We start from the raw sequence: 72089 nt of genomic DNA on the forward strand, positions 1-72089 counted from the left end.
CTGAGCTTTTGGTTCAAGTCTCCTTGGAAGTCCAACCTTTGGTCAGGAACCCCTTAGCTCATAACAAGGTTAGGAGAACATCAGAGAATTTGGCATTTAGCCATACTAGGGTAGCAAATTGTTTTTACCCAAAATCCTACATTAATTGACATTCAGTTTTGGGTGTATCTAGGAGCGCAAATAGGCAATGCTCATAGATATAAAGAAAAAGGAAAAATAACTGAAATATATAACAAGTGTATAAATAGCAAATATTGTCCTTTGAATCTCCTTTCCTTTATAGGAACAGCACTTTGTCCAGGTTCTGACTGAGCTGGTGGGACACTGGGAAAAAAAACCCTGGAAGCCCCTGTCCTAGTGGGCCTGAAGACCCTGCCAACTGAGCCTGCTCCTCCCTCTCCCCTGGCGGGGAACTGCGCACAATGGCGCTCCCTACTGATCGTGGAGGGGGGTGAGGTACGTTGAGCAGGATCTTGTGATTGGGGTGAGGGGGAGCCCCGAGGAGGCAGCCCCTGATACCTTAAGGCCCCCATACACGGGCCGATAGAAGGTGTCGATATCAGTCCCTTGGTCCGATTCGGCAGCTAATCGGCCCGTGTATGGGCAGAAACGAGCGGCCAGGCCGACCGATATCTGCCCTGAAATTGGCCAGATATCGATCGGCCAGGTTAGAAAATCCAGTTGGATCGGGGACCGCATCGGCTCGTTGATGCGGTCCCTGAACCGACTGCCCCATGGCCGCAACTGTAATCCGCCCTAGGGCCAAACGATCGGATTATTTTTTTTTTAAAGCAGCTTGCTACCCGATATCGCCCACCTGTAGGTGGGATCTTAGCGGATCTTATAGTGTATGGGGACCTTTAGTCTGACATTGCCTATGTCACACACACAGTCTAGGGGTGGGGTTAGATACATCTTGGCAGATTAATCTTATACCATCAACAGCATATACTGCAATGAAAACAAACCTAATTAGGCAAGTCATTCTTCATAGCTCAAGTCTAGTCGCTTAATTAATTTTGTTGCCTGTCTCTGATCTCTTTCAACACCTGTATAATAACATAGCACCTCCTTATCTCTTGCAACAGTTAATTAGCTATAAGGTTCTTTTTCACTTATGCCTCGTCTGGGCATAGGTCATACTCAATCTACCCATGATGCAACTGGGGTCCTTGTGACCTGGAATCTGTAGTGTCTTGTCTTGGGTGTCATGATACTGTCTTCATTTCTGTTACTTTTAGTTCAGCTTTAGTCTGCTGAATGGCCTTATCTTAATATAGTTTCAATTGGTTTTCATTTTGTATAGTTTTTTAATTATTTGCCTTCCTCTTCTGCCCCTTTCCTGCTTTTAATGTGGGGGTCACTGACCCCGACAGCAAGAAAAAAATTGTGATGCTACACTTTTATAGTTATTGTTACTTTTTCATTAGTCCTATTTATCTTCCAGTCTCTCATTCAAACCCATCCTCTGGTTCCTATGGCAAATTGAACCCTAGCAACCAGATAGCTGCTCAGATTCCAAACTGGAGAGCTGCCGAACCTTAATAATTGAAATAAAAAATGAAAATAAAGATAAACAATACCAATTGCAAGTTGTCCCAGAATATTCCTCTTTACTAATATATAACTTAAAGGTGAAATACTCCTTTATTCATTTGATTCAAGGGTCCTAATTCTGACATATGATGAATTTATTATTGTTATGTATGGCATCTATGGGAATTTCTGGCACCAGTTATGCCCCTGTCCTTAACACAGTATGTTCTTACAGCCATGTCTAGCCAAAAAGATACAGCTGTTATCTGTCTTATTTTATCCCCTTGAAACCAGAGGATGTGCATGGCTATGGGGAATCATTGGGAAGGTGCAGAAAATCTGCTGTTAAATTCTTTCCTGAAAGTCCAGCTTTATTTTTAACTCTCCTAATGGAACTGCTGGATGATACAGTATCTGCAGGCCCCCATTTAATCCATTGTAGGTGCTTTGCTCCATCACTTAAATCTTCATATATTTGCCAGTTAGGGTTGGGGTTTGGGTTTCAGGATTAAAGGGGTATTTCACCTTTACAAGGAAGGCAACTAGGTACCCCCGAGAGAAGGTGGCTGCCTGTCTGTCATCCCCCTGCCCCCAACTTCTTCTGTCCTGCCCCCCCATACCCCAAAGCAGTAAAAAGTGGCAACCCCAAGGGCCATGCTTAGCTAGGAGTGGTTGATAGATCAGGGCAAGCTCTATTTAGAATCATTGAACTATGGGTCATGGACAAGTGAGGACGTTTCATTCCTTGTTTGTTGGAAAAGTTTACACAGGTATGGGATCCCTTATCTGGAAACCCATTATCCAGAAAGCTCCAAATTACGGAAAGCCCGTCTCCCATAGAGTCCATTTTAATCCCAAGATATAATTACCCCTTATTGGGGGCAGAACAGCCCTATTGGGTTTATTTAATGGTTAAATGATTCCCTTTTCTCTGTAATAATAAAACAGTACCTGTACTTGATCCCAACTAAGATATAATTACCCCTTATTGGGGGCAGAACAGCCCTATTGGGTTTATTTAATGGTTAAATGATTCCCTTTTCTCTGTAATAATAAAACAGTACCTGTACTTGATCCCAACTAAGATATAATTACCCCTTATTGGGGGCAGAACAGCCCTATTGGGTTTATTTAATGGTTAAATGATTCCCTTTCTCTGTAATAATAAAACAGTACCTGTACTTGATCCCAACTAAAGATATAATTACCCCTTATTGGGGCAGAACAGCCCTATTGGGTTTATTTAATGGTTAAATGATTCCCTTTTCTCTGTAATAATAAAACAGTACCTGTACTTGATCCCAACTAAGATATAATTACCCCTTATTGGGGGCAGAACAGCCCTATTGGGTTTATTTAATGGTTAAATGATTCCCTTTTCTCTGTAATAATAAAACAGTACCTGTACTTGATCCCAACTAAGATATAATTACCCCTTATTGGGGGCAGAACAATCCTATTGGGTTTAATTAATTTTTAATTGATTCTTTAGTAGACTTAAGGTATGGAGATCCAAATTATGGAAAGACCCCTTATCTGAAATACCCTTGATCCCGAGCATTCTGGATAACGGGTCCTATACCTGTATATATGTTAAGTTTTTATTCAGTTCCCTGTTCGGCAATACAGTTTTCACTCAATGATTCTCATATACAGTTGAGCTCCAAACATCTCCGGACACGACATGCTGCTAAAACCAGGTCTTTATTGTTCCATCTAAAAACTAGACGCCTCAATGATTCTCCTGCATTTAATGGGCCTCTGAATCCGGAGAGTTGAAGAAAGGTATATTGTTAGACTACAGCTCCCAGCATACTTTTATGTTGACAAATGCTGGGAATTTGTGTCCTACAGCATTTTAATGAAGCAACACTTCTATAAATTGTTTATTTCCAATTAAAGGGGAAGTAAATCCCCAATTAAATTCTCATTGCTCTTACTCCTGTAAATAGTAAGTACGGCTGCTTTTGCTTCGTGCCTCATACATAGCAGGCAATAGGAGCAACTGTGAGGCTTGGCATGCTGGAAAATGACTGTACCCTGTTTAGAGAATGTTGTAGAGAATGCAGTGTGTGAGAAGTTGTGATATTGTTTATATTTTTATCTTTCTAATGCAAATTGTTTTCTTTTTTCCTGCAGGTATTGGGCCTGTGCTAGGGCTCATTCTAGTGCCCCTGATTGGATCAGCTAGTGATAACTGCCAAAGCACCCTTGGCCAAAGACACCCATTCATTTGGCTATTTTCCGTTGGCGTCCTCCTTTCTCTTTTCATCATTCCACATGCAGACTCCTTGGCCGCCTTTTTTAGTAACAGAGAAAAAAACGCCCATATTTTTATACTAATTTTTGGGGTGGGCTTGTTGGATTGTTGCGTCCAGGTCTGTTTCACCCCACTGGAAGCTCTTTTGTCGGATCTGTGCCATGACGATGAAGGCTGTGGTCAGGCGTTCGCCATGTTCTCCTTTATGATCAGCTTTGGGGGGTGCATCGGGTACCTACTGACATCATTTAACTGGAATTATACGTACATGTCACTTTACCTCGGGGGTCAGGATGAGTGCCTGTTCCTATTGCTAACTGTTATATTTATAATAAGTGTCCTTGTTACTATGAAGACCTCAGAGGAGGCTTTCTGTAGCCAACAGCAAAGGATGGATCTGAAGCCAACACCAACCTCAGGTTTGCTCCCTAGGGGTTGCTGTGTGCCCAAATGGAAGCTGAGATCCTGGAAATGCAACCCTCTGTTCTGCCTCTTGAGTCTGTGCTGGTCGGTTCCCCCGAGACTTTACAGCAGCTGCTGTCGCATTCCGTCCGTCATGAAGCAACTATGCGCTGCGCAACTCTGCAGCTGGATGGCGGTGATGTCTTTTATGCTGTTCTATACGGACTTTGTGGGAGAGGGGTTGTACAATGGGATTCCTAGTGCTGCTCCAGGGACGGAGTCAAGGCTGCGCTATGATGAAGGTATTGTCCATAGTACTACTGAATGAATGTAGCATTACCCTGGGCAAATGATCTTTTCTTTGCACCTTTATTTAAAGGGGATATATACATTTAAAAGGTGCTGTAATTCATTTTAAGCATCAAGGTGTGCTAAATTGCACAAGGACTCTTGCCAATAATTACGTATTTACTGTTCAAAACTTCAGGTAGCCATAGATGGGCAGATTTAAGCTTTGATTGTGCACATTCAGACCAAGCTGGCAGTTTATCTGGCCATGTATGGGGCTGCCCCACCCTATATCTGGCTAAACAATCCAATCATCCCAATATCACCCACATCGAGGTGGCCATATTGGGAAAGATCCATTCTTTTGTTGACATTGCCAATAATCTTATAATGTATAGCCAGCTTAATTGCTGATTGGTTGCAGTTGCCAGATTCAGTATGTTTTAATCGGCCCCATCATTTATGATTTGCTAGGAATATCCTCCTTGATGTGCGCATAGTTTTTTAATGGGAAAGTCAATGGGTGCTGCCAGTTTGGCACCCAACTAGAGACTCCGATCACTTACTCATCTTTAAAAGCACCTCTGTTTAGGGCACTTTGCTCAGGTCCGTTTTGCCCCAGGTTTCCTCTGTACATAGGGTTGCAAAACTGAAACAGCTCAAGCTATTTGTGTGGCATGATAGATAGATAGATAGATAGATGATAGATAGATAGATAGATAGATGATAGATAGATAGATAGATAGATAGATAGATAGATTGATAGATAGATGGATAGATAGATGAGGATATATTCTACAACCAACACTGCATGGTTAGACTTTAATTAGGTTGAAGTCTATTTAGAACTGAATAGACAGCTGTGAATATTATAGGTTTGATATATGTATACATGCCTATGGCTAAGAATTGTCTTTGGCTGGAACCCATAAGTACTTGGGTGCAGCGGGAGATTCTTTGGTCCCCTGACAGACCAGTCTGACCCTGGTTTAGTTGTAGATTGTTGGGCAGGCAGAGGTACTGTACATGCAGTGCTGAGCAATGGGAAACCTCCGGTAATTTAAAAGGATTTGGCTCTCATGCTCTATATATAAAAGGCAAATGAGCAGCACTTTGTACCCACTTAATACCATCACAGATTAACTGGCATAATGTCATACTTTTATTTTGGGATGTGGTCTGTTCCAAATAGGGCAACACATTTTGCAACTACACTATCCTTAAGGGGATGGAAATCGTAATGGGTTTTTTTTTTATCTAAAATTCCCAGCATACTCCAACATATTATCACATATTGGAAACTGTAGTTTAGTATCATCAATGGATGAAACTTTTTGTCAGTGAATGCATGGGGATTAGACCTACAGGCAATAAAGATATTATTGCTCATTTACTACCACACTTCTATATAGTTGCACTCGGGGATGGCCTGTCCCCCCCCCCCCACATTGAGACAGCAGTAACAGGGACAGGAGGCACGTGCCTTGGATAAAATGGTGTGGGGTGATGGGTGATAGCTATTTTTCCTGCCTTCCCCTAGTTTGAGCCCTTCCTTAAGTCCAGTGCTCTGACTTGTTCTTTATGTTGCAGGCATCCGAATGGGCAGCGTCGGCCTCTTCCTTCAATGCGCCATTTCCACCTTCTTTTCAGTCATCATGAACAAACTCACAAAGCACTTTGGTCCAAGGAGAATCTACCTTGCCAGTATGGTCACCTTCACCTCGTCCGCCCTAGTGATTTGCCTGTCGCAGAATATTCTAATCGTCACTATTATGTCATCGCTCACCGGATTTGCGTATGCGACGCTGCAGACCCTACCATACACCCTTATTTGTCTGTATCACAAAGAAAAAGATGTGAGTATTGGAGAAAATTGAGAAAGTTTGTGTGAATATATATATATATATAATTTAAAGAAGCAGAGGGCCGCACACAGGGACTTTGAGAAAACAAAACGTATTTATTGAAAAAGATCTGACGTTTCGAGCACTAACGGTGCTCTTCCTCAGGGACAAACCCTTTCCCTGAGGAAGAGCACCGTTAGAGCTCGAAACGTCGGATCTTTTTCAATAAATACGTTTTTTTTTGTTCAAAGTCCCACGTGTGCGGCCCTCTGCTTCTTTATTATTGTTTTTTGCCAGCACCCAGGGCTTCTGATTCACTGAAGTGTGTGCTCCGTTTGCTCTTGTGTGTGTGTATATATAGATATATAATATGTGTGAGTGTGTTCTTAGACATCAATGGTTACCCACAGCACAAATATATGGCTTAACCACAAGGAACATTCAAGCCACATAAACAACAACAACAACAAACATTTGTAAAGCGCTTTTCTCCCGTGGGACCCAAAGCGCATAAAGACACCCTTACCTCTCATTAGTAGAATTGCTACACAGTTCACCATATATAGCACCCCCACATGGTACAGTCCTTGAATCTGCCATTATTTGCCTTATTCTATGGCACAACGACCATTCAGCCAGTAAGCGTTAAATCAAATTAATGGAGTGGCACAGAGGTGCATTGTGCATGTGATGGATTTGGGTAGGTTAATCATGGCACGGGCAGCACAGAACTGTTGGGGAAGTTTGGGAAGAGCTCACACTCCAGTAGGGGGAAACAGTAGTTTTTTTTTAATTTATTGAAGCCTCTCGTAAGACCTATCTATGGCGCCCACTCCAGACAGCAGTGTTTGGTGATTCCACTCATCACAGTCTCCCGGCTTGCCTATTATGCACACCTGTGATGCAGGAGCAGTGATGTGCCCCAAGGCTTACGTCACAAGACTATTAGCCCACACTTTCGGTGGGTGGAGCTACTTTTTAATTAAATCCGCCCTGTCTGTGCAGTAATAAGCAGATGCAGTGACTTTGAGCGAGGAAGAAAGTGGATCGCCATTTTCGCCCCAGGTGTAGATACAATGGTGGAGGAAATGTCTCATATGACATTGCTCTAATTTCTATAGTGCTTACATTTGGTTTATTTCGTGCCCTAGTGGAGCTTTTGGTATAATTGATCTAGTAGTTAAATCTTTGACTTCTTACTTTGCCTGAATAAACCAATGCAAATGCCTAACCAAATATGAGCGTCTATGGACACCTTAACATATAGTTTAAAGTAAGTGTAAAGCCTACATTTTCCTACAATGTAAGTTGGGCACATCTCCTCCACCCAAACCACACCATTTTTATTGCATATATTCACTGCATTCGCCAGCACCATAACATTTTCCAACACAAATGGTAAACAGCACATGTGCATGCAATGAAGAATGCAGGCTTACACAGGCAGAATTTATTTTGATAAAAACTCCTGCTTGGATTGTGCCCTGTAATGGTTACACTGAGATCAGAAGGGGAGGTTAGGAGAAAAAACATATTGCTACAGCTACAGCAGTGCACTACAGCAGAGTTTCTATGGAAACCACAATGCCATCTTTTCATTGGCTGCTAAACTGTGGGCGTGTTTGGTAAGCCAAAGTCAATTCCTAAGGGAGGGGGCAGACTGGGTTAAATGGTTTCTTTTCTTCTTCTGACTCTTTCCAACTGTCAAATGGGGGTCCCTGACCCCGGCAGCCAAAAAACTATTGCTTTGTGAGGCTACAGTTTCATTGTTATTGTTTCTCTGTTCAGCTTCTCTCCTATTCGCATACCAGTCTCTCATTCAAACCACTCCCTGGCTGCTAAGGTAATCTGGGCCCTAGCAACCAGATAGCTGCTAAAACTCCAAGCTGCTGAACACAAAGTAAAATAACTAGAAAGCTATAAATAATAAAAAATGAAGACCAGTTGCAAATTGTCTCAAAAGTGAAGGTGAACAACCCCTTTAACCTTTGAGCAACAGGAGTGGCAGGTAATTAAAGATTTCAAAGAGACTGTTCACTGATTACATTGTTTGTCTAAATCTCTTGCTGCTTATAATATATAAATATATTTTTTAATTACAATAGGTGTTTATGCCGAGAGCTCTGCTGCCCCAAAGCAAGAATGGATATACCCTTACCAAAGAAGCAGTGTATTTTTCATCCAACAATAATGAGGATGGTACTTTTCGGCACAATGGGGCCCTACAGAGCAAAGAAGAACGGATATATAATCCTCATGAACTGGAGATTTATACTCAGGACTATCCCTACCTCTCAAACTCAAATCTTTCCGCGGCCCAGAAAGAAATATCCCAGGACAATTACACCCCAAGGGGCATCGGGCTGGATTTTGCTATTCTCGACAGCACTTTCTTGCTGTCCCAGGTCTTCCCATCCCTGTTCATGGGGATGATGGTGCAGTTTATGGAAAATGTGACAATGTACATAGCCTCCTCCGTCCTCTTTGGGGTTTTTGCTATTTATTTAGCCAACCGAGTTGTGTTTGACCAAAAAGACTTAAAAGTTTAAAGATGGTAGCGCTGCTTACTGTATTCATGTTTACAGGACTAATGGTTGCTATGTTTTCAGTCATAACTTCCAGCAAGGCCAGTAACCTCTAACCATACCCATTAACATTCTCAATTCAAAAGGCAAGGTGTTTTTGCTGTGTCCAAACACTACCAAAATGGATGCAAAATGTGTTGAACCAGTGTGCAATGGCCTGCAAAGCAAAATATGCATACAATATTAGGGTGCTTTTGCAATGCCCCATTTACAGTACCCCACTGAGTGTGCCAAAAGCACAGCAATCGTCCATTTTTTGCATTTTGCCTACAGCGTGGGGCATTGGGCAAAGAGCTGCAGGCCTTCTATACTGTCTGTTGAATCAAGTGCGGCCTGCACAAGGCTGTGCTATTTTTAAATGGGGTGGGCAGGGGGAATTACAAAGGCACCCCCCTTATCCACCCTACAACTTGTGCGTCATTCAAGGTACAGCAGACTTGGGCACAGGCCACATTAGGGTCCTGTCCTTACCCCCTCTATGGCAGGCGCTAAGGTACAGTTTGGGTGTGCCTCCTGGCACTGCTGCTTTTTGCATGGAGCACCATTTTGTTATCCAGCCCTCCTTGCAAAGAGCAGTGCACCCATAGGCACAAGTGCTCTTAGAATAAACATTGGTGCTCTTGCACTTGCACCCAGGGCTTTTAGAATGACCCCTACTGAGTTTTACTCAGTTACAGGTTTTAAGAGTTTAGGAAAGTTAGTGTACAGGTATGGGATCCTTTATCCGGAAACCTGTTATCCAGAAAGTTCCAAGGCCAGCTCTCATAGACTCAATTATAAGCAAATAATTCTAATTTTTAAAAATGATTTCCCCTTTCTCTGTAATAATAAAACAGTACCTGTACTTGATCCCAACTAAGATATAATTACCCCTTATTGGGGCAGAACAGCCCTATTGGGTTTATTTAATGGTTAAATGATTCCCTTTTCTCTGTAATAATAAAACAGTACCTGTACTTGATCCCAACTAAGATATAATTACCCCTTATTGGGGGCAGAACAGCCCTATTGGGTTTATTTAATGGTTAAATGATTCCCTTTTCTCTGTAATAATAAAACAGTACCTGTACTTGATCCCAACTAAGATATAATTACCCCTTATTGGGGCAGAACAGCCCTATTGGGTTTATTTAATGGTTAAATGATTCCCTTTTCTCTGTAATAATAAAACAGTACCTGTACTTGATCCCAACTAAGACATAATTACCCCTTATTGGGGGCAGAACAGCCCTATTGGGTTTATTTAATGGTTAAATGATTCCCTTTTCTCTGTAATAATAAAACAGTACCTGTACTTGATCCCAACTAAGACATAATTACCCCTTATTGGGGGCAGAACAGCCCTATTGGGTTTATTTAATGGTTAAATGATTCCCTTTTCTCTGTAATAATAAAACAGTACCTGTACTTGATCCCAACTAAGACATAATTACCCCTTATTGGGGGCAGAACAGCCCTATTGGGTTTATTTAATATTTAAATTGTTTTTAAAAGACTTAAGTTATGGAGATCCAAATTATGGAAAGATCCCTTATCTGGAAAACCTCAGGTCCCCAGCATTCTGGATAACAGGTCCCATACCTGTACTAAATTCAAGGTAAAAGGGCACTATACCCCCTTGTTCAACAAGAGTTCAACGAATAGGGATGTTATGACCATACTTTGCCTATTGTTTTAGTCCTGAAAAATCTATGGTATTTTTTTTTATGTTCTGAGCTAAACAGGAAAACTAAAGCTATTCCATGTTCAGATTGAATCAATAGGCAAAAAGTGTCCTATTCACTGAACTTTACCTTTATCTTATACCTTTATTTTGCATAATGGCAAAGTCTGCCCGCTGAAAACTGCTACCTACCAATTATGCAATCATACCCTAACTAACATAAAGGGAATATAAACCTTCCATAGCACTGTCACTTAACCTTTGTGCACAAACCAGCATATGCCCAACATGTTATAAGGGGTTAAAACATGCTATGCTATTGTCACAGTTGTATACTAAGGGAGAAATGTCTAGTATAAATAAATCTAAAGCAACTGGACTTGTTAAGAAATCATTGAAATTGAACTGAAGAAGCTGCTCGGATGAGCAATGAAACGTCTTCAATGATTACTTAACAAGTCCAGTTGCTTTAGATTTATTTATACTAGATATACCATGACCTGGATGAATGAAAATCTTCATAGTCATAAGTAGTGATGGGCAAAATGTTTCGCCAGGCATGCATTCGCGGCGAATTTCTGCGTTTTGCCATTGGCAGATTGTTTTGCGAAACGGATGAAAAAATTCGCCGCACATCCAAAAATTGTCGCCCACGTCAAAAGGATAGTCGCACGTCTAAAAAGAATAGCCGCGGGCGTCAAAAGAATAGCCGCGGGCGTCAAAAGAATAGCCGCGGGCGTCAAAAAAGAATAGCCGAGGGCGACAAAATAGAATAGCCGAGGGCGACAAAAAAGAATAGCCGCGGGCGTCAAAAAAGAATAGCCGCGGGCGTCAAAAAAGAATAGCTGCGGGCGTCACAAGAATAGCCGCGGGCGTCAAAAAAGAATAGCCGCGGGCGTCAAAAAAGAATAGCCGCGGGCGTCAAAAAAGAATAGCCGCGGGCGTCAAAAAGGAATAGCCGCGGGCGTCAAAAAAGAATAGCTGCGGGCGACAAAAGAATAGCCGGGTGACAAAAGAATAGCCGCGGGCGTCAAAAAAGAATAGCCACGGGTGTCAAAAAAGAATAGCCGCGGGCGTAAAAAAAAGAATAGCCGCGGGCGTCAAAAAAGAATAGCCGCGGACGTCAAAAAGGAATAGCCGCGGGCGACAAAAGAATAGCCGCGGACGTCAAAAAAGAATAGCCGCGGGCGACAAAAGAATAGCCGGGTGACAAAAGAATAGCTGCGGGCGTCAAAAAAGAATAGCCGTGGGCGACAAAAGAATAGCCGGGTGACAAAAGAATAGCCGCGGGCGACAAAAAACCAGGAGAATAGCCGGGTGACAAAAGAATAGCCGCGGGCGACAAAAAAGAATAGCCGGGTGACAAAAGAATAGCCGGGCGACAAATTTTTTTTGTTGTGCGACATTTTCGCCGCTTCTCGAATTTTTGCCCGTTTTACGAATCATTTGAAAGATTCGCAAATTTTTCGAAGTGAAACGGGACAGATTTGCTCATCACTAGTCATAAGGAAGAAATGTACATGTACCATCAATTCCTAGCTGGCTCCAGTATTTAAAGAAGGTTTTCAAACTGAATTGCTTAGTTTGTACTCCATTCCACCGCTATGAAAGCTCCACCTCCTCCTATGATAAAACACTTGATTTTCTTATAGGGCTTCCACTTCCACTAGGCCTTTAGTTTTTAATGTTACATAGTTGCATTTGTTTTCTCTTGTGAAGAAGACCCCACTCGTCTGGTTACAATGTTCCTTGTCTATAGCCATAATGCCCTATAAAAATAACCAACAAAGGGGTATGGCCACGACGACCAAGGAGATGTTGTCTAAAACCATTAGGGTTGTGGTCTGAAAAAAATATATAGACATGTAAACACTCACCCCAGCCGCCAGTTGGATATCACTGAACTAAATGCATCACAAAGTGACCATTAAACAGTCTGTACTGTAAGTACCTTCTATCACCAACCTCTCCGGTGCTGCTTATATCCAGCAATAAAGAAGACTGGGTTCGATATATGAAAGCTATTACTGTAAAGCTTTGTCTCTCCTCTTTTAATATGTAAAAAGAGAAAAAGTGCCTAAGCAATGCAACTTTGATGCAGAAGTATTTATAGTAATAATGTTATTTTCTGTACCAAAATAATTCTAATTTATTCTGTAGATATGGGGATTGTTTTATACCTTGTAAGCAATTATTCCTATATATAATAATGCTCAGTAAACCAAACTTTAATAAATTATTAAACAGCCAACAACAGATGGGGTGTGCAGTATATACAGTATGTTATGGTGTGTATAATGAAACCTTCTATATCGAGCATTCAGCATGTTACTGTGGGGAAATACACTCCATTATAAGAAAAGCTTGGGTTTGTTTGAACAGAGGGTGGCTGACATAGTTCTGGTAAATCCCATTGGTCAATTCTCTTGCATCTGTAATTGAGTTTTTGGTCAGTAGAATTCTCATTGGTGCAATTACGTTTTTGCAGTCTCTAAAGACAACTAGGGGGGAAAAGTGGGACGGTGTGATTCTACAACAAGTTCACGAGCAGCGAGAAATAACGCACGCGGCGGAAAATAATGCAAGAAAAACGCTCATTGCGAGTTAAATAATGCAAAGAACATCGTGTCTAAATTATGACGCCTGTCCTTTTAGTGAATCGAGCAATAAATAAGAAGCGCTAAAATTTTTACCGCATGCAATAAATAGCGTTCGTTTTATCGCCCTTTAGTGAATCAACCCCATAGTCTCACACACCTATAATAGTTAAAATCTCCCCTCAAACTACCCAGCGGTTCCACTTCCTGCTGAGAGCTTTGCCAGGCTGTGCCGGAGAACAGGTAGATCTGACCACTATGTAGAGCTGGGCCAAATAGTATTGGCGCATAACCCCCCCACCCACTCACTTTCTCCTTTCACTTTCACCCACTTCTTTCTTCCCCCTGCAGCCCAGTCACTTCGTCCCCCACTGGTTGCTCTTCTTTCCCTTGCACCCCCTTGAAGTTGCACCCAAGGCATCCTACCCCTAGTTCTAGGCCTGGCACTTAGCACTGTAGTATTGCAGCCTATCAACAGCTTAGTAACATAGTAAGTCAGGTTGAAATAAGATGTACGTCCATCACGTTCAACCATAGTGCCTATATATAACCTGCCTAACTGCTAGTTGATCCAGAGGAAGGCAAAAACCCCATCTGAAGCCTCTCTAATTTGCCCCAGAGGGGAAACGATTCCTTCCTGACTCCAAGATGGCAATCGGACCAGTCCCTGGGGCAACTTGTACTGAGAGCTATCTCCCCTACCCCTGTATTCCCTCACTTGTACTGAGAGCTATCCCCCCTACCCCTGTATTCCCTCACTTGTACTGAGAGCTATCCCCCCTACCCCTGTATTCCCTCACTTGTACTGAGAGCTATCTCCCCTACCCCTGTATTCCCTCACTTGTACTGAGAGCTATCCCCCATACCCCTGTATTCCCTCACTTGTACTGAGAGCTATCTCCCCTACCCCTGTATTCCCTCACTTGTACTGAGAGCTATCTCCCTACCCTGTATTCCCTCACTTGTACTGAGAGCTATCTCCCATACCCCTGTATTCCCTCACTTGTACTGAGAGCTATCTCCCTACCCCTGTATTCCCTCACTTGTACTGAGAGCTATCCCCCATACCCCTGTATTCCCTCACTTGTACTGAGAGCTATCTCCCCTACCCCTGTATTCCCTCACTTGTACTGAGAGCTATCTCCCCTACCCCTGTATTCCCTCACTTGTACTGAGAGCTATCTCCCCTACCCCTGTATTCCCTCACTTGTACTGAGAGCTATCCCCCATACCCCTGTATTCCCTCACTTGTACTGAGAGCTATCTCCCCTACCCCTGTATTCCCTCACTTGTACTGAGAGCTATCCCCCATACCCCTGTATTCCCTCACTTGTACTGAGAGCTATCTCCCCTACCCCTGTATTCCCTCACTTGTACTGAGAGCTATCCCCCCTACCCCTGTATTCCCTCACTTGTACTGAATAACACAATAATCACAGCTTGGTGAACTCGATGGGGAACTGCAAATAATTTTTTCCTGTGAAAAGTACAGATTACCCAAAACCTGATGTTCTTCTGGGGAAGAACTGTTGGGACATTGTTTATATAAAGTGGACCGGATAGCAACTCTGGAGACGTCCAACAAAGGCATTGATGTCACTGGTCAGTTTCCCCAACGCTACAAGCCTTCATATCACATTGGAGTATATTGGTATATTTGTAGTACAGTAAAATGTATGTAAACTGTTGAGCAACGGGGTTTACATCATTTTTAAACTGTTGCACCACAGAATTGTCATCTTTCGACATATCAATACTTTCTTTGGAACCAATATGTTTATATCAGGCTCCTACAGTAATAGCCTGGTATTCCACTCACCATCGTTTGTGTTCCAGGATCAACTCAGGACCTCACCAAACAACAAAATCTTCCCATGCAAGAGCAGCTTTCCTTTGTAAATACTTTTGTGCCTCCTGCTTTGGATATCTGCGGAGTGGTAGAGATTTAAGGAGTGTTTACTTTACTTTTATTATCTCCATAACAAAACTGGGTCAGTGGTTCTATTAAAAATGTAACCCTGCCTTCATCAGGAATGACGCACATTTTAAATGACGACATTTTAGATTCCCTATGTTTGTGCACCCACACAAAAGGCACAAAAAAGGCACAAAATGGTTAAACAGCTGTTTTTTGGTGGTGCAAAAGCAATACGTGCTGCCTGGCCACTGACTGCTGGGGCTTCTGTTTTTCTGTTTAGCACTTGGAAATATTGCAGTTGAGTTCTAATTATACTGTAATGATCCCTAGGTATTTACACGGTGCCAGCGAGGGGATTTTTTTTCTGCAGGGGCGCTGGATCAAAGGAATACTGCAAATAGCTGTCAATCAAAATCTGTCCTCCTCCATCGCTTTAGGTTCGTGATGGATTTCCAAAAAAAATATTGGGACGATGGGTTCTAGTGTAGGAACAGCTCAGAAAGTTGGACCTTGTTATGAAAAGTTGAGCTCATGATTTACACGCATACTATATCGTTATAGGTTTGGTTCTGAACAGCCAGGGGTCAGTATGGTCAATCATAATAATACAACGGATCAGGTTACCAGTTACTTTTAAGGGGCAGGAGAAGGTGTTTGAGGCTACTGTAATACTGCCTGCAAAATCTGGATGGAGTTTAAACAGCCCCAAGCAGTGGTACTGAACTATATTTCCTTGGGTTCAAGCACGTTGGGAGCTGTAGTCCCACCAGTATCAAAGATCAGTTCATAAAGAGTTCTATATCCTCTTTAAAACTGTCCTGCCCCATGTATTAAAAGGTGCAATAATAGGCAGCCTCGCGCACAGACCAGATATCCAGGGGTACTCTAAAGGTGCCCATACACGGGCCGATTGTAGCTGCCGATATCGGCCCCTTGGACCGATTCGGCAGCTTATTGGCTCGTGTAGGGGAAAAAACGACTGCCCTGCCCGACTGATATCTGGCCTGAAATCGGGGAGATATTGATCGGGCAGGTTAAAAAATTCAGTCATATCGGGGACTGTAACGGCTCGGGGATACGGTCCCCGAACCGACTGCGCCTTTTCCAGTAGTTATAATTCGATAATATAACCGAATTAGCCTAAATTCCTACAATATCACCCATCCGTAGGTGGGGATATTGGGAGAAGATCCGTTTGCTTGGCAACCTCGCCAGGCAAGCGGATCTTTACGTCTACGGCCACCTTAAGGGGAATACACACGACCCTCAGCCGTACCACACTGGACTCCCTACTTGGATTTCATTTGAGATCTACAAACCCCTCTACTCCTTGTGGGAGCATAGAGTTGCTCTTGCTCACTTGTCCAAACTATCTTATACCCCAGGGGAATACTATTATGGGAGCTAGCCTTCACTAACTGGTTCTTACTACAGCCCATGACGCATGTAAGACTCTGGTTACCTTAGGGCACAACTTGATACTTCCCAGACTCTCCAGCACCGCTGGCCACAGGTGGAGCCCAATGAAAAAAAAGTAAGTGCCTATGCACTACAGGTATGAAATGGTACTTTCTTGGACCAATAAAGGACACTTACCTCCCAAAGGGCAAATGTAGCAGAATCAGGACTTTCTGAACCAGTAGTGAAGGTTAACCCCTTGGTTTTTGTAGGTTATTTGGAGCCCCAAAATATCAGTAAGTTAAAGTTGAACTTATTACAGAAGTATCCACATATTGTTACTTCAGTAGAGCACTATGACCCTCTAGGCTGCAGGGACCTTTCCAAGAAGAGAGGTCAAGACCAGAATTCCATATCTCCAACTGCAGGCAGAAATGGCGCCTAAATAAAGAGATTTTTGTCTGGCTTCAGGTTCATTTGACCTCTCACACAGCAGAGATCCATTTGAGCAGCTGCCCATTCAAATGCCCGAAAAGAACAACAATTATCAGGCAATAAAACTGCTTCTGACTCGTGCCTAGCATATAAAACCTACAGCAAGGGATTCAGCACGTCTTCTCGTGATGAGATGCCAGATCCCGCTAGCAGATGGTATTTGTGCTATGAACATTAGCCCTTTTCAGTATTGCTGCTTCCCACGCGCAGGGACATAGACTCCTGTGTGGCTGGATGCGGTGCCAACACCAAGGCAAATCCTGTTCACTGGCTTTACTAAGGGGATCAGGTATACAACGGGATATATTTATGGGAAAACTGAAGCATCGCAAGTGGTTATTATGAGAAAAATCATGCAGATGATAGCCATTGCCAATGTTTTCTCTCCTGTATAATTTTGTACTGAAAGTGCCATGTTGGGAGGCAGCAAAATAGCCCTTTAAACTTCACTATAGTTGCCAACTGTTATTAACTTCTAGGAACAGTGTTTGGCTTTGACTTTAAGTCCATGCAAATGTTCCTGGTTTTAATAACAACTCCATAAAAATATTAAAGTAACTGACTGTCGAGGTTGGGGGTTTAGACTGTCAGGGTTGGGGTTGTTTTCTCTGGAAAAGAGGTGCTTGCGAGGGGACATGATTACTCTGTACAAGTACATTAGAGGGGATTATAGGCAGATAGGGGGGTTCTTTTTTCCCATAAAAACAATCAGCGCACCAGAGGCCCCCCCTTTAGATTAGAGGAAAGGAGTTTCCATTTGAAGCAGCGTAGGGGGTTCCTCACGGGGAGGGCAGTGAGGTTGGGGAATGCCCTTCCTAGTGATGCTGTAATGGCAGATTCTGTTAGTGCCTATAAGAGGGGCCTGGATGAGTTCTTGAACAAGCACAGTACCCAAGGCTATTGTGATACTAATATCTACAGTTAGTATTAGTGTTTGTATATATAGCTTATGTATGGGAGTGGATAGATAGGTCAGTGTGGGTCTGTATGTGAGTGGATAGATAGGTCAGTGTGGGTCTGTATGGGAGTGGATGGATAGGTCAGTGTGGGTCTGTATGTGAGTGGATAGATAGGTCAGTGTGGGTCTGTATGTGAGTGGATAGATAGGTCAGTATGGGTCTGTATGTGAGTGGATAGATAGGTCAGTATGGGTCTGTATGGGAGTGGATGGATAGGTCAGTGTGGGTCTGTATGTGAGTGGATAGATAGGTCAGTGTGGGTCTGTATGTGAGTGGATAGATAGGTCAGTATGGGTCTGTATGTGAGTGGATAGATAGGTCAGTATGGGTCTGTATGGGAGTGGATGGATAGGTCAGTGTGGGTCTGTATGTGAGTGGATAGATAGGTCAGTGTGGGTCTGTATGTGAGTGGATAGATAGGTCAGTATGGGTCTGTATGTGAGTGGATAGATAGGTCAGTGTGGGTCTGTATGGGAGTGGATAGATAGGTCAGTGTGGGTCTGTATGTGAGTGGATAGATAGGTCAGTATGGGTCTGTATGGGAGTGGATAGATAGGTCAGTGTGGGTCTGTATGTGAGTGGATAGATAGGTCAGTGTGGGTCTGTATGTGAGTGGATAGATAGGTCAGTGTGGGTCTGTATGTGAGTGGATAGATGGGTCAGTGTGGGTCTGTATGTGAGTGGATAGATAGGTCAGTATGGGTCTGTATGTGAGTGGATAGATGGGTCAGTGTGGGTCTGTATGGGAGTGGATAGATGGGTCAGTGTGGGTCTGTATGTGAGTGGATAGATAGGTCAGTATGGGTCTGTATGTGAGTGGATAGGTCAGTGTGGGTCTGTATGTGAGTGGATAGATAGGTCAGTATGGGTCTGTATGGGAGTGGATAGATAGGTCAGTATGGGTCTGTATGTGAGTGGATAGGTCAGTGTGGGTCTGTATGTGAGTGGATAGATAGGTCAGTGTGGGTCTGTATGTGAGTGGATAGGTCAGTGTGGGTCTGTATGTGAGTGGATAGATAGGTCAGTATGGGTCTGTATGTGAGTGGATAGATAGGTCAGTATGGGTCTGTATGTGAGTGGATAGGTCAGTGTGGGTCTGTATGTGAGTGGATAGATAGGTCAGTGTGGGTCTGTATGTGAGTGGATAGGTCAGTGTGGGTCTGTATGTGAGTGGATAGATAGGTCAGTGTGGGTCTGTATGTGAGTGGATAGATAGGTCAGTGTGGGTCTGTATGTGAGGGGATAGATGGGTCAGTGTGGGTCTGTATGTGAGTGGATAGATAGGTCAGTGTGGGTCTGTATGTGAGTGGATAGATAGGTCAGTGTGGGTCTGTATGTGAGTGGATAGATAGGTCAGTGTGGGTCTGTATGTGAGTGGATAGATAGGTCAGTATGGGTCTGTATGGGAGTGGATAGATAGGTCAGTGTGGGTCTGTATGTGAGTGGATAGATAGGTCAGTGTGGGTCTGTATGGGAGTGGATAGATGGGTCAGTGTGGGTCTGTATGGGAGGGGATAGATAGGTCAGTGTGGGTCTGTATGTGAGTGGATAGATAGGTCAGTATGGGTCTGTATGTGAGTGGATGGATAGGTCAGTGTGGGTCTGTATGTGAGTGGATAGATAGGTCAGTATGGGTCTGTATGTGAGTGGATAGATAGGTCAGTGTGGGTCTGTATGTGAGTGGATAGATGGGTCAGTATGGGTCTGTATGTGAGGGGATAGATGGGTCAGTGTGGGTCTGTATGTGAGTGGATAGATAGGTAAGTATAGGTTGTGTGTGCTGGGTTTACTTGGAAGGGTTGAACTTGATGGTCTTTTTTCAGCCTTATGTAACTATGGAACTATATGATACAGCTACAAACGACTACGGTTTAGGGAGGATCTGTCTCTATGCTCACAAGTTCTATAAACGATTGCCTGCTTAGGACGGCATTATCTCCTACTCTATCACCCACTGTCCTTACCGTCTCCCTAAGCCCTCCTTTTTTGTTATAATACACAGAAATTGCATGGTCAACCACTCCAAGAAGCATGGGTCTAACACCATTGGGATTGTACCCTGCTGACTGGGGGTTCAAATGGCTCTATATATGGTTAGAACACCTCCCTTGATTTTCTCATAATCTGTACAGAAAGCCGCAATGATATTATCATACCATTGTCATTCTCTGCACTAAGTGCAATTTAAGATGGAGTTTCCTACATGTCACTGCACTCCTCACATTCCCCCTCCCACTTTACGTGAAGAAAAGGTTTATATAGTGTAAATAAAGTGTATTTTGCTTAACTAACATTTTCAAAAAGGATTTGGAATTATTTCTTAGGGTGACAGGTTCCCTTTACACTGGACACATTGCACCATGTCTATAAAGCAGCCATTCAGCTCTGGGTATACAAACATTAATACTAACTGTAGGTATTAGTATCACAATAGCCTTGGGTACTGTGCTTGTTCAAGAACCCATCCAGGCCCCTCTTATAGGCACTAACAGAATCTGCCATTACAGCATCACTAGGAAGGGCATTCCCCAACCTCACTGCCCTCCCCGTGAGGAACCCCCTACGCTGCTTCAAATGGAATCTCCTTTCCTCTAATCTAAAGGGGGGGCCTCTGGTGCGCTGATTGTTTTTATGGGAAAAAAGAACCCCCCCTATCTGCCTATAATCCCCTCTAATGTACTTGTACAGAGTAATCATGTCCCCTCGCAAGCGCCTCTTTTCCAGAGAAAACAACCCCAACCCTGACAGTCTAACCTCATAGTTTAACCCTTCCATCCCCTTTACCAGTTTAGTTGCAGTCTCTGCACTCTCTCCAGCTCATTAATATCCTTCTTAAGGACTGGAGCCCAAAACTGCCCCCCATACTCAAGGTGAGGCCTTACCAGGGACCTATAAAGGGGCAAAATTATGTTCTCATCCCTTGAGTCAATGCCCTTTTTTATACAAGACAGCACTTTATTTGCTTTAGTAGCCACAGAATGACACTGCCTGGCATTAGACAACTTGTTATCTACAAAAATAGTATTAGGGTTGCCACCTATCCAGTTTTGAATGGGACAGCCTGGTTTTCAAGGGGCTGTTCAATTTACAATATCTTGCCCGGGTCTCAGCATTGCGAAACCAGACAAAAATCCACCTGTTTTCAACATGCAATGTCATAGTCCTGTCACAGCCAACTCCATGATGTCATGGTCCTGCCCGCTACATCACCAAGCCACTTCCAATGCCAATTTTCTGACCCCTTTTTCCAGGTTTTGCCCCCGGCAAAGGTGCCAAACATAGATAGTGTTTATGCATTCAACTGAATGACCTTGTGTAAAAAAAAATAGGGGTATATCTTGCCTTTAAAATCTGCATTAAAGTTTTATGCTCTGACACAGCAGGGGAAAGTCTGATAATTAGAAGAAGGGGTGTGCAACAAGAAAAGCATTCCCCCTCTTTATTCAACATACACATATATATGTGACTGAAGCATAAACAGCATAAACATTTTCATGTGTAGACTGCAGCTTTCCATAATTGTCTTTAAATGTATGCTGCAGGTTCCGCTGTATACCCCATATCATATATATCACAGCTCCAACAGCTTCCATAGAGTACGCCTTATGCGCCTTATGTTTGGGAATTCCTCCAGCAGTGAATTTTAAAATAATAATCCTTTAAAGCGACTCCCCCATTCCTCCAATTACAAGTAGGAATTTATTGCCAGCTTGCACTTCCAGTCGTGCAGGGCAGAGCTCTCCCTTAGCCTTGCCTGATATTTAGCTATCCTAATGTTAACCCAGGGGACAGAGTGGTGAGGAAGTGACTTGCAAGATTATCATTGCTCGGTGATGAGGCAAAGAACTGTTTTTACTCTCCTTCTCTAAATAAGGAAAGTGCCTGCCAGACATATGACCATTACACAAGTTTGGACCTTGAGGAGTTCCTTCATATACATATAATAAGTGCAGATAGTTGTTCTGATGGAACTTGTGCATGGTGGAGAAGTTTATTTCAGCTCACAGCCGGCTTGGGAAGAGCAGGTCTGCGGTACGGGCATACGGTGCTGCTATTTTATCCCTGGCATGCCACTGATGTCAGAATGATGCTGTGGAATAGGCCAGCCTCTGATCTATAAAGATAGGTCAGGCTAATATATCTAGGTTGCCCATCGGAAATCAGGAACTCTAAAACATGGTCCCCAACACTTTGATGTTTCCTGATCTCTCTATCTTCCCTACTCAACTGTTCCAAGGCTTTAGTTTGATGTCAGCTATCTCTTTCTGCTTGCCAAAAATAATCCTTTGCCGCCATGCTAAAGAGAGAAAAACAAGAAGGGAGGTATTTTTAGGGCCATTAATTTTGACCACGTGTCCAGAAGTTGCACCGGGTTGCCGTTTCCCAAAGGCTTCCCATCACTATGTCCCACAGAGGCGGCACTCACTGGACGTTGTCTACTGTTGTCGTCCTTTGTTTCCTGGCGGGGATTGTTCCGGTGTATCCTCTTCCAATCAGAGATAATGGAACTTTACTTGAAAGGAGATGGGGGTCGCTTTTCGCCAGGTCGCTTGGGATGCCCGCAGATCAGTTGGATGTAAAGTGGAAGAACGACTATTTGCTGGGAATCAAGAGGCACAGAAGGCTTTACTGCAACGTCGGAATTGGATTTCACCTTCAGATTCTCCCTGATGGGAGCATTAGTGGGGTTCATAGTGAAAATCCATACAGTGAGTTATATTCTTAAAGAAGTTATTTTAAAGCAACCTGGATTACTGATTGCAATGTGCAAACAACAATATCGCCCATGGTTTGTCTGCAATAGATACCTATTAGCTCAAACATCATATTATGCCTAGATACACAGATATAGGTGCCTTTTTAAACCATCTATTAATATAGCATTAGTTTGCTAGTTTATTCTCATTATTAATGAACAACTGCATGGCAGTACAAATAAGGTTGGGGTGCATGCAATACTCTTTTATTCATTGCTGAATTGCAACGGATTCATTAATGCATTTCTATATACAGTTAGCGGATGACTGTAGTGCAGATGCAGTTGTTGCGGACGGGAAGGTATTTATCTTGCACATTGTTGATATATTAAAGCTGGGATAACATTGACAGAAACCTAGTGTAAAGAATGCTAGACATGTAGGCATTCCAAATAGCTATAGAACTAGGCTCATTAGCCAGCAGCCTTCTATCACATGCAATAGTCTTTTTTTTATTTCTCTAAAAAGCATATATTGTATATATACTGTATATATTGTATATATCTTTAATGTTGGAGTGTGCCCTTTTTAATCTAGAACACAAAGTAGTGCCACCGACAATGTGCACATTGGTATTAAAAATCTGTTCCACTTACAATTAACTCCCGTACATTGCTGATATTGGTTTTATGAGACGATAGGAACTTGGCCTTTAACTTTTATGGCGTTTGAATGATTAGATTTTTGCTGTTGTTTGCAATGTTAACTGTTATTGGGTTGCTGCGGTGGCTCACCTTAGTAACCCAGCAGTCATTTCTATGCCAGAATGAAGAATGTTTTGTAGATGATAAAATTAATTATAGTACAGGTATGGGACCCGTTATCCAGAATGCTCTGGGACCAAGGGTATTCCAGATAAGAGATCTTTCTGTAATTTGGATCTCCATATCTAAAGTCTACTAAAAAATCAATAAAACATTAATTAAACCCAATAGGATTGTTTTGTGTCCAATAAGGATTAATTATATCTTAGTTGGGATCAAGTACAGGTACTGTTTTATTATTACAGAGAAAAGGGAATCATTTAACCATTAAATAAACCCAATAGGGCTGTTCTGCCCCAATAAGGGGTAATTATATCTTAGTTGGGATCAAGTACAGGTACTGTTTTATTATTACAGAGAAAAGGGAATCATTTAACCATTAAATAAACCCAATAGGGCTGTTCTGCCCCCAATAAGGGGTAATTATATCTTAGTTGGGATCAAGTACAGGTACTGTTTTATTATTACAGAGAAAAGGGAATCATTTAACCATTAAATAAACCCAATAGGGCTGTTCTGCCCCCAATAAGGGGTAATTATATCTTAGTTGGGATCAAGTACAGGTACTGTTTTATTATTACAGAGAAAAAGAAAAAACATTTTTAAAATTCTGAATTTTTTTATTAAAATGGAGTCTATGGGAGGCAGGCTTTCCTGTTTCGGAGCTTTCTGGATAACCGGTGTCCGGATAATGGATCCCATACCTGTAGTAGTATACCAATTACTGACCAAAAGCCAGTAATAATTTAAGCTTCTCTTTTGGAGAGAGGTTGAATTGAGGCAAATTACTAAAATGAAATGCATAAACAAGACCAACTGCAAATTGCTTACCGTAGATTACGTAGTGGAAGGCAGAACTGCCCCTTTAAAGGTAATGTAATTCCCTAAACAGCCCTTGCTTGCACAATGCAAAAACATGGCTCTCCACCTTGCAGAAAACAACACACATGCAATATTATATACAGGATTTATTATTCAGAATGCTCAGGGTCTAGAGTTTTATGGAAAAGGGATCTGTCTCTAATGTGGAAGCATTCACCTTTGATTATATAGACTGTAAGATTTCCTTTTTTTACTATTATATCGGCCTTCGGGTCAGAGAAGCAGGTGGGGGCGTCACATGGGGCAGGGCAATGGGTGGAGTGGGGAAATGGGTGGGGCATAGGCAGGACTGGCCTTATAAGGGGTAATAAGATAGCTGAGAGGGTCAGGGAAGGGAGGAATTCGTAGTGTATTACAAATTTACCATTGGCAGTAATTTTATTTCCAGCTCTATCTGGTGATTTACCTGCTGGGCCGGTCAAATACTGGCCAGGTAGTAACCCTAATAGACAGTGATATACTTAGGTAATTTGCAATTGGTCTTCATTTTTATTGTGGGTGTTTGTTTTTCAATTATTTTTTGTATTTTTTTCAGCAGTCTGGAATGCTTTCTAGGGTCCAATTTAACTCAAAATAAAATTGCAGTCTCACAGAGCAGAAGAGGAAGGCAATTAATTAAAATGTAACCATTAAATAAACCCAATCATTTAACCATTACATAAATCTAATAGGGCTGTTCTGCCCCCAATAAGGGGTAATTATATCTTAGTTGGGATCAAGTACAGGTACTGTTTTATTATTACAGAGAAAAGGGAATCATTTAACCATTAAATAAACCCAATAGGGCTGTTCTGCCCCAATAAGGGGTAATTATATCTTAGTTGGGATCAAGTACAGGTACTGTTTTATTATTACAGAGAAAAGGGAATCATTTAACCATTAAATAAACCCAACTGGGCTGTTCTGCCCCAATAAGGGGTAATTATATCTTAGTTGGGATCAAGTACAGGTACTGTTTTATTATTACAGAGAAAAGGGAATCATTTAACCATTAAATAAACCCAATAGGGCTGTTCTGCCCCCAATAAGGGGTAATTATATCTTAGTTGGGATCAAGTACAGGTACTGTTTTATTATTACAGAGAAAAGGGAATCATTTAACCATGAAATAAACCCAATAGGGCTGTTCTGCCCCCAATAAGGGGTAATTATATCTTAGTTGGGATCAAGTACAGGTACTGTTTTATTATTACAGAGAAAAAGGAAATCAATCTTAAAACTGTGAATTATTTGATTAAAATGGAGTCTATGGGAGACGGGCTTTCCATAATTCGGAGCTTTCTGGATAATGGGTTTCCGGATAAGGGATCCCATACCTGTAGAATATGCAAACTATGGTCTTGCAGGAAAGTATATTGTCCCTTGTATTTTTCATTGGTTTGTAGTCATTTCTGTATGTATATTTTGATGTAAATATGCCAATAACATAAATAACATTAAGCTTTTTCATTTGCTTAGGTCTGTTAGAAATTTCAACTGTAGATCGAGGGATTATTAGCTTGTTTGGTGTGAAAAGTGACCTGTTTGTGGCTATGAACAGCAAGGGGAGAATGTATGCTTCGGTAAGTAAATAAACCCCTTTACCTGTAAAGGCGAGAACCGTTTTTTGCTGGGGCCGGGCATTTCATTAGATTTATTTATTTGACAGGGTTCAAACAAGAGTTTTAACAACAAAATTAATTATATTGTATTAATGATACATTAATACATTAAATATTGATATTTTCTCAGTAAGCATTTTCTACTTTGATACCCTTTGATAACATTATTCCATAATTCTAGTAGCTCTACAGAAATGTATGCCATTTGTTTTTATCCTTCTCTTTCCACTCCCTCCTACTCCAACAAGGTTTTAGATAAATTTGATATGATCGTCACTGGGCATTAAACACCTAAACAGCACTTGATCTGCCCTCCTGGAGTCTGATTACAGTGTAATATCGGCAAGCCAAAGTAGCATAAATATTGGGTAACGTCAATATGACAAACATACAGTAGCTCTAGCTCATAGGGATGATCCTTTTGCATCTGGAATTATAAGTCTAATACGTTTGAGGGAAGGTTTGCTTACCCTTTACCCCATGTAGAATTGATTTCTATCCCCTGTTAATGTGTTGGCTTATACTGGGATAAAACTCAGAATGTCCATGAACATTTAGGTATGTCATGCAACCAAAAATAAAATAGTTAGACCTGGCAACATGGTTAGAGAGATCCTTATGCCCAAGTCATACACTCAAACAATGGGTAGACAGACATTGCAGCTTAGGGTGCTTTTAATTATTAGCTCACCACGAGTTAAACTGAAAAGATAATATAGTAATAGAATATATTTTATATTTACAAAGTATAGTCTGGTGTTTGATACTGATGTCCCAATACAGTCATCCCACCATAAGCTGCCTTCCCATTGTTACAGGGGCTATCCCTAACCATGCTATCCCTAACTGCTATGTTGGTATTATTATTATTATTAACATTTATTTATAAAGCGCCAACATATTCCGCAGCACTGTACAATAAGGTATGCATAGATCTTTATAGTGAGTGTGTTTTACAGGTAGATTTGGTTTGTCCAGGTAGTCTCTCTTTAGAGAGAAGTGGTCACTTATGGTTCTGTCTGGGCCTTAAGCTGGCCACACATGTGTAGATTTTTAAAAGATCTTATTGTAGGATCAAGCTTTTCTTGAAACGATCATTTAAAAATACAATTTGTCCATCAACGAAAAGACCATTTCAAGACATAGGGGCACATTTACTAACCCACGAACGGGTCGAAATGAGTCCGATTGCGTTTTTTTCGTAATGATCGGTATTTTGCGATTTTTTTCGTATTTTTTGCGATTTTTTCTGCGTCTTTACGAATTTTTCGTTACCAATACGATTTTTGCGTAAAAACGCAAGTTTTTCGTAGCCATTACGAAAGTTGCGTAAAATCTGGCGATTTTTCGTAGCGTTAAAACTTGCGCAAAAAGTTGCGCTTTTTTCGTAGCGTTAAAACTTACGCGAAACCTCGCACCTTTTAAGTTTTAACGCTACGAAAAAGGCGCAACTTTTCGCGTAAGTTTTAACGCTACGGAAAAATCGGGCGATTTTACGCAACTTTCGTAATGGCTACGAAAAACTCGCGTTTTTACGCAAAAATCGTATTGGTAACGAAAAATTCGTAAAGACGCCGAAAAAATCGCAAAACATACGAAAAAGTCGCAAAATGTTCGTTTTCAAGTCGGAACTTTTCCAATTCGGGTCGGATTCGTGGGTTAGTAAATCAGCCCCATATTGTCTAGTTGAAAGTAGGAAAAATGCCTGCTTGGGCCTGCAAACTATTGGACAATGGACAAATATGTTCTGTAAAAGACAAAAAATTATTATTATTACTATTATTATTATTACTACTACTACAGGTATAGGACCCATTATCCAGAATGCATGGGACCAAGGGCATTCCGGATAAGGGATCTTTCCGTAATTTGGATCTCCACACCTTAAGTCTACTAAAAAATCAATAAAACATTAATTAAACCCAATAGGAATGTTTTGCATCCAATAAGGATTATTTCTATCTTAGTTGGGATCAATTACAAGGTACTGTTTTATTTCTACATAGAAAAAGGAAATCAGTTTTAAAATTCTGAATTATTTGATTAAAATGGAGTCTATGGGAGACAGGCATTCCGTAATTCGGAGCTTTCTGGATAAGGGGTCCAATACCTGTACTACTAATACTACTACTACTACTAATAATAATAATAGTAATAATAATAATTTCAGAATGGTTTTGTCGGCTCACACTGAAATTGTCCATTAAGTAAAGAAAGATCAATACATGTATGGCCAGCTTTGAAGTATAAACAGAGTTCATAATCCAATCCCTGAACAGGCCAGTAATCTGTGAATCCACATCCAGATGTATTTAAGAGTGCAATAAATATACATCCCAACATGTTAAGGAATCAACTTGCTTGATCTCTAATGGGCAATCTGTACAGTATCCTGCTGTTCATTTAATATAGGAGAGTAAAAATGTATATCAATATCCCTATTAGATTTAAATCTGAAATGCATTATTTTAGGATTATTATGGTAAAACCCTTTTTTATGTGTAAACTACAAGTGTTCCACCTACGTTGAAGAGAGCTGGGACATGCAATGGAAATGTTTCATATTCCAATAAAAGCAGAGGTAAACCTACATTAAAACTGACTCCTTAGTTCTTTAAAGCATCCCAGACTTTATTATAGATACAAGTAGACTTATATTACCTCCTATAAGTCTATGTATATTATTTTTGTTGGATACTGTTGCATTAGACAAATCAGGGCATCAGGTTTGAATCTGTATTATGTGATTTGTTGATATTTTCTTTTAAGTAGCTTGACAATCAGGTACAACTTAGCCCATATATGTGCATGGAACCCAGTTTGTTTTTCCATTTATTGAGCTATTGGATAACATTGCTGGGGTCTTGGGTTTAATTCCAACCTGGTCAATGCAAAGTCTGTATGTTCTTTCCATGATTGCATGGGTTTCCGTCAGTAGTGTGGGTTTCCTCCATGTATTCCAGATTCCTCCCACACTCCAGATATATATATATATATATATAGATTGGTAAAAATGTGATAGAGACCTTGAATTAGACATTCTGCTGGGGCAGGGACTGATTTTAATGATGTATAACCTCTTTATAGTGAAAATCATAATAATACTTAATATATACCAAGCAATTTTACCCCGAAAGAGATAACAGATTTTTAAAGTGCAAAGATAAAGGATAAATTCAATCTAGAGCACAGTAAGCCCCAACTGACTCTTATACAGATGCAGTTATTTTTTTTCCCCTAAAAGTAACAGGTTATTTATCATAAGGTTTCACATATTAGAGCTTTTGTTTATAAGAAGAGAAGATAACCTTATGCGGGTGTGTATATAGATAGATAGTATATATAAATAAATGTCCTTATATTGCTCATTCATTGAAATATTATATCTTCTTTTAGACCATTTCAGTATATAGCCCTTTGGCCTTGCCATACCCCACGTTGCATAAATGCATAAATAAAAGGGCAACCAGATATGTCAAATTGCCGCCTGTGGCAGTCAGGTCCCTGGCAGACAACACTGATTTTAAGATGTATGGCAGGCAACCTGAACAGATGCTATAAATGCCATTTTTTGCCTTCCATGTGTGATATGTTTCCAGGAAACTGGAGAAAAGGGGGGTTTACTACAGGTATGGGATCCCTTATCCGGAAACTCGTTATCCAGAAAGTTCCCGAATTAGGGAAAGGCCATCTCCCATAGACTCCATTATAAGCAAATAATTCTAATTTTTAAAAATGATTCCTTTTTCTCTGTAATAATAAAACTGTACCTGTACTTGATCCCAACTAAGATATAATTACCCCTTATTGGGGCAGAACAGCCCTATTGGGTTTATTTAATGGTTAAATGATTCCCTTTTCTCTGTAATAATAAAACAGTACCTGTACTTGATCCCAACTAAGATATAATTACCCCTTATTGGGGGCAGAACAGCCCTATTGGGTTTATTTAATGGTTAAATGATTCCCTTTTCTCTGTAATAATAAAACAGTACCTGTACTTGATCCCAACTAAGATATAATTACCCCTTATTGGGGCAGAACAGCCCTATTGGGTTTATTTCATGGTTAAATGATTCCCTTTTCTCTGTAATAATAAAACAGTACCTGTACTTGATCCCAACTAAGATATAATTACCCCTTATTGGGGCAGAACAGCCCTATTGGGTTTATTTCATGGTTAAATGATTCCCTTTTCTCTGTAATAATAAAACAGCACCTGTACTTGATCCCAACTAAGATATAATTACCCCTTATTGGGGGCAAAACAATCCTATTGGGTTTATTCAATGATTTTTAGACTTAAGTTATGCACATCCAAATTACGGAAAGATCCCTTATTCAGAAAACCCCAGATCCTGAGCATTCTTGATAACAGGTCCCATCCCTGTATAAGTATTAGGACAGTCACATTATGGAATTTCTTACTAAGAGAAGAGTGATTAGTTGGTGGTTTGTAGAAATAGGATGGTTGCCCTTTTTAGCAAGAAAAGACATTTTGATTCCAATTGGTTTTCAAAGGTTTTAGTTTTGCAGTTTTAGATTACAAAATAGAGCAGTAGTGAAAGAGTAAACAAAAAGAATGGGGTACATTACAGTACGTGTCAGTATAGAGTCGTTCATAAAATAGAGATTTTTATTTTTGTCATTTTGGGGGTCACATTATCATCAGGAGGGAAATATCCCACCAAGGGGACCAGAGCTTCTGGTATTAAGCGTAAGTGAGTCTGATAGAAGGGAGGAATTTGTTCACTAAATGAGCCCAGTGTGCAGCTGTAGGGTTCCCATCCAGCTCATAACAACTAGTTTCTTGGTATACTATTGTAGGATCCTAGAAAGAGACCTATAATTCAAGTTTTTAAACAATAAAATATGAGTAGCTCTAGAGACCAACTCAACTATTACTTTTGAAGGAAGTAACATTTTCACCCATTTAAGGGTTTTAATTATTTGCTCCATCATTATTTTAATAGTATTTTTGTTATTGTAATTCTTTATGGGTTTATGTCTTTCTTAACCTCTCTTACTATTCAGATCCCCCCTCTTTTTTACCAATATTCCCCTGATTACACTGCTGGCAAATCTAATGGACTCTGAGGGGGGGCACATATAGGGCTCATACAGACAGGCTTCTTCCTATACCATCCACTGCAACGTTGTTTTATGTGTTTTACACCATGGGAATGCATGGGTTAGCAGATCCCATTCTTAATTCCAACATTCCCTTTTATTTAATGTAATATCTTTTGTTTTCAAAAGGTTTTCAAGGAAGTATCTAGTAATTAGCTATGTGTTCTGTGGGTATTATATATAGAATTGTCACTGTATTTATCCTGCCATGTGTTCTGGGGTATTATATATAGGAATTGTCACTGTATTTATCCTGCCATGTGTTCTGGGGTATTATACATGGAACTGGCACTGTATTTATCCTGCTGTGTGTTCTGGGGTATTATACATGGAATTGGCACTGTATTTATCCTGCTGTGGGTTCTGGGGTGTTATACATGGAATTGGCACTGTATTTATCCTGCTGTGTGTTCTGGGGTATTATACATGGAATTGGCACTGTATTTATCCTGCTGTGTGTTCTGGGGTATTATACATGGAATTGGCACTGTATTTATCCTGCTGTGGGTTCTGGGGTATTATACATGGAATTGGCACTGTATTTATCCTGCTGTGTGTTCTGGGGTATTATACATGGAATTGGCACTGTATTTATCTTGCTGTGGGTTCTGGGGTATTATACATGGAATTGGCACTGTATTTATCCTGCTGTGGGTTCTGGGGTATTATACATGGAATTGGCACTGTATTTATCCTGCTGTGTGTTCTGGGGTATTATACATGGAACTGGCACTGTATTTATCCTGCTGTGGGTTCTGGGGTATTATACATGGAATTGGCACTGTATTTATCCTGCAATGTGTTCTGGGGTATTATACATGGAATTGGCACTGTATTTATTCTGCCATTTGCTCTGGGGTATTATACATGGAATTGGCACTGTATTTATCCTGCTGTGTGTTCTGGGGTATTATACATGGAACTGGCACTGTATTTATCCTGCTGTGGGTTCTGGGGTATTATATATGGAATTGGCACTGTATTTATCCTGCTGTGTGTTCTGGGGTATTATACATGGAATTGGCACTGTATTTATCCTGCAATGTGTTCTGGGGTATTATACATGGAATTGGCACTGTATTTATTCTGCCATTTGCTCTGGGGTATTATACATGGAATTGGCACTGTATTTATCCTGCTGTGTGTTCTGGGGTATTATACATGGAATTGGCACTGTATTTATCCTGCAATGTGTTCTGGGGTATTATACATGGAATTGGCACTGTATTTATTCTGCCATTTGCTCTGGGGTATTATACATGGAATTGGCACTGTATTTATCCTGCTGTGTGTTCTGGGGTATTATACATGGAATTGGCACTGTATTTATTCTGCCATTTGCTCTGGGGTATTATACATGGAATTGTCACTGTATTTATCCTGCCATGTGTTCTGGGGTATTATACATGGAATTGGCACTGTATTTATCCTGCTGTGGGTTCTGGGGTATTATACATGGAATTGGCACTGTATTTATCCTGCTGTGGGTTCTGGGGTATTATACATGGAATTGGCCCTGTATTTATCCTGCTGTGGGTTCTGGGGTATTATACATGGAATTGGCACTGTATTTATCCTGCCATGTGTTCTGGGGTATTATACATGGAATTGGCACTGTATTTATCCTGCCATGTGTTCTGGGGTATTATACATGGAATTGGCACTGTATTTATCCTGCCATGTGTTCTGGGGTATTATACATGGAACTGGCATTGTATTTATCCTGTAATGTAAATATAAAGCTGGCCCTAGGATGCTATGAAGGAATCTGTAAAGAAAACATCTTTACTTAGCAAACTCACTCTCCACTTATGGGTATATTTAAAAACTCCCCTTGGTTTTATTCACTTATTATTCACTTTGTGAAACTTTGGTGTCATTGCACTTCAAAATCTATTGGAAAATTTGGCTAAGGTATGATATTTCTCCAATAAATATATTAAGTTGAGTTTTTAGTAAATGTATTTCTTTATATCATAAATGAAAAGAAAGTATGGTCAGTGATTTTCATTCTCTGCATAAATATAAATACAGTACGGCTATAAAAAGACTGTAAATCAAGTCATTTGGGTGCTTATTCTCGCAGCCGTGTCCTACCAGCAGAGAACATGATGGCATTCACATAACACAAGGTTATTAATGCACGTAGGCAGGCGTGTGCGGTCGCATGTTGTTTCGAGAGGCTAACTGCTTGTGTTGATAGACAGGAGTTTGTATTTTTCTTAGGGAAGTTTCTATTTTTATCCTCCTGTTCTCATAATTGTGATTGTGACAGAAGGAATACATGTTAATTATTCAGTATTGTATCCCATGTCATACCAATAAAATGTTTATATAGAAACAACCTAAGAGGTAACACTTGGGAGAGTTCAAGTTTAAGCTGAGGCTCATATGACTTGGGGAAGTATAAAGAACTTATTATATTATATTATTATAAGGGGTAATTATATCTTAGTTGGGATCAAGTACAGGTACTGTTTTATTATTACAGAGAAAAGGGAATCATTTAACCATTAAATAAACCCAATAGGGCTGTTCTGCCCCCAATAAGGGGTAATTATATCTTAGTTGGGATCAAGTACAGGTACTGTTTTATTATTACAGAGAAAAGGGAATCATTTAACCATTAAATAAACCCAATAGGGCTGTTCTGCCCCAATAAGGGGTAATTATATCTTAGTTGGGATCAAGTACAGGTACTGTTTTATTATTACAGAGAAAAGGGAATCATTTAACCATTAAATAAACCCAATAGGGCTGTTCTGCCCCAATAAGGGGTAATTATATCTTAGTTGGGATCAAGTACAGGTACTGTTTTATTATTACAGAGAAAAGGGAATCATTTAACCATTAAATAAACCCAATAGGGCTGTTCTGCCCCCAATAAGGGGTAATTATATCTTAGTTGGGATCAAGTACAGGTACAGGTATAGGACCCATTATCCAGAATGCTCGGGACCAAGGGTATTCCGGATAAGGGGTCTTTCCGTAATTTGGATCTCCATACCTTAAGTCTACTAAAAAATCAATAAAACATTAATTAAACCCAATAGGATTGTTTTGCATCCAATAAGGATTAATTATATCTTAGTTGGGATCAATTACAAGGTTCTGTTTTATTTCTACATAAAAAAGGAAATCGGTTTTAAAATTCTGAATTATTTGCTTATAATGGAGTTATGGGAGACGGGCTTTCCGTAATTCGGAGCTTTCTGGATAACGGGTTTCCGGATAAGGGGTCCGATACCTGTACTGTTTTATTATTACAGAGAAAAGGGAATCATTTAACCATTAAATAAACCCAATAGGGCTGTTCTGCCCCAATAAGGGGTAATTATATCTTAGTTGGGATCAAGTACAGGTACTGTTTTATTATTACAGAGAAAAGGGAATCATTTAACCATTAAATAAACCCAATAGGGCTGTTCTGCCCCCAATAAGGGGTAATTATATCTTAGTTGGGATCAAGTACAGGTACTGTTTTATTATTACAGAGAAAAGGGAATCATTTAACTATTAAATAAACCCAATAGGGCTGTTCTGCCCCCAATAAGGGGTAATTATATCTTAGTTGGGATCAAGTACAGGTACTGTTTTATTATTACAGAGAAAAGGGAATCATTTAACCATTAAATAAACCCAATAGGGCTGTTCTGCCCCCAATAAGGGGTAATTATATCTTAGTTGGGATCAAGTAAAGGTACTGTTTTATTATTACAGAGAAAAGGGAATCATTTAACCATTAAAGGAACAGTAACACCAAAAAATGAAAGAGCTTTAAAGTAATAAAAATATAATGCACTGTTGCCCTGCACTGTTTAAACTGGTGTGTTTGCTACAGTAACACTACTATAATTTATATAATAAGCTGCTGTGTAGCCATGGGGGCAGCCATTCAAGCTGGAAAAAAGGAGAAAAGGCACAGGTTACATAGCAGATAACAGATAAGCTCTGTAAAATACAATAGTGTTTTATCTGTTATCTGCTATGTGCCTGTGCCTTTTCTCCTTTGAATGGCTGCCTCCATGGCTGCATAGCAGCTTACGTATATAAATTATAGTAGACTTTCTGAAGTAAACACACAACTTTTACCAGTGCAGGGCAGCAGCACATTATATTTTAGTTACTTTTATACACTTTCATTTTTTGGTGTTACTGTTCCTTTAAATAAACCCAATAGGGCTGTTCTGCCCCCAATAAGGGGTAATTATATCTTAGTTGGGATTGAATTATTTGCTTATAATGGAGTCTATGGGAGATGTCCATAATTTGGAACATTCTGGATAAGGGATCCCATACATGTACAATCCCTACTGGTAACTTATAATGTTTACTTGGCATCACAATTGCCAGGTTTTGATCTAAGTAGACCTTCTGTTGCAGGGAGGTTGAAATGGTAAAACAATGGGACAATTGGTTTAAATCGTAGCTGCTGATTGGTTGGTATAAGTTACTGACACTGAAGCTGGCTCTTGCACATGGGAAAGCGAAGCCCTTTACTTTTAATTAGGCATTAGTGGAAGATCCATTTTATTCTTCCTGTACAGAAAAAATTCTATCATGAAAATAATGAAGAAGGTTGTAATGCAAAAAAGATAAATTGGTTCTTGATCCTTCTATAAATATAGGACTGGCGATATCCATTATCTCTGTATCTGTCTCTGTATCCATTATCTCTGTATCCATTATCTCTGTATCCATTATCTCTGTATCCGTCTCTGTATCCATCTCTGTATCCGTCTCTGTATCCATTATCTCTGTATCCGTCTCTGTATCCATGCTCTTTTATGCATCAGAAACCTTTCTATAAGTATTAGTCTCCCTTTACTATAACATTCTTTAGCCTTACCATTTATTAAATGCTCGCAAACCCGCTGCTAGTCAGCTGGTCGGAGGGACCCTAGAATACTTGGGAATATATCAAGCTACATATGTATCTGTCTTTTAATCGTGTCAGGGGGATTAACTGATTATTTGCCATGTGGCCGTCTTTAAATATAAAATGTGTCACGGCTCCGTTTTGCCTATCGGGTTGCATTTAGTGTATTTGCTGGCAAATATAAATTGCACTATTAATATGTAACAGGCAAATAAAATAGAGCCCTGCTAATGTATATCAGCAAGTGGAGAGTATAAGCGAAACAGGTGGCATCTGAGCCACACAGGCTGAAAGCTGAAGAACGAGATTTATTGTTGGGTACAGACTCTCAGGCACCGTCTGTCATAACACACTCTTATCCTTTACAAATAATACGCTTTTAAAGTGTCCTTGCGAAGCCACTAAATCATACCCTACTCTACTTAATGGGTAAGGTCACTCAGGATAGAAATATTCAGTGATACCCTTGCCGGCACCTACGTCACAGCATTTCTGGTATAACTATAATCAATGCCTTACCTCATCTATAGAGACGAAGGTGCAATTTTAGACTCTTTTAGCTTTTAGAGTTAAAGATTATCCACACCGAGGCATCACCTTGGCATATGTTACGGTTTATACGGAGATATGAAATAACCACTTCATATTAAGTGAAACACCAAGCGTGCTGTAATCCTTGCAGTAACATAATGCTTTGCTGGCCTGGATGGAACCTTTAGATTACAAAGCGGAACTCAACAAGAAAATGTTGCCCGGCTGTTATCATTTGAGATCTTTCAGATTAGTTTTAATAGATGTAGCAAAACCAAGTGATGCCACAAGAGCAGGTGTGGAACATTCCTATAAAACCCACCAGGTATGGGGTTGTTGGAAAATCGTATTAGGGTATTCTACAAAGAGGAATCTTAATAAGTTGTATGAAGGTTGAGGCAAAGAAGAAATGGTTGGCTACTGGGGCAACAACTGACTGAGAAATCCTTAGTCGCTCTGGTACATTCATATGTTTAGAGATGTTCCAGGGTAGGGAAGAAATAAAAGGTAGATCTAATCTGTTATGATATGAGATCTTTCAGATTAGTTTTAGTAGATGTAGCAAAACCAAGTGATGCCACAAGAGCAGGTGCGGAACATTCCTATAAAACCCACCAGGTATGGGGTTGATATTGCTAAGCGAGATGAATGGAAAATCGTATTAGGGTATTCCACAAAGAGGAATCTTTATGAGTTGCATGAAGGTTGGGGCAGAGAAGAAATGGTTGGCTACTGGGGCAACAACTGACTGGGAAGACTGGTGTGAGAAATCCTTAGTTGCTCTGATACATTCATATGGTTAGAGATGCTCCAGGGTAGGGAAGAAATAAAAGGTAGATCTAATCTGTTATGATTTAAGATCTTTTAGATTAGTTTCAATAGATGTAGCAAAACCAAATGATGCCACAAGAGCAGGTGCGGAACATAAAACCTATAAAACCCACCAGGTATGGGGTTGATATTGCTAAGCGAGATGAATGGAAAATCGTATTAGGGTATTCCACAAAGAGGAATCTTAATAAGTTGTATGAAGGTGGGGGCAAAGAAGAAATGGTTGGCTACTGGGGCAACAACTGACTGGGAAATCCTTAGTCGCTCTGATACATTCATATGGTTAGAGATGCTTCAGGGTAGAGAAGAAACAAAAGGTAGATCTAACGTGAAGTAACTTAAGTTCAGCTGTGTTTGTGCACATTTCCCTGCAGTTAGTGGCACATAAAGCCCCATTCATTAAAGGTATTTGTATTAAAATGTGCCCTTCAATATATTTATGCTTGGAGCCCCTTTGCCCCTTGCCTGTTCTGAATCATGCACAATTGCATCTACTGACTCAGGGGAGCACTGGAGCTGCTACCACCCCTGGACCAGGCAGTAGCCCAAGGGTTCCCCCAGAGTCCTACATCAATGGAAGCAGTGCATTTGTGTCTAAAGAATAGGGTGCACACATAATTTACACCCCAAACAGCAGAAATAATGGCAACCGGGCTTCAAAAATATTAGGTGCAACTGCATCTGGCTAGCACAATTGCATTTATTTTGACACAAACCCCACAATGGCCTCATTCCCAATGCCTCCTGTGAAGTTCAACAGCACTATAATACTGTAAAAAAGGCAGCATTATAGGAAAATACATTCTGATTGTGCTTGACCCCTGTGGTCTGGAATGTCATCGATATAACATTTTGCCTTCATACCAGTAAATGTCCCAAATACTTTCATCTGGGGGATGTTGTGTTTGCATTAAAAATATTATTATTAAATAATGATGTCCTTTACCAATGCTATTCAGTTAGTAAAAAGAAGTTCTGTTTGTGTGTAGGACAGAAATGCTGTTGTGCATCTTCATCATATTTCCCTTCTACTATTGATTCCCAAAAATATACTACCTTCCAACATGTCTTGTATTGGGATGCAGAAGCTTTGTCCCTCTCAAATAACCATTTTCATCATGTGATTTATTTTGATTCTGAGGAATATGTGTCCTGTAACCAGATCAACCCTGGTTCTGGCACTTTGGAGTTTGAGCCTGGGGTTTATCAGTTTTATAAGGTTATGGATGACTGTCTTTTTTGTTCCAAAGCATGGTCCCAGTTAGGTGACCAATACGTTGACATTTAATATGCACCCTTAGTTTATTTAAAGGGGTACCATGAACATAATGTAATGGGTTATGTACATACTCGAGTATAAGCCGAATATAAGCCGAGGTACCTAATTTTACCTAAGAAAACTGGAAAAACGTATTGACTCGAGTATAAGCCTAGGGTGGGAAATGCAGCAGCTACTACTAAGTTTTAATAGCCAAAATAAATACCAATAAAATGACATTAAATGAGGAATCAGTGGGGTATAAGTTTTTAAATATTTATTTCAAAGAAAAACAGTAAACTAGCTCTGTAAAGGTGGTCGACTGTAGCTGTCGATATGGGTCCCTTAGACTGACTTGGCAGCTTATCGGCCCGTGTAGGGGCACTAACGACGGGCTTGCCCAACTGATATCTGGCCGGGTATAACAATTGGGCAGGTTCAGAAATTTAGTCGGATAAGGGACCACATCAGCTTGTTGATGCGGTCCCCAAATCGAATGCACCAATACCAGTCGTTCTGATTCGATTGTTTGGCCCCAGGGCCAAACGACCGAATTAGCCTGAATCAGCCCAAAATCGTCCACCCAGAGATGTTGGGAGATGTTGTAGAGATATTGGGAGAAAATCCGCTCACTTGGAGACCTTGCCAAGCGAGCGGATCTTAGCGTGTATGGCCAACTTAACTGGAGAAGAGGGTCAACAAAACCAATATGGTGTCAACAATGATACCTTAAGAGTACTACCCCCTTAGCTCAATCAGCAACCAAGCTAAACACAAAGAGTTAAAATACTTCAAAACTATATATAGTTTATATAGGATATAAAGTGCAATGTCTAGTGCAGAATGGGACGGTAGATGAAGATGAATTTGGGAGCGGGACAGGTCACTGGAGGGTCTGGTTGCGGGGGGGCCTAATTAGCGCATAATGGACAGAGGGTGCTAGTCTGGAGGGACCCATGGCACCCAACTCAAGTAAAAGCAGAGGGTGACTTTTTCAGCACATTTTGGGTGCTGAAAAACTAGGCTTATACTCGAGTATATACAGTAAATATAATTTACATTTTAACCATTTTGATTATTTTTATTGTTAATTTCCAATCTGCCCCCCCCCCACCCTCTGCAATAAGATTAATACTTGTAATCAAACTACCGTATATACTCGAGTATAAGCCGATCCGAATATAAGCCGAGGTACCTAATTTTACCTAAGAAAACTGGAAAAACTTATTAACTCGAGTATAAGCCTAGGGTGGGAAATGCAGCACCTACTGCTAAGTTTCATTAATCAAAATATATACCAGTAAAATTACATTAATTGAGGCATCAGTGGGGTATAGGTTTTTAAATATTTATTTAAAAGAAAAACAGTAAACTAGCTCTGTAAGTGGAGAAAAGGGTCAACAAAAACAATATGAGTACTACCACACGCTCATTGCGCATTGGCAAACTGGCAGCAGGGCCCGGTCCCGGAGGACATGTAAGGAGGAATAAGTATTGCGACTGGGAGTGGGCCAGGGTGCTGGAGGGTCTGGTTGCAGGGGGCCTAATTTGCACACAAAGGACAGAGGGTGCTGAAAGGAGTCTGGAGGGACCCATGGCACCTGACTCGAGTATAAGCCGAGGGTGACTTTTTCAGCATATTTTGGGTGCTGAAAAACTAGGCTTATACTCGAGGATATACAGTACTAGAAGGAAACAAGTGGGTCAGGAAGCCATTAGACTGTGGATAAGATCATGCAATGTAAAGTCATGTAACTTTCTGTTGTGTTTGCTCTGCATTTGTTATTTTTTCAGTTTTGCCTGCTGTTCCTATAATGTCACCCATCTTCACCCCATACTTTTCCTTTATCAGCCTTCCTTCCAGGATGAGTGCAAGTTTCGCGAAATTGTGTTGTCGAACAATTACAACGCCTACGAATCGGAACTGTATCACGGGGCTTACCTTGGATTAAGCAAACATGGGCGGATAAAGAGAGGAACGAAAATCTCACCCGCAATGACCGTGACGCATTTTCTTCCCAGAATGTAGGAAGGAATCATGCTTACAGCAAAATGTGTATATTTAATTTTGCACATATGAATTGACTCCCAGGTAACATATTTATACATTGTCAGAATATATGTATATTTGGCTCAAATCGTTTGTACTGGATCCGTAACAACCTGTGCCCATCAGTAACCCACTCACTGTACTGTGTAGATACAATTTATAAACATATCCAGAGACACAACAGTGTTGCCCTTGATTTTATATGGTCTACAAGAAAGCCAGATACTTGGTTGCTCCTGTGTATTAGAATGTAATAGATTTACTCTATTCTGGCTCTTTCGTGCCTCCATGGTGCCCTAAAACATCCCTTTTCCATGAAATTAGGCATTTCTTTCTCAAGAACCACCCTTGAATCAAACCTCAGGGAGGCATATGATGCCAGAAACCCAATAGACCAGGGGTCCCCAACTGCCAGAAACCCAATAGACCAGGGGTCCCCAACTGCCGGGCCACGGACCAGTTCCGGCAGTGGGCCGCAGCGCACCCCCCCTCCCCAGCGCGCCGCATGTATTACGCGGCGCGCCCCGCCCCCCTCGGTCTGTGGGAAAAAAAATTTGCCTCCTACCGGGCCGTGCTGCTGAAAAGGTTGGGAAGTCCTGCTATAGACTATAGACTAAGGGGCACATTTACTAATCCACAAACGTCCGAAAAGCGTCCAAATGCGTTTTTTTTCATAATGTTCAGTATTTTGCGACTTTTTCGCGAATCGTTGCAAATTTTTCGAGCGCTCAATACGAAAAAGTCGGAAGTCGTAATGGCTATGAAAAAGTCGCAACAATTCACGAAAGTCATAATGGCTATGAAAAAGTCGCAACAATTCACGAAAGTCATAATGGCTATGAAAAAGGCGCGACAATTCACGAAAGTCATAATGGCTATGAAAAAGGCGCGACAATTCACGAAAGTCATAATGGCTATGAAAAAGTCGCGACAATTCACGATAGTCATAATGGCTATAAAAAAGTCGCGACAATTCACGAAAAAGTCGTAACGGCGGCGAAAAAAATCGCAAAAAATACGAAAAAGTCGCAAAATGTTTGTTTTCCAATCCGAATTTTTCTCATTCGGATTCATGGATTAGTAAATCAGCCCCTAAGACTATTATTGTTTCTGGATGTGTTTGTAAGGCTGATGCCACACGTGGCGTTTTTACGCTGCGTATTTTCTAATTCTCTCGGCGCTGAAAAACGCGCTAAATCATCATCCATAGAAATAACTTGAAAAGACTCGAAGGAAACCACACAAAGCGTAAATACGCTAGAAAACGCCTTAGCACGGATTTTTCAAGCGTTTGCCGAAATACGTCGTTATTTGCAAAGCAAGCTATTCCTATGTATACACAAAGGCAGCTGCCAGACCTAGCGGAAATACGTGGCGTTTTTTACTATTTCGCACTATTATCACCATGGAAACGGGATTTGCTACGTCACCAGTACTAGGCTGAAAAACGCCATAGTCAGGGGCTGTGTGGCTTGTGCGGCGTTTTTAGGCTGAGAAAATACGCAGCGTAAAAACGCCACGTGTGGCATCAGCCTAAGCCAGACATTGTGCTTTATTAAGTACAGTTAAAGTTAAGACTTTCTATTTTTCTGTAGGAAAATTGAACATTGAAGTCCTTTCAAACTTCTAGAAATGTTTTAGATACATCTGTTACCTCAAACTATGACTTTCTGTGTTTTTTTTTTTTATTTCTACATACTTTACGCATGTTGGTCACTGTTATAAATAAGAAATAACCTTGTAATATATAAAGATCCAAGTGTAACTTGTGGTTGAAGAGCCTACATGTGATATAAAGGGGCAGAGAATAGGTAGCACCGATAGGTATTGGTAGTGATGAGCGAATCTGTCCCGTTTCGCTTCGCCATAAAATTCGCAAAACGGAAAGGAAATTCGCAACGGCGAAAAATTCGCGAAACGCATTTGTCGCGCATTTTTTTTTGTCACCCGCGTCTTTTTTGTCATCTGTGTCTATTTTTTGTTGCCCGCATCTATATTTTGTTGCCCGCGCTTTTATTGCTGCGCCCAATTAGACGCGCAACAAAAAAAAAAATTTACATGTGGCGAATTTTTCCGCAGCGAATTTTCACAGAAGTTTTGCAAAACAATTCTTCAATGGCGAAATGCAGAAATTCGATGCGAATCCATGCCTGGCGAAAAAATTCGCTCATCACTATGGGGCACATTTACTAACCCACGAACGGGCCGAATGCGTCCGATTGCGTTTTTTTCGTAATGATCGGTATTTGGCGATTTTTCTGAAAATTATCGCGACTTTTTCGTTGCCATTCCGAATGTTGCGCAAAATCTGGCGATTTTTTCGTAGCGCTAAAACTTGCACGAAAAGTCGCGCCTTTTTCGTAGCCATTCCGAAAGTTGCGCAAAATGTTGCGATTTTTTCGTAGCATTCGGATTCATTCAAGCTTCAGTATGGTGACTTTTCTTGGGCCAGGTTGGAGCTGCAGAGTGCCATTGAGCCCTATGGGAGACTTTCCTTGGGCCGGGTTGGAGCTGCAGAGTGCCATTGAGCCCTATGGGAGACTTTCCTTGGGCCGGGTTGGAGCTGCAGAGTGCCATTGAGCCCTATGGGAGACTTTCCTTGGGCCGGGTTGGAGCTGCAGAGTGCCATTGAGCCCTATGGGAGACTTTCCTTGGGCCGGGTTGGAGCTGCAGAGTGCCATTTAGCCCTATGGGAGACTTTCCTTGGGCCGGGTTGGAGCTGCAGAGTGCCATTGAGCCCTATGGGAGACTTTCCTTGGGCCGGGTTGGAGCTGCAGAGTGCCATTGAGCCCTATGGGAGACTTTCCTTGGGCCGGGTTGGAGCTGCAGAGTGCCATTGAGCCCTATGGGAGACTTTCCTTGGGCCGGGTTGGAGCTGCAGAGTGCCATTTAGCCCTATGGGAGACTTTCCTTGGGCCGGGTTGGAGCTGCAGAGTGCCATTGAGCCCTATGGGAGACTTTCCTTGGGCCGGGTTGGAGCTGCAGAGTGCCATTGAGCCCTATGGGAGGCTTTCCTTGGGCCGGGTTGGAGCTGCAGAGTGCCATTGAGCCCTATGGGAGACTTTCCTTGGGCCGGGTTGGAGCTGCAGAGTGCCATTGAGCCCTATGGGAGACTTTCCTTGGGCCGGGTTGGAGCTGCAGAGTGCCATTGAGCCCTATGGGAGACTTTCCTTGGGCCGGGTTGGAGCTGCAGAGTGCCATTGAGCCCTATGGGAGACTTTCCTTGGGCCGGGTTGGAGCTGCAGAGTGCCATTGAGCCCTATGGGAGGCTTTCCTTGGGCCGGGTTGGAGCTGCAGAGTGCCATTGAGCCCTATGGGAGACTTTCCTTGGGCCGGGTTGGAGCTGCAGAGTGCCATTGAGCCCTATGGGAGACTTTCCTTGGGCCGGGTTGGAGCTGCAGAGTGCCATTGAGCCCTATGGGAGGCTTTCCTTGGGCCGGGTTGGAGCTGCAGGGTGCCATTGAGCCCTATGGGAGACTTTCCTTGGGCCGGGTTGGAGCTGCAGAGTGCCATTGAGCCCTATGGGAGGATTTCCTTGGGCCGGGTTGGAGCTGCAGAGTGCCATTGAGCCCTATGGGAGACTTTCCTTGGGCCGGGTTGGAGCTGCAGAGTGCCATTGAGCCCTATGGGAGACTTTCCTTGGGCCGGGTTGGAGCTGCAGAGTGCCATTGAGCCCTATGGGAGACTTTCCTTGGGCCGGGTTGGAGCTGCAGAGTGCCATTGAGCCGTATGGGAGACTTTCCTTGGGCCAGGTTGGAGCTGCAGAGTGCCATTGAGCCCTATGGGAGACTTTCCTTGGGCCGGGTTGGAGCTGCAGAGTGCCAAATCATGCTAAGTCTGAAAGTTTCGCCCGCCGCTTACGAGCGCTCAATACGAAAAAGTCGCGACAAGATACGAGCGAATCGTAATGGCTACGAAAAACTCGCGTTTTTTTGCACAAATTGTATTGGTAACGAAAAAGTTGCGACAATTTCCGAAAAGTCGTAAAGGCGCCGAAAAAATCGAAAAAAAGTCGCAAAATGTTCGTTTTCCAATCGGAATTTTTCCAATTCGGATTCGAATTCGTGTCTTAGTAAATCAGCCCCTATGTATTGGCTTTCAAGGGGCATATTACAGGACACTGTATTTTAGCATTTGAACGAAAGGTATTTCTTAAGAATAATGGGTATAAAACAGTTGAAATTCAGAATGAAAGTTTGTTCTTAAATGGAATGTAAACCCCTTGTGATATCAACTCAACCTCCAAATCTCTGTTGTAATAATGATCCAGGTGAGATTGTGCCCGGCCCATATAACAATCATATGGACATAGACCCTTATTTATTTTGTATATAAATATTATTATATATATATATATATAATTGGGAATTACCATGCTGCTGTTTCTACATAGGTGAGACGACTGACCCTTAGTAGTTGCAAGTAGTTAAACATGTCTTAATGCATGATTAGTTTTGAATTTTGAAGCCTATACGTGGTTAGCCATAAACTGGTCCGTATGATATGTTTTTAAAAAAATATAATTATTATGTGTCTGGTGAGTGGAAGTCTGACCCAAGCCGTGCATATACGTAAGGAATGGATAAAGCTGCACATATCTGCCTTGGACTGACTTTATATAATGATACGAGGGGCAAGGTGGCAATGAGGCCAGCGGGGAAAGTAGAATTCTTTTTTAGTCCATTAAAACCAGTAAATGCCCCATGGATATAATGTATTTCATGCTTACCCAGCACTTAAGGCTTAAGCTCCAGGGGGGACAAACAGGATCGAACCCCTCCCACCCTTAAATAAAAACAATAAATACATAACAGTTGCCTCAGATACCAGCACCCCACAGGGGTGGCAAAAAGGCTCTAGTACAAAGAGCACAATTGTGGGGCAGCAATGGGAGGGGCATCAGCTAGTCCAACTAGGTGCCTCTTTGCCCCGTATGTTGTTTTTACCTATAATAAAATACAAACATATCATTAATCAACATTTATATCCCTGTCTATATCAAAGCACAAGGCAACGGGCCAAGGGCTTTAATACAAGACATTGATATTGTTGATGTCATACAGTTAAGTCTATGGAGCCTTTGAGCAGACTGGGGGCCATATACATCCACAGGAGGGTCACATCTTGCCCGGTATCCTCTATTTGGACAGCCCTGATCTATATCAATGATGGGAGCCTTTCTTAAAAGAAACAATTCTCCCAAACTTACCCAAACAGCATCCTGTAATAAGGATGTTATATGCTTTGTACTGCATTATAGGTGGTCCGGATCCTTTTCTCTTTATAACACTGAACTGTTGAGTTTTATAAATCGAGTTCCAGTTCCAGTTCCAGGTCATTTAATAAGCCATAATTTCTGGTAATGCCAGTTAGGACTTAGTTATTGAGGTTCTTCTTAGCCGTTTCTGACGTAAGGAAAGAAAGAAGGCCTCATCTACTAAATGTATTTGGTAGCTCTGTATTCATAAGGGACCAGTGTCAGACTGGGACCCCAGGGGCCCACCAGAAAACCTTAGCCCATAGGCCCACTCTCCAAACTATATTCCCCCTTTCCTCACCCAACCTCTTTATTCTCCTAGTCTCTTTTATTTACATGCTAGCATCTATTCTTCCATCTATTTCTTCCCATTCAGAAATAGGGAATGGCCATGAAACAGGCCAAATGGGCAGGAGCAGGAGGGCCCACTGACACCTGGGCCCCCCGGGAGTTTTACTGGTATCCTGGTGGGCCAGTCCAACACTAGGGGGCAGACTAGGGAGCCTTGGTGTCCCCATAACTTGCCAATGTGCAAAACATGCCAGGCTGTCCTATACTTACATACATGCCTATGGCAAGGTTTAAGTCTTTGTGTTTGCTCAACTACACCTCCCATAATGCATCATCTCACTGGAAGTTGTAATCCAGTGGAGCAACACTGCAATGGGATGTATATTACATTACATTAACATTTATTTATAAAGCGCCAACATATTCCGCAGCGCTGTACAATAAGTGGGTTTCATACATTGGACATACAGAGTAACATATAAAGCAATCAATAACCGATACAAGAGGTGAAGAGGGCCCTGCCCAAAAGAGCTTACAATCTACAAATATGTGCCATGTTCTGTCCTATAGAATGAGTTCTGTTGGGGGTGGGCATGCCGGGATTGTCACCCTCCCAGTTTGACCTTGCGTGTTACATTTTGGTGCTACTAATGAACAGAAACATTTTGCAAAGTGACAAGTAATAACTGGCTCGCTGACAAGGCTCCTCACATACAAATCTTTGGCATTTTTCTCCGAGATCCCTTGGTGGCAGTGGGAATTCACCCTATGAAAAGGCATATGATGGCTTTTATGTTGAACTTTATGAGGGATACCTGGGCAGAATGTCTCTGATCTGGCAAGGGCAGACATGGACAGTTTGTGTTAAAAGTACAGTTTCATGGATATAAAGTCTTTTCATAAAGAATATACTTTCTGGCAGTGTAGTAAAACTGCGATATTAAGGAATAAAGTTTAGCCTAGAAAGGGCACACGTACATGCTAAATGGACAGGGTCTTTTACTCTCACAAGTCTTTCTGTTACAGTCAGAATCTGCATTATTTGGTTATTTGGAAAGGGGTAGTTCACCTTTAAATTAACTTTTAGTATAAAGCAGATAGTGACAATCTGAGACAATTTGCAATTGGGCTTAATTTTTTTTTTATTTCTGGTGGTTTAGGAAGCATTTTGCATTTTGTTTAGCAGTTTTCCAGTTTGGTATTTCACCAGCTATTGGGTTGCTGGTGAAATACCGTAGCAACCAGGCATAGGTTTCAGTGAGAGGCCGGAAGAAGAATAGGAGAGGCCTGAACAAAAAGATAAGTAATAAATAGTAACAACAATAATAAAATTCTTAGCTGCAGGGGTCTGCAACCCCCAATTAAAAGCTGGAAAGAGGTAGAACTAGGGTTGCACCGAACCCACTTTTTTGGGTTTGGCCGAACCCCTGAACCCATTTTTTTCCCTGCCTATTTAACCCTTTCCAAATTCTAATTAGCAAATGCTAAATTATGCTCATTAGGATTTGGATTCGGTTTGGCTGGGACCGCAGAATCCCGAACGGAATCCAGGACTGGGTGCATCCATAGGTAGAATAGAAAGACAAAAATGAGAAATAAAAAATAAAGATCATTTGAAAAGCTGCTAAGAATAATACATTCTTTAACATTTTACAAGATAAAAGTGAACAACAAGGAAAGTTCTATCCTTACATTCTATCTCTATACAGGCTATAAGCAAAGTTAGGGGATTGATTCTACTATTGGTTTGATACCAGCTCGCAGGGTTGGACTGGGCGGCCCTGCCGGCAATCCCCCTGCCCGACGCGTTAAATTTATGGCCTCTCGGGGAGGACGTTGGATGGGGGACCCTACAGGGGGGTTAGGGGGTCCCCTGGGGTGGGAGCCCCAGTGGGCCCTGCAACCCCCAGTCTCGGCTAATTTTGAATGAGCTCTTCAAACTATATGCTGTGTCGACTTTCTAGTTTATAAGAAGGGCATAGCCAGATAAATAAATTAAAAGGGTATTCCTGAATGGCAACTAAAAAATGCAGAGATCAGTAGAATTGTCCTCAGCCGCAATCATGGAATGTATTACTTCTGGTTGCCTGCTTGGACCACTGTGATGGAGACACAAAGCTCAAGTTCTCCATTTAAGGAAGGGAGATTAATACTAGCAGTCAAACCAGTCTAAACAACACAAGCTAAAGGGTGAGCGTGGAAACCTAATAAACTGAAGGTACTTGGAAGGTTTGTAGAACAGAATGCATAGAAGTAGCAAGGTCACTAAATCCAAATGGGGTCACATAACATTAGGCTTAGCGGTGTTACTTAAGGCCCCAGAGCACCAGGGCTCTGTAGTATATTGGACTATGTCAGCACCTGTAGTAGCAGCACTGGACTAGTTAGTAACAAGTAAAAGGACTAATCTGTACATGCATAGAAAGTTGGAGTAGCCCTGAAATAAAAACAAAGTTCTGCTCAGTTGTGAGTTAACTTGGCGCAGCAACATCACATGGTGTCAAGTGGCATTGAGAACGTTCTTGATGTACAAGAACATCTGAATGTTCAGTGACTTTGGTGCTTTCAAGTTGCACCTATAAAGTAGTGGCCTCTTACCCCAATACCCTTAACTTACTACTGCAGGCCCTGGGGGGTCATGGGGCCTTGGGAGACTTGTCTGTATCACAGCAGACCTCCTGGCAGGCATGTTGCCTACCCCTGGTTCCTGCCAGGAAAAATAGAAATGGAAGTGACAATTATAATGGCCTAACCTGCTGAGGGTGTTGGGCAAGGGACGGGGCAGGGACCACTGCTTACAGTTACTCCTATGCTTTAAACGTGAGCCTTTACTCAGTTACATGAGGATTCACTGCTTAGTCATCTTGTTGTTATCCAGGACAGCTGGGGCTTGTTGGCATTACACTAAAATCAAACATTAGAAAACTATATGATGTAAGTAGAAAAATAGGTACAAAAATATATATTTAATACCTCCAGGTCTGATCTCAGGTTGAAAGAACCCAGGGAACTCAGAGAGTTCAGGCCATCTGTTTAAAAGCCATTAATTGATCAGAAAAGGTATATATAGTCTTCATAGCAGTACTGCTCCACTCCAAAGGTTGCTGGACTACATCTGCCAGCGTCCTCCAACCTATTTAAAGGGAGCTGTAGTCCCAGAACCCCAAGGCCAGAGTCTTACAGCAATAGAGCTTTATTAAAGATCCAGTGAAAATGTTGCCTCCTCTGCTTCTACTGCAAATCAGGCCAGTTTGTCAATGTGCAATAAATGTGCAGTAAATTGGACACAGTTATGCCAAATGTTTTCGCAGGCTGCCTGCAGTCATTTCTGGTGTTCTTTTGCATCTGTGCCTCATTCTTTAGTGCAAATGTGCTGCACCCAGGGCCGGAACTAGGGGTAGGCAGAAGAGGCAGTTGCCTAGGGTGCAACGATTGGGGGGCGCTAGGCAGGTACCTCTCCTGCCTACCCCTAGTGCTACTTTGTCATTGCCTCCGCCGCTTGTCATTGGCCTACGGCGCCCGGTCGGCTTGGCCCGCCCCTGGCTGCACCTATTAACCCAGGGCACCAAGGGTACCATCCACGGTCTAGTCCACTGCTGGCTAGTACAGGTGCCCATACACGTTAAGATCTGCTCGCCTGGCGAGGTCGTCAAGCGAGCGGATCTTCTCCCGATATCCCCCACCTACGGGTGGGCAATATCGGGTGAATTTAGGCTAATTCGGTCGTTTGGCCCTGATGCAGTCCCCGATTTGACTAAATTTTTTAACCTGCCCGATCGATATCTGCCCGATTTCAGGCCAGATGTCGTTTCGGCAGGCCCGTCGTTTGTGCCCCTTCACGGCCAATAAGCAGCCGAATCGGTCTAAGGGACTGATATCTGCAACTACATGCAACTGTATGGCCACCTTAAGGAGGTAACAGTAGCTTGAGGGTTCACACAGCGCCGTGCATCAGCATGTGTAGCAGTGCTCAGTTGGGAACTATGGCAGGATTAATTATATGGAAGTGTGCTGAGCACTTTTGGACACAAGTATGCAACTCACTTCAGGGTGAGTCAGGGTGAGTAGTGCTCTGCACACTCCCGTATAGTTGCGCTCAATGCCGATCAGTCCTTTCCGCCTTCCATTCTGAAAAAGCTGCACCTTTTGACAAATGTCGCTGTGCCAGCTACCAGGCGGTAGCTCCAGGGTTCCCTCAGCGCCCTGTGTCAGTAGGCACACCATTTGCACTCAGAACACTAGAGCTAGATTGTGTCCCCTTCAATGCCTGCATTGAGCCCACAATGATTCATAAATTCTGGCGAAAAGGGCGGCATTGTGGGAAAAAAACCATGGCCATTGTGTCTGAAATTACACTTTGCTCACCCAGGGTCGGACTGGGGGGTGCAGGGCCTACCGGAGCCCTGCAGGTGCCCCCCGGGCGCATCCCCTAACCCCCCACAGGGGCCGCAACCCGACGTCCTCCCCTGAATGCGTGTAAATTTAGGGGCAGATTTATCAAAACATGAGTTTGAATCCCGAATGGGAAAAATTTGGATTGGAAACGGAAATTTCTGAAAATCACAAATATCACGAAAATGCTTACGAAAAAATCGTATTAGTCAAGATAATATCGTATTGGCGATCCGAAAGTCATGAAATTTTTGTACCGAACGATTGTAAACAGCGGCAAATCCGTTTTTTTTCGCACTAAAAATACGAAAAAAGTTGCGCAAGGTACGAAAAAGTTGCGGAAAATACGTTTGGACTGATCGAACGAACGCTCGGAGTGTTCGTGGATAAGTAAATGTGCCCCTTAATGCGTCAGGGGAGGAAAGTTTGGGCAGAGGGAGGGCCGACAAGGGTCGGGTCTGAGCCGCCGGGGCCCACTGGGATTGTTCCCATTGTCCCGGCGGCCCAGTTCGACCCTGTGCTCACCACGTCAGAGTAAGTGAATGCGTATTAATGCCCATTCTCCTCCATTCCACATGGTTATATGGCCAATCCAAAATTGTGCAGTAGCCGAAATTGCTCTTGCCATTATTTAGACAATGTTCGTTTACAGCACGACGACCAATGCTTTCCATTCGGCAATCCTAATTTAATGGCAGGTTTACATAGCCTTTAAGCCGGACCAAAAACCCAACTGAAAATAACTGGGGTGGGTGCTTATCGGACTTGAGATCTGGAGTTCGCTGACGTCTCTGCTAATGCAAAGGGCACTTCAGAACTCTGAGCAGCAGGTTATAATTGGGAAGTTTATCTTTACCATCTATACATAGGCCACGGGCAGGCATCTCCAGCTGTCACAAGCTGCTCCAGGAATCCCGTAATTTATTTAGCAAAAGGCCCCCAGATGGAATAACTTTCCTCTCCCCCTGTTTTATTTGCAGCATCGGTTTAAATATGGAAATACATTTCAACTTGAATGAAAGGGATCCGGAAGATACAAAGACTGAAAGAGGGAAAAGAGTCATTTGCAAGATGTAATAGGATATAATGGTTGGCAATAGCATATTCTCTAGGGCAAGGGTGTCAGACCCCTGTCCTTACAGTTGCTGTGAACTACAGCTCCCATCATCCTTAGCAAGTATGTAACTTACAGCTAACACTCACTGAAAAGCAGACATAACCCTTTAGAGCTTAATGCATTAAACACCATTATTAAATAGGGGCAAAACTTGTGATAACGTATCTACTGAATGTTTCACTACTATGTTGTTAGTGGGTTTATTTAATGGTTAAATGATTCCCTTTTCTCTGTAATAATAAAACAGTACCTGTACTTGATCCCAACTAAGATATAATTACCCCTTATTGGGGGCAGAACAGCCCTATTGGGTTTATTTAATGGTTAAATGATTCCCTTTTCTCTGTAATAATAAAACAGTACCTGTACTTGATCCCAACTAAGATATAATTACCCCTTATTGGGGCAGAACAGCCCTATTGGGTTTATTTAATGGTTAAATGATTCCCTTTTCTCTGTAATAATAAAACAGTACCTGTACTTGATCCCAACTAAGATATAATTACCCCTTATTGGGGGCAGAACAGTCCTATTGGGTTTATTTAATGGTTAAATGATTCCCTTTTCTCTGTAATAATAAAACAGTACCTGTACTTGATCCCAACTAAGATATAATTACCCCTTATTGGGGGCAGAACAGCCCTATTGGGTTTATTTAATGGTTAAATGATTCCCTTTTCTCTGTAATAATAAAACAGTACCTGTACTTGATCCCAACTAAGATATAATTACCCCTTATTGGGGCAGAACAGCCCTATTGGGTTTATTTAATGGTTAAATGATTCCCTTTTCTCTGTAATAATAAAACAGTACCTGTACTTGATCCCAACTAAGATATAATTACCCCTTATTGGGGGCAGAACAGCCCTATTGGGTTTATTTAATTTTTGTATGATTTTTTAGTAGACTTTAAGTATGGAGATCCAAATTACAAAATGACCCCTTACCCAGAAAACGGCAAGTCCTGACCATTTTGGATAACAGGTCCCATACCTGTATAAGATAAAAAGCAATACTACCTTAACAAATATTACATTTGTCTGCATTTCAAGGTCATACGACAGGATAGGATAATGATCACATGATCTTAGGGTTGTCACATCACTGAAACATGCAAACTGCTAAATGTAAAAGAAGATATTTTCATTTTTCACTCTACCAGAAAATAGAGGATTAATAATATAGGGAATCATTTACCCCCTATTGTAAATTATAAGGAAGTCACTGAGGGGTTCTGTGCCCATATAAAGGCACAAGGCTGCAGGCTGAGTTATACAGGGAACTCTGAGTATCACTCATGTATTATAAGGGATAATGTACCCCCTACTGTAAATGATAAGGATATTAGCAGTCACTGAGGGGTTCTGTGCCCATATAAAGGCACAAGGCTGCAGGCTGAGTTATACAGGGAACTCTGAGTATCACTCATGTATTATAAGGGATAATGTACCCCCTACTGTAAATGATAAGGATATTAGCAGTCACTGAGGGGTTCTGTGCCCATATAAAGGCACAAGGCTGCAGGCTGAGTTATACAGGGAACTCTGAGTATCACTCAGATAATGTAGGGATAATGTACCCCTTACTGTAAATGATAAGGATATTAGCAGTCAATCAATCATTCATGTATTAGAAGGGATCATATCTAAATGTATTTTCTAAAAACAACATCTCAGGAAACCCTTTTAACACCATACATTTCCCATCCTAATTCTAAGGTGTCATTGTTATTATTATTATTATTATTATTATTATTAATAATGCCTGAATCATTTTTTGCAGTCTTCCTGACACACCAACCTAATATTATTATATTATTATTGTTATTATGAATTTATATAATACCAACATATTCCACAGCACTGTACAATAATAAACTGAATGTAAATAGGGCCTTGATCAATAGAGCTTACAATCTAAAAGATGTTATTAAGCTGGTCATACGTAAAGATTTATAAAAGATCTTTTAGTTATTGTAGGACCGGTATGGAACCCTTTATCCAGAATGCTCAGGACCTGGGGTTTTCCGGATAAGGGATCTTTCTGTAATTTGATCTCCATACCTTAAGTCTACCAGTACTGTGGGCATGTCTATCATACAGAAATTAGGAGTTGGCCCCTATTTGGTAGTTTTTGCATTGCCCTGATGAGCATCATGGTTTAGACTGAGCTATTCTTGATTTTGAGAATTTTCAAAAATGTTTATAAAAATTCAAATATCCACGATCCCAACTATTGATTATTGATTTTTTAGTAGACTAGGGGGCTGATTTACTAAGACACGATTTCGAATCCGAATTGGAAAAATTCCGATTGGAAACGAACATTTTGCAACGTATTTGTATTTTTTGCGATTTTTTCGGCGTCTTTACGATTTTTGCGTAAAAACGCAAGTTTTTCGTAGCCATTACGAAAGTTGCGCAAAGTCGCGATTTTTTCGTAGCGTTAACACTTGCGCACAAAGTCGCGCCTTTTTCGTAGCGTTAAAACTTAAAAGGCGCGACGTTTCGCGCAAGTTTTAACGCTACGAAAAAATCGCGACTTTGCGCAACTTTCGTAATGGCTACGAAAAACTTGTGTTTTTACGCAAAAATCGCAAAGACGCCGAAAAAATCGAAAAAAATACGAACAAAATAGCAAAATTACCGTTCATTACGAAAAAAACGCAATCGGACGCATTCGGCCTGTTCGTGGGTTAGTAAATGTGCCCCTTAGGGTATGAAGATCCAAATTACGGAAAGACCCCTTATCCGGAATACCCTTGGTTCTGAGTATTCTGCATAAAGGGTCCTATACCTATACTTGAATATCTAGGGATATTATGTGACTTGGCCAGATGTAGCAATGCAGAACTGAACCTAGGCCTATTTTAGTAAAGCTGGCCATACATGGGTCAATACAAGCTCACTAGACCGCTTATTGGCTAGTGTATGGGGTCCTCTAAAGGCCTGCTTGCCCTCTATCTGGTCAAAGTATCAGACCCATCGGGCTACCAGAAAACTCCTGGTGGGTCAATGTGTCAGTGGGCCCTCCTGCTTCTAACCATTTGGCCCATTTCATGGTCAGTCCCTATTTCTGTATGGGAACTATGAGGCTAGTAGGTAAAGAAAAGGGACTACGAGAATAAAGAGGATGAGTGAGGAGAGGGGTAAAAATAATTTGGATAGCGGGTCTAAATATTTTTGGTGGGCCCCTAGACTTCAAACTAAAGGTAAGACTTCTACTTGAGATGTGTATATAGTTTTACAGTTTGTATAGAAGCCATCAAGTGATCAGCCAATCAGAAGCATTTATGAAGAAAGTGTGCAGCATAGCAATAGGCGACTGTGGGAAGTAGGTGAGGAAGACAGGGTAAAGGGGCAGTAGTGGGAATGAACAAAAGGCAGAGGGCAATTGCTTGGGTTGCCCCCTGACCAGTAGGTAGCACACCAAAATGATGCTTAATGCCTGTTATTAGAGGATGAATGTAACAGAAAACAGAAAAGTAACCCTAGCAATTTCCATATAGGATCAAAATACTACACCTGAAAAATATAAACTACAGCTTGCCTTCAAGTGATGCTTCAGTGGGTTCTCAGTGTACTCTGATAGAAGATAGGGGCGTATAGTTATATATATATTATCTTAGTACTACCAGCACCCTCCTTGCCCCGAGCCATCTTACTTCTTACTGTCTTGGCTAGCTACCGAGATTCACTGTGCTGCATTACTCAAAGTACAGCGGAAAAAATAGCTAAACTTTCCATAGGTAGTTATATATAATTGTTGTGTTGTGTCCTCCTCATTCAACAGGGGTTCCCAGTGTACCGGACACCCCTATTTTGAGAGCTCCTATTCTTGTTAAGAATCCTCCCAGGCAGGGGCAGATATCGATTTTGTTCCTTATGCCGAGCTTATTTAGAACAACTAAATATATAAAGCGCAGAGTAAAGGTCAGGTTTGTATTTGTACATGGGAACCAAGGCCACAATTAGCCAATAGTAGGGCCATTTATGTGTCCTGCTACCAAGGGAAGTTCTGGAGACCCTGCTCATGGAGATATTTTTCACTTGATCTTATTATATCCTCTTTATAAAGCCACTGGGTACTGGCCATAGTAAGGCAGGTCCAAGTGGTATTTAAAATGTAGAAAGGGCACATTATTATGATAGAGGAGATAAAAAAGGTTAATGTCAATGATGGAAGAGAAGGCAGGATATTTAGCACAATTTGGTATTGCTATTGTTATTGGGTCAGTCTCCATGTATTTAACACATCAAGTCTTGTACACTCTTTTTTTAGGGAAAAACTAAGCCTTTTCAGAAAGGTTTTACTACCAATGAACACACACAGTAATAATGCCCTGAGTCCTCCGTGAAAAGAAACACCACATTTCTTTCCTTCTGTTCTGTACACATGAACTTCTATGTCAGATCTCCTTCTCTCAGCAAAAACCTCCAGGGCACAGCACGAGCCTGCTTAGCTCCATCCTCTCTCTTCTCACCCCTCAGCAGCGAGAGATACAGGCAACAGGAGAGATGCAAGCTGGCAAGTAACATCAGACTAAAGGTGCCCATACACTATAAGATCCGCTCGCTTGGCGATGTCGCCAAGCGAGCAGATCTTCACCCGATATCCCCACCTATGGCTGGGCGATATCAGGTAGGAAGGGACTTGAAAAAAAAATAATCCGATCGGATTACATTTGAGCTTATGGGGCAGTCGGTTCGGGGACCGCATCAACGAGCCGATGCGGTCCCCGATCCGACCGGATTTTCTAACCTGGCCGATCGAGATCTGGCCAATTTCAGGCCAGATATCGGTCGGCCAGGCAGCTCTGTTCTGCCCATACACGGGCCGATTAGCTGCCGAATCGGTCCAAGGGACCGATATCGGCAGCTATAGTCGGCCCGTGTATGGGCACCTTAAGCTAAAATGGCAGCTTCTATCTTAAACAAACAGTGAGAACTGATAGGGGTGTTTGCTCATGTATGGTAAAGCATTTTACACAATAAACATAGCGTTCTAGCTTGCACTATTGCGGCTAATCTATTGGCAGTAAACTGCCTTGGTAGTTTTCCTTCTTCTTTAAGGCTTTGCTCTCAGACCGGGATCTCCTTGGACTCCATCCAAGTCAATTCCCTTAAGAGACAATTGAAACAATTAAATGATGCACTCTTGGCATCTAAACATGCTTCTCCTGATGAATAGTAAATGCATTTTTCAAGAGATTTAGTAACTGGATTTCCAGGAACCGATTCTTACGTTTGTGTTTGTTAGCTTGATATGAACCAGGGGGGGGGGGGGGGGGGGGGGGGAATGAGCAGCTGACATTTTGCCTGATGTAGAGGGACTATTATGGCACGCGTAGTACCCACTAAGCACACGTTGGAGGCCAAGGAGTGTAGGGGGCCCAGTAAGGCCCGACATAATGAGCAGTTTCACTATATCATGGTAGAATGGGTCAACTTACCAATGTTTTGGGGGCCTATTGATTTTAAAGGAGAATGCAAGTCAAAATGTAAAAAGCATACTGCCCAATAGTCCTCCTATTGTTTAGTAAAAAACGCCACACTTTTGGCTCACCTAATCAAATATTTACTCAGTCACACTCACTGCACATTTTCTAGAACAGGCAGCCATCTCTTAAAGGGTATTCTCCCTTCCTTTCCCTCCTTGTTTCATACTGCACATGTGTTTCATTCCCTCCCCCCCTCCCCTCTGGCAGATCCGCTTCTGATTGGCTGGTGGGCCATGTGTAGCTCAGAACAGCAGACAGGATCAAGTTACACCACATGCTCAGAGAATAGGAAGGCTGCCGCTGGCACCTACAGGAAGGGGAGAGAGATTTCAGTGATGTCACTGTAGGCTTCACACTGCTGTAGGCTGCCAGCACCATATCTAACAACTGAGAGCTGATGCCACTAAGCAAACCCTGTCATTTCCAGGCTGCGGGGGTCACATAAGTCCCTATGCACACCTGTCCGCAGGTGCATTAGCGCTTGTATCAAGTGGCTAAAGGAGCAAAGATGGGGAGCAACACAAACATAAAAAAAAGTTCCCAGGGCGTGCCCAATAAGCACTGTGATTGGTTATTTGGTAGCCCTGGTGTGCACTGGCAAACTGCACAAGGCTCTTATTTGGCAGTATTGCCACTGGGAGCAACATCCAAGGGGTTGGGGAGCAAAGGGATTGGTTAGCTTGTGAGCCACTGGTTGGCGATCACTGCTGTAGAGCAAGTGGTAAGGGCTTCTTTGCACCCTGGGCCCACTGCCACGTAAAAGAGGGACACCCATAGGCAGTAGCAGAGGCAAGAAATATGGTAAACTGTGTCTGATTTATTAACTTTGCACCTTTCCTTAAAGGGACAGTAACACCAAAAAACAAAAGTAATTACAATATAATGCACTGTACTTATTGCTTGCCCTCTATCTGGTCAAAGTATCAGACCCATCGGGCTACCAGAAAACTCCTGGTGGGTCAATGTGTCAGTGGGCCCTCCTGCTTCTAACCATTTGGCCCATTTCATGGTCAGTCCCTATTTCTGTATGGGAACTATGAGGCTAGTAGGTAAAGAAAAGGGACTACGAGAATAAAGAGGATGAGTGAGGAGAGGGGTAAAAATAATTTGGATAGCGGGTCTAAAATTTTTTGGTGGGCCCTAGACTTCAAACTAAAGGTAAGACTTCTACTTGAGATGTGCTATATAGTTTTACAGTTTGTATAGAAGCCATCAAGTGATCAGCCAATCAGAAGCATTTATGAAGAAAGGTGTGCAGCATAGCAATAGGCGACTGTGGGAAGTAGGTGAGGAAGACAGGGTAAAGGGGCAGTAGTGGGAATGAACAAAAGGCAGAGGGCAATTGCTTGGGTTGCCCCCCCTGACCAGTAGGTAGCACACCAAAATGATGCTTAATGCCTGTTATTAGAGGATGAATGTAACAGAAACAGAAAAGTAACCCTAGCAATTTCCATATAGGATCAAAATACTACACCTGAAAAATATAAACTACAGCTTGCCTTCAAGTGATGCTTCAGTGGGTTCTCAGTGTACTCTGATAGAAGATAGGGGCGTATAGTTATATATATATTATCTTAGTACTACCAGCACCCTCCTTGCCCCGAGCCATCTTACTTCTTACTGTCTTGGCTAGCTACCGAGATTCACTGTGCTGCATTACTCAAAGTACAGCGGAAAAAATAGCTAAACTTTCCATAGGTAGTTATATATAATTGTTGTGTTGTGTCCTCCTCATTCAACAGGGGTTCCCAGTGTACCGGACACCCCTATTTTGAGAGCTCCTATTCTTGTTAAGAATCCTCCCAGGCAGGGGCAGATATCGATTTTTGTTCCTTATGCCGAGCTTATTTAGAACAACTAAATATATAAAGCGCAGAGTAAAGGTCAGGTTTGTATTTGTACATGGGAACCAAGGCCACAATTAGCCAATAGTAGGGCCATTTATGTGTCCTGCTACCAAGGGAAGTTCTGGAGACCCTGCTCATGGAGATATTTTTCACTTGATCTTATTATATCCTCTTTATAAAGCCACTGGGTACTGGCCATAGTAAGGCAGGTCCAAGTGGTATTTAAAATGTAGAAAGGGCACATTATTATGATAGAGGAGATAAAAAAGGTTAATGTCAATGATGGAAGAGAAGGCAGGATATTTAGCACAATTTGGTATTGCTATTGTTATTGGGTCAGTCTCCATGTATTTAACACATCAAGTCTTGTACACTCTTTTTTTAGGGAAAAACTAAGCCTTTTCAGAAAGGTTTTACTACCAATGAACACACACAGTAATAATGCCCTGAGTCCTCCGTGAAAAGAAACACCACATTTCTTTCCTTCTGTTCTGTACACATGAACTTCTATGTCAGATCTCCTTCTCTCAGCAAAAACCTCCAGGGCACGGCATGAGCCTGCTTAGCTCCATCCTCTCTCTTCTCCCTCCTCCCCTCAGCAGTGAGAGATACAGGCAACAGGAGAGATGCAAGCTGGGAAGTAACATCAGACTAAAGGTGCCCATACACTATAAGATCCGCTCGCTTGGCGATGTCGCCAAGCGAGCAGATCTTCACCCGATATCCCCACCTACGGGTGGGCGATATCAGGTAGGAAGGGACTTGAAAAAAAAATAATCCGATCGTTTGGCCCTGGGGCCAAACGATCGGATTACATTTGAGCTTATGGGGCAGTCGGTTCGGGGACCGCATCAACGAGCCGATGCGGTCCCCGATCCGACCGGATTTTCTAACCTGGCCAATCGAGATCTGGCCAATTTCAGGCCAGATATCGGTCGGCCAGGCAGCTCTGTTCTGCCCATACACGGGCCGATTAGCTGCCGAATCGGTCCAAGGGACCGATATCGGCAGCTATAGTCGGCCCGTGTATGGGCACCTTAAGCTAAAATGGCAGCTTCTATCTTAAACAAACAGTGAGAACTGATAGGGGTGTTTGCTCATGTATGGTAAAGCATTTTACACAATAAACATAGCGTTCTAGCTTGCACTATTGCGGCTAATCTATTGGCAGTAAACTGCCTTGGTAGTTTTCCTTCTTCTTTAAGGCTTTGCTCTCAGACCGGGATCTCCTTGGACTCCATCCAAGTCAATTCCCTTAAGAGACAATTGAAACAATTAAATGATGCACTCTTGGCATCTAAACATGCTTCTCCTGATGAATAGTAAATGCATTTTCAAAGAGATTTAGTCACTGGATTTCCAGGAACCGATTCTTACGGTTTGTGTTTGTTAGCTTGATATGAACCAGGGGGGGGGGGAATGAGCAGCTGACATTTTGCCTGATGTAGAGGGACTATTATGGCACGCGTAGTACCCGCTAAGCACACGTTGGAGGCCAAGGAGTGTAGGGGGCCCAGCAAGGCCCGACATAATGAGCAGTTTCACTATATCATGGTAGAATGGGTCAACTTACCAATGTTTTGGGGGCCTATTGATTTTAAAGGAGAATGCAAGTCAAAATGTAAAAAACATACTGCCCAATAGTCCTCCTATTGTTTAGTAAAAACGCCACACTTTTGGCTCACCTAATCACATATTTACTCAGTCACACTCACTGCACATTTTCTAGAACAGGCAGCCATCTCTTAAAGGGTATTCTCCCTTCCTTTCCCTCCTTGTTTCATACTGCACATGTGTTTCATTCCCTCCCCCCCTCCCCTCTGGCAGATCCGCTTCTGATTGGCTGGTGGGCATGTGTAGCTCAGAACAGCAGACAGGATCAAGTTACACACATGCTCAGAGAATAGGAAGGCTGCCGCTGGCACCTACAGGAAGGGGAGAGAGATTTCAGTGATGTCACTGTAGGCTTCACACTGCTGTAGGCTGCCAGCACCATATCTAACAACTGAGAAGCTGATGCCACTAAGCAAACCCTGTCATTTCCAGGCTGCGGGGGTCACATAAGTCCCTATGCACACCTGTCCGCAGGTGCATTAGCGCTTGTATCAAGTGGCTAAGGAGCAAAGATGGGGAGCAACACAAACATAAAAAAAAGTTCCCAGGGCGTGCCCAATAAGCACTGTGATTGGTTATTTGGTAGCCCTGTGTGCACTGGCAAACTGCACAAGGCTCTTATTTGGCAGTATTGCCACTGGGAGCAACATCCAAGGGGTTGGGGAGCAAAGGGATTGGTTAGCTTGTGAGCCACTGGTTGGCGATCACTGCTGTAGAGCAAGTGGTAAGGGCTTCTTTGCACCCTGGGCCCACTGCCACGTAAAAGAGGGACACCCATAGGCAGTAGCAGAGGCAAGAAATATGGTAAACTGTGTCTGATTTATTAACTTTGCACCTTTCCTTAAAGGGACAGTAACACCAAAAAACAAAAGTAATTACAATATAATGCACTGTACTGAAAGTTTGCCTCAGGAACACTTCTATAGTTTATATAAACTGCTGTGTAGCCATGGGTGCAACCATTCAAAGGAGAAAAGGCACAGGCACATAGCAGATAACAGATAAACCCCATTATACGTTACAGAGCTAATCGGTTATCTGCTATGGAACCTTTTCTCCTTTTTTCCAGCTTGCCCCCATGGCTACACAGCAGCTTATTTAAAAAGCTCTTTCATTTTTTGGTGTTACTGTTCCTTTAGCATTTGTATATGAGCCCTGTAGTTTTTTTTAACCTATTCAGAAAAACTACATCCAGGACTCCCCACGTTTATAATGAAGGCAGCAATAACTGCTCCAGCACATTTTGGTTCCAAGAACTGGCCCACTCACATAGGGCAATAAGGAGGTATGCATTGCTGAATCGGGGATGTTTCATTAGCAGGATGGTGACACAATAGGTTGCAGGGGTCGGGGTCGGACTGCGGGGTGCAGGGCCCACCGGGGCTCCCGCCCCAGGTCCCCTTACACCCCCACCCGACGTCCTCCCCTGAGCGGGCGTAAGTTTAACGCATCAGGGGAGGAACGGTTGGGCAGAGGGAGCGCCGGCAAGGGTCGGGTCTGGGCCGCCGGGGCCCACTAGGGTCGGGGCCCACCAAGATTTTCCCTGTATCTGGCCCAGTCCGACCCTGGTTGCAGCTGTAAGTAGCAGTGCAGTTTATGCTTATTTATTTACTGATGGTTTTTAAAATTTTAATGCTAAATCCAGGAGCTAAGGAGGCAAAAGGATGTGCAAAGGATCATGGGTACGGTGCTTTATGGGATGGGCCGTTGCTCATTAGGCTGAAAGATATTGTAGTAATAATAAACTTGTATTTACCTCATTATTTCTCTGCATTTATTTGTTATTTCTTTCATTTTCTCAATTCTTGCACAAGATCAGTGCTGTTTATTCACAATAATGCCAATGTTTCTTACTAGGGAAATATACCTCGCATTCTGGATTAATACTGGGATTGTAAATTTGTAGGAAAACAGAAATGTCCGCTGATTTGTTTCTAAAATGTAATGCTTCTATTTTTATACAAATGTGCTGTGCACAACAAATTCACATAGATTGGAAAATAAATCTTTTTTTTTTTTTTTTTTTTTTAATAAAAACCTAATTGTGTTTTCTTCTTGTTTATCTGAGTGTCATTTGTACATTTAATATTTTATTAATTATGGTCACACCATTGGTCGCAGGGCACAGGGGCCCATTCCCTTCACTCAATATTCACCATAGGGATTGAAGAAACACACAGAGACATGTTTATGGGGAAACCTGTTTGTTGGCACAGAATTTACTCAAATTAAAAGCCAATTGGAGGTTGGGCATTCCTAACAGCCAATGATCCAGAGGAACAGAGGAGGAGTGGGTAGGTGCATGTGTAGTGGGGTTGGTGGGCAATGGCTTGTGTCATGGGGTGGGAGGGCATGTGCGTTGAGGGATGGGTGGTTTGGGCAGTTGTGCAGTGTCGTGGCAGGGTGGGGCCTGTGCAGTGGGGCGGCAGCAGGGCGGGGGCTGTGCGGTGGGGTGGCAGCAGGGCAGGGCGGGGGCCTGTGCGGTGGGGTGGCAGCAGGGCAGGGGCGGGGGCCTGTGCGGTGGGGCCGCAGCAGGGCAGGGAAGGGGCCTGTGCGGTGGGGCGGCAGCAGGGCAGGGCGGGGGCCTGTGCGATGGGCGGCAAGCAGGGCAGGGAAGGGGCCTGTGCGGTGGGGTGGCAGCAGGGCAGGGCGGGGGCCTGTGCGGTGGGGCGGCAGCAGGGCAGGGGAAGGGGCCTGTGTGGTGGGGCCGGCAGCAGGGCAGGGCGGGGGCCTGTGCGGTGGGGCGGCAGCAGGGCAGGGCGGGGGCCTGTGCGGTGGGGCGGCAGCAGGGCAGGGCGGGGGCCTGTGCGGCTGGGGCGGCAGCAGGGCAGGGGAAGGGGCCTGTGCGGTGGGTGGCAGCAGGCAGGGCGGGGCCTGGCAGGCAGGGAAGGGGGCCTGTGTCGGTGGGCGGCAGCAGGGCAGGGCGGGGCCTGTGCGGTGGGGCGGCAGCAGGGCAGCGGCGGGGGGCCTGTGCGGTGGGGCGGCAGGGCTGAGGGGGCAGCGGCAGGGCGCCTGTGCAGTGGGGTGGCAGCAGGCAGGCGGAGGAGCAGTGGGTACTGAGGGCAGATATTCACAGCATTGGCCCCACTGTAACTAACTAGAAATGAAAAAAACAATGACAGAATGACAAAAGTAAAAAAAAAAATAGAATGTGCAAAAAACCATAACAAATATATAAAAGCACAATGAGCTTTGTCAGGGGAAAAAATTAACTTACCCTCCATCTGTTAGGGTAGGGGATATTATAAATGTCAGATGACAAAAAACAATTTAATTCCAGCTAGTGGGTCAGCCTTTAGAACATATACAGTATAGTGCCTGTGTATAGTACCTGGGTATAGTACCTGTGTATAGTACCTGGGTATAGTACCTGGGTATAGTACCTGTGTATAGTACCTGTGTATAGTACCTGTGTATAGTGCCTGTGTATAGTGCCTGTGTATAGTGCCTGTGTATAGTGCCTGGGTATAGTGCCTGGGTATAGTGCCTGTGTATAGTGCCTGTGTATAGTGCCTGGGTATAGTACCTGTGTATAGTGCCTGTGTATAGTACCTGTGTATAGTGCCTGTGTATAGTGCCTGGGTATAGTGCCTGTGTATAGTGCCTGTGTATAGTGCCTGTCTATAGTGCCTGGGTATAGTACCTGGGTATAGTACCTGGGTATAGTGCCTGGGTATAGTACCTGTGTATAGTGCCTGTGTATAGTGCCTGTGTATAGTGCCTGTGTATAGTGCCTGTGTATAGTGCCTGGGTATAGTGCCTGGGTATAGTGCCTGTGTATAGTGCCTGGGTATAGTGCCTGTGTATAGTGCCTGGGTATAGTACCTGTGTATAGTGCCTGGGTATAGTGCCTGGGTATAGTGCCTGGGTATAGTGCCTGGGTATAGTGCCTGTGTATAGTGCCTGTGTATAGTACCTGGGTATAGTACCTGTGTATAGTGCCTGTGTATAGTACCTGGGTATAGTACCTGTGTATAGTGCCTGTGTATAGTGCCTGTGTATAGTGCCTGAGTATAGTGCCTGTGTATAGTGCCTGGGTATAGTGCCTGTGTATAGTGCCTGGGTATAGTGCCTGTGTATAGTGCCTGGGTATAGTACCTGGGTATAGTACCTGTGTATAGTGCCTGTGTATAGTGCCTGTGTATAGTGCCTGTGTATAGTACCTGTGGGATGAAAACTGCAGCAAGTTCAAAGCTGGCTCATGGGTAAACTTACAGTCTGCAGATTCTTCTTTTTTAAGTCTTCATTTCTAAGTCTCCAGTTTGCAAAATTTCCCGATCCCTGTCTGCATGTGTCTTGATTGGTCAATTTTACTGTCTGTCAAGAAAGCTGTGCTCTGATTGGAGAATGTACAAGAAGAAAGATCCAATCAGAGCACAGCTGATTAGAGCAGAACCCGGAGCTTGCAGGGACAGGAGAAGATTTGCAGCACAGCGCAGAAACGGAGCCAGGTTTTTTTATTTTATTTTTTTATTTTTAGGGTGCCAGAGCAGGTTTGGGGAGGCTTAGCCTCCCCTAGCCTTATTGAAAATCCGCCTATGGGGCCAGGCTTAGGCCAGCATAAATTTAGGGGCGGCATGCCACCCAGCTGCACGTATATTTTGCTCACATACGGAGCGCTCCGTATGCATACCTCCCAACTGTCCCAATTTTCACAGGACAGTTTCGATTTTAACAGCTCGGACTTGGACTCTTACCGAAAAGTCGGTAAAGAAAAAAAAAAGTTACAATGTTTCTCAAACATAATTAAACAAGTAGCTTTTGGCAGCCCAGAAAAGTTAACAAGCTACACCTGCACTACAATTGTAACTGAGACTTGCAGGTTAATTTCACCTTTTTTTTTTAGCAAAACTGTAATAACACATAAAATAAGACCCCAAAACTCCCAGAAATGTGTTCAAACTTTAAATAGCCTGGCAAATTTTGTAAAAATGGGAGTGGTATTTAGGGGGTGTGGTTGCAAAAATGGGCGTTGCCACGGTACGCGCAGCATTTCTTTGTATCTGTCTTTACATTTCTCAAATGTTGGGAGGTACGTGTATGCAAGCTAAAAGGATGCCATCTTGAGGGGAGGGGACGGAGAGTGGGGGCAGCCTTTGGGCGCCCTAAACACTATTTGAACTATTTGATTATAATGAAGTCTATGGAAGATGACCTTCCCTTAATTCTGAGCTTTCTGAATAATGGGTTTCCAGATAACTGATCCTATACCTGTATTTAGTGTAATCTACCTAGGCACACATCTAGACCAGTGCTGTCCAACTTCTGCGGTGCTGAGGGCTGGAATCTTTCTTGCCTACATGGTGAAGCCAATTTTGGCCACTCCCCTTTTTTGAACCACACCCACTTCAAACCACACCCATGTTATCACAAGACCATCCCCACATTAATGGCGGTAGCGCAGCAAAACCCCAAATGGTTGGTGCTCACTGTAGGGATATCCCCCTTCATTCATATGTGAAAGAATTATATTATGTCATATTAAGACACACCCTTAAATCTATATGGCTCCTCCTCCCCTGTACGGGGAATTACATGTATAAACAATACGGGCGCGCGTTACCAGCCTGAATCTGAGGGGGGTAACCCATGCAGCGGGCGGACTAGTTAATCTCAGTACTGATACCATTTAAATCTTACACAAAGGTAAGCAGTCACAGCAGCCAGACAGGTGGGGGGCCACACAGAGGGGGGGGGGGGCACCAGTTGGACAGCACTGATCTAGACAATACTTGTAAATGCTGCAAGAGAAAATTATTATAGAATATGATTAAGAGAGAGAAAAGAAAATACAGAATCTTGAAACCTTTCAGTTAATGGTCCTTTCTTGCTGTTGGTTAGTAGGTTAGGGTGGTGGCTGATGGGGTGATTGGCTGGTTAAGCTGGTCAGGGGGTGGCAACCCTAGCGGCAGCCCTCATCAGAGATAAATGTAGTGACTCAGTGATGTGCAATCCAATATTTCTCTACTGTTTTCATTACCTACATACATTGGTACTTACATACATTGGTACCTACATACATTGGTACCTACATACATTGGACATACATTGGTACACACATTGGTACATACATTGGTACTACATACATTGGTATACATACATTTGTACCTACATACATTGGTACCTACATACATACTACATACTACATACATGGTACATACATTGGTACCTACATACATTGGTACCTGCATACATTGGTACCTACATACATTGGTACCTACATACATTGGTACCTACATACATTTACTACATACATTGGTACCTACATACATTGGTACCTGCATACATTGGTACCTACATACATTGGCAGCTACATACATTGGCATACATACATTGTACCTACATACATTGGTACCTACATACATTGGTACCTACATACATTGGTACCTACATACATTGGTACCTACATACATTGGTACCTACATACATTGGTACTTACATACATTGGTACCTGCATACATTGGTACCTGCATACATTGGTACCTACATACATTGGTACCTACATACATTGGTACCTACATACATTGGTACCTACATACATTGGTACCTACATACATTGGTACCTACATACATTGGTACCTACATACATTGGTACCTACATACATTGGTACCTGCATACATTGGTACCTACATACATTGGTACCTACATACATTGGTACCTACATACATTGGTACCTACATACATTGGTACCTACATACATTGTGCATACATTGGTACTACATACATTGGTACCTACATACATTGGTACTACATACATTGGTACCTACATACATTGGTACCTGCATACATTGGTACCTACATACTACATACATACATTGGTACCTGCATACATTGGTACATACATACATTGGTACCTACATACATTGGTACCTACATACATTGGTACATACTTACATACATTGGTACCTACATACATTGGTACCTACATACATTGGTACCTGCATACATTGGTACCTACATACATTGGTACCTACATACATTGGTACGTACATACATTGGTACATACATTGGTACCTACATACATTGGTACCTACATACATTGGTACCTACATACATTGGTACCTGCATACATTGGTACTTACATACATTGGTACCTACATACATTGGTACCTACATACATTGGTACCTACATACATTGGTACCTACATACATTGGTACCTACATACATTGGTACCTACATACATTGGTACCTGCATACATTGGTACCTACATACATTGGTACTTACATACATTGGTACCTGCATACATTGGTACTTACATACATTGGTACCTACATACATTGGTACCTACATACATTGGTACCTACATACATTGGTACCTACATACATTGGTACTTACATACATTGGTACCTGCATACATTGGTACCTACATACATTGGTACCTGCATACATTGGTACCTACATACATTGGTACTTACATACATTGGTAGCTACATACATTGGTACCTACATACATTGGTACTACATACATTGGTACCTACATACATTGTTACCTACATACATTGGTACTTACATACATTGGGACTTACATACATTGGTACCTACATACATTGGTACCTACATACATTGGTACCTACATACATTGATACTTACATACATTGGTACCTACATACATTGGTACCTACATACATTGGCATACATACATTGGTACCTACATACATTGGTACCTACATACATTGGTACCTACATACATTGGTTACATACATTGGTATTACATACATTGGTACATACATTGGTACCTACATACATTGGTACCTGCATACATTGGTACCTACATACATTGGTACTTACATACATTGGTACCTACATACATTGGTACCTACATACATTGGTACCTACATACATTGTTACCTGCATACATTGGTACTTACATACATTTACATACATTGGTACCTACATACATTGGTACCTACATACATTGGTACCTACATACATTGGTACCTACATACATTGTTATCTACATACATTGGTACATACATACATTGGTACCTACATACATTGGTACCTACATACATTGGTACCTACATACATTGGCATACATTGGTACCTACATACATTGGTACCTACATACATTGGTACCTGCATGCATTGGTACCTACATACATTGGTACATACATACATTGGTACCTGCATACATTGGTGCCTACATACATTGGTACCTACATACATTGGTACCTACATACATTGGTACCTACATACATTGGTACCTACATACATTGGTACCTACATACATTGGTACCTACATACATTGGTACCTGCATACATTGGTACCTACATACATTGGTACCTGCATACATTGGTACCTTCAGCTCACACCAGATACTTATTCACAGCTTCTGTAGGTTATAATGTGAATACTAACAATTGACTAATGTCAATATTACTATTTACTAATGTACTACTCTAAATCTAGCTAGACTTTCCCCTGCATCAATTACATTCATCTATGTACATTTCATATAATATTCCCCTTTATTTCCCCTTTGAAATTAGAATGCTAAATTACTGTGCTAAAGTTCGCTTTGTAATACACATAAACGTCCTTAGGAAACAGCTGTATCCTGTACTAACACATCTTTTCCCAAATTAGCCTTTCTTTAAATATCCCCATTATATGCTGGAAGGGCAAATACACTCTTTAATACTAACTTACACTTTATATATAAATACGTTTCAAAAATCATTTACAAATTGAGGATCTCAAGGAACCCAGTAGGACAGTGTGAAGAGATAGTAAAACCGTTAATAGGCACTAGAAGATCTGCCCCAGTCTGGGCAACTTGACTAACTTCCCGTAGAGCATTCACGTCAGGATGTTTCTGGTAACAGTTAGTAGTAAAACAAATACTGGTTACCCTAACTGGGCCAACAAAGGATAGAAGTGTTTAGTGCAGATATAGACCACTATCGAACATTTCCAACAACAACCTTGGAAGGCTGGTTCACTAACAGGCACCCATTAGGCACCCAAACACTAACTCTAGTTGGGTACGACTACTCAGAACCACACTTGGTACTTTCTTTGGCTTATGACCAATACATGTTTTCAAAGGAAGCTTTCTCCTTCCTTTATTGTGCCATGAACTGCACCTCTACAGACCATTTTAGTTGCTGGAGGTCACTTCTTTGGTCAATCTGTTGGGTATAAATCAGTATTGTCACCCTAAGAAATAATTCCAAATCCTTTCCGGTTTGTAGAGTTATTTTCCCTTCAGTCTTGGAATTAGTAGTCACAGCCAGCAGGCCGGCGCCATTTTGTGGGCACTGTTATTAAGGCAAAGTTTTGTATCTCCCCAAAATCTTATGCATTTGCCATCTAGGTGATGTATAGGAAGTGCTGAATGGAAAGTGAAAGTACTGTATATACTCGAGTATAAGCCTAGTTTTTCAACACCCAAAATGTGCTGAAAAAGTCACCCTCGGCTTATACTCGAGTTGGGTGCCATGGGTCCCTCCAGACTAGCACCCTCTGTCCATTATGTGCTAATTAGGCCCCCCCGCAACCAGACCTTCCAGTGCCCTGACCCACTCCCAAATTCATCTTCATCTACCGTCCCATTCTGCACTAGACATTGCACTTTATATTCTATATAAACTATATATAGTTTTGAAGGATTTTAACTCTTTGTGTTTTAGCTTGGTTGCCGATTGAGCTAAGGGGGTGGTACCCTTAAGGTATCATTGTTGACACCATATTGTTTTTGTTGACCCTCTTCTCCACTTACAGAGCTAGTTTACTGTTTTTCTTTGAAATAAATATTGAAAAACATATACCCCACTGATGCATCAATTAATGTAATTTTATTGGTATTTATGTTGATTATTGAAACTTAGCAGTAGCTGCTGCATTTCCCACCCTAGGCTTATACTTGAGTTAATAAGTTTTTCCAGTTTTCTTAGGTAAAATTAGGTACCTCGGCTTATATTCGGCTTATACTCGAGTCAATACGTTTTTCCAGTTTTCTTAGGTAAAATTAGGTACCTCGGCTCATATTCACATCGGCTTATAGTCGAGTATATACGGTAATTGTTATTAAAAATCTGAGCTGTCAATCATATATTGCCTGCCCCGCCTCTATGCCGCAGGCATAGAGGCGGGGCAGGCAATATATGATTGACAGCTCAGATTTTTAAATACATTTATAACAAGTATGGATGATTTAATTAAAAAAATAATTTGGGTTTCATGTTTAATCTTCAAAGGACTTTTATTATACAACTTGTTTATGTGTGGGTGACAGGTCCCCTTTTAATATTAACCATGGTCACTGTTGTTTTTTATAGCAACCATCCCGTTTCTTGAACAGAAAAAGATTATTATTATTCTCTGTTATATAATTTACCCTTGAATCTTTCAAAATATAGTCATGCATATAAATGCACATAACTATTAGTTAATGGAGACGTTAAACTAATTGATCTAGTTCAGGGGGCTCAAACTCAATTTACCTGGGGGCCGCAGGAGGCAAAGTCACGATGAGGCTGGGCCGCATAAGGGATTTCACAAAATCGCGCCCTTCAGTTTTAACAGCGGGATAGGGCGGGGCCTCGTAAGCCACGCCCGCTGCAAGTTTTTCCTCCGTATGTTTGCAGAGTTGTGGGAGCACAGTCCCTAGCTTTAGCGTGCCTATCCCGCTGTTAAAACTGAAGGGCGCGACGCTGGCCCGGAAGCGCTGAGAATACACCGTGTGCGTGTTCCAAACACAGGCCCGGATTTGTGGCGAGGCCACAAAGGCCCGGGCCTAGGGCGGCACAAGCATAGGGGCGGCATGCCGCCCCGCCGCAGGCAAATTTTAACACTTTGCTCCCATACGGAGCAATGGGGAACTCTCCCCACTGCTCTGTATGGGAGCTTCAACTTTGGCGCTTGCGCATGCGCGTTCGCTTGGCGGGCGGGGGAAGGGGGGAGTTCACGCATGCGTGTTGGCGCGGCGGGGGGGATAGGGGGCGCCAAATGGGGGCGGCCTCGGGGCGTCCCCAGTACAAATCCGGCGCTGTCCAAGCGAGGAGCCCAAGTTCACCAACACTGCGCTGCTCCTCCCCTTATAGTGAGTACGCTTTCTTTGGAGCTAATTGTGCACACAGAACGTTGGTGCGGGCCACAAAATATTGTACAGAGGGCCGCAAATGGCCCGCGGGCCGCGAGTTTGAGACCCCTGATCTAGTTTAACTAAGGCAGGTGTTAAGCACAGGGCTGAGATGTGTGTCTCACTGGAGAGCACAGCAGACAAAAGCAGGGCTGGATTTGTAGAGAGGCCACAAAGGCCCGGGCCTAGGGCGGCACAGATTTGGGGGCGGGGTACAACGGGGGGGGCAACAAATGGGGCTGGCCAAGGGGCGCCCGGATTAGAAATCTTTCCCTTGAGCCCTCCAGGGACTTAAATCTAAATAGGATTCTGCAGAAATCATTTTTCTATCTTGATCAGCAGGGAAGAACAGTGC

At 42.3% G+C, this 72089-nt stretch overlaps 2 protein-coding genes across 2 annotated transcripts in view; both read left to right on the forward strand.

Moving 5' to 3' along the window:
- The window catches only part of LOC100496642 (solute carrier family 45 member 3), a 28042-nt gene extending 19037 nt beyond the window's left edge, over positions 1-9005 (forward strand). The window contains exons 3-5 of the mRNA XM_031898668.1: positions 3676-4500; positions 6077-6342; positions 8436-9005. Of these exons, the coding sequence (XP_031754528.1) occupies positions 3676-4500; positions 6077-6342; positions 8436-8879 (1535 nt within the window). The 3' untranslated portion in view covers positions 8880-9005. The remainder of the gene's footprint in view (positions 1-3675; positions 4501-6076; positions 6343-8435) is intronic.
- Positions 9006-22347: 13342 nt separating this feature from the next.
- fgf6 (fibroblast growth factor 6) lies at positions 22348-40607 on the forward strand. Its single transcript, NM_001142823.1, has 3 exons — positions 22348-22654; positions 25807-25910; positions 40431-40607. Exons 1-3 carry the CDS (start codon positions 22348-22350, stop codon positions 40605-40607), a joined length of 588 nt encoding a protein of 195 aa, NP_001136295.1.
- Positions 40608-72089: the final 31482 nt, after the last annotated feature.

This window comes from Xenopus tropicalis, chromosome 3 (genome assembly GCF_000004195.4).
Source record: "Xenopus tropicalis strain Nigerian chromosome 3, UCB_Xtro_10.0, whole genome shotgun sequence".
NCBI classification, from domain to species: domain Eukaryota; kingdom Metazoa; phylum Chordata; class Amphibia; order Anura; family Pipidae; genus Xenopus; species Xenopus tropicalis.

Coding starts and splice junctions, on each gene's coding strand:
- fgf6 (NM_001142823.1), top strand. CDS start 22,348: ATGTCCCACAGAGGCGGCACTCACTGGACGTTGTCTACTGTTGTCGTC. Junction 22,655..25,806: donor TCATAGTGAAAATCCATACA/GTGAGTTATATT, acceptor TCATTTGCTTAG/GTCTGTTAGAAATTTCAACT. Junction 25,911..40,430: donor AGGGGAGAATGTATGCTTCG/GTAAGTAAATAA, acceptor TTCCTTTATCAG/CCTTCCTTCCAGGATGAGTG.